This window comes from Taudactylus pleione, unplaced genomic scaffold (assembly GCF_031769625.1).
Source record: "Taudactylus pleione unplaced genomic scaffold, aTauple2 ptg000198l, whole genome shotgun sequence".
In the NCBI taxonomy this organism is placed as follows: domain Eukaryota; kingdom Metazoa; phylum Chordata; class Amphibia; order Anura; family Myobatrachidae; genus Taudactylus; species Taudactylus pleione.
Window position 1 is genome coordinate 12054930 of NW_028284600.1, and position 72089 is coordinate 12127018.

General features: G+C 47.7%; 1 protein-coding gene across 1 annotated transcript; it reads left to right on the plus strand.

Annotated features, from left to right (window-relative positions):
- The first annotated feature begins 9286 nt into the window (after positions 1 to 9286).
- On the plus strand, positions 9287 to 48382 carry M6PR (mannose-6-phosphate receptor, cation dependent). The gene is made up of 7 exons (XM_088476907.1): positions 9287 to 9791; positions 19321 to 19470; positions 20033 to 20205; positions 23984 to 24093; positions 24384 to 24514; positions 33695 to 33821; positions 47433 to 48382. Exons 2-7 carry the CDS (start codon positions 19322 to 19324, stop codon positions 47553 to 47555), a joined length of 813 nt encoding a protein of 270 aa, XP_088333033.1. The 5' UTR covers positions 9287 to 9791; position 19321; the 3' UTR covers positions 47556 to 48382.
- The last annotated feature ends 23707 nt before the right edge of the window (positions 48383 to 72089 follow it).

The window sequence follows — 72089 nt, forward strand, 5'->3', positions numbered from 1 at the left end:
TGATGCACGTGCGGCTACTGCGCACACAATTCACAAACACAGAAAATAATTTTTTTTTAGGTTTGGACTGGAGTGTACTTTCGGGGGTTACAGCACCCTTAACGGTCAAGCCAGCCGGCCCTTTACTTATGACACAGGCGCACGCTTGGCACTACTTTGTTGATGCACGTGCGGCTACTGCGCACACAATTCACAAACACAGAAAATAATTTTTTTTTTGGTTTGGACTGGAGTGTACTTTCGGGGGTTACAGCACCCTTAACGGTCAAGCCAGCCGGCCCTTTACTTATGACACAGGCGCACGCTTGGCACTACTTTGTTGATGCACGTGCGGCTACTGCGCACACAATTCACAAACACAGAAAATAATTTTTTTTTTGGTTTGGACTGGAGTGTACTTTCGGGGGTTACAGCACCCTTAACGGTCAAGCCAGCCGGCCCTTTACTTATGACACAGGCGCACGTTTGGCACTACTTTGTTGATGCACGTGCGGCTACTGCGCACACAATTCACAAACACAGAAAATAATTTTTTTTTTGGTTTGGACTGGAGTGTACTTTCGGGGGTTACAGCACCCTTAACGGTCAAGCCAGCCGGCCCTTTACTTATGACACAGGCGCACGTTTGGCACTACTTTGTTGATGCACGTGCGGCTACTGCGCACACAATTCACAAACACAGAAAATAATTTTTTTTTTGGTTTGGACTGGAGTGTACTTTCGGGGGTTACAGCACCCTTAACGGTCAAGCCAGCCGGCCCTTTACTTATGACACAGGCGCACGCTTGGCACTACTTTGTTGATGCACGTGCGGGTACTGCGCACACAATTCACAAACACAGAAAATAATTTTTTTTTTGGTTTGGACTGGAGTGTACTTTCGGGGGTTACAGCACCCTTAACGGTCAAGCCAGCCGGCCCTTTACTTATGACACAGGCGCACGCTTGGCACTACTTTGTTGATGCACGTGCGGCTACTGCGCACACAATTCACAAACACAGAAAATAATTTTTTTTTGGTTTGGACTGGAGTGTACTTTCGGGGGTTACAGCACCCTTTAACGGTCAAGCCAGCCGGCCCTTTACTTATGACACAGGCGCACGCTTGGCACTACTTTGTTGATGCACGTGCGGCTACTGCGCACACAATTCACAAACACAGAAAATATATTATTTTTTTAGCACTTGGGGGGAGCACCCCTGATGGACAGAGCACCCCCTGGACAACACTACAGCACCCCTTTAGGACTGGGACACTGCACAGGACTTTGGAGTGGACACAGCCCCTATGGAGAACTGACTGCACAACACAGTCCAGCCAGCCCCTATGGACTTTGAAGTAGTGGACACAGCCCCTATTAACAACAGCAGCACAGCACAACACAGCCAGCCCCTATGGACTTTGAAGTAGTGGACAACAGCAGCACTACACTACACTACACTACACAGCACTAACTCCCACCCTCCCTCTTCACTGTCCACAGCCGAGTGAGAAAATGGCGCCGACGCGGGTACCTTATATAGGATCCAAAACCCGCGAGACTCGGAAGGCGGGATGATGACGTTTTGCCTCGATGTCAGATCCGAGTCAGGCGGGAAAAGTCGAGCCTGACTCGGATCGGACTCGGATCGGGGGGGCTCGGGGGGGTTCGGATTTCAGAAATCCGAACCCGCTCACCCCTAATTTATATTGACAGCTTATGGGATATTTCATATTTTAGTTGGTGTTATTATTAGCATAGACACACACACAATTTCTCAGTTTCATTGAAACTGTATGGTTTAAACGTTCACATTAGCTTAACGAGACATAATTTTGCTGGGCTATAATGGCTTAGCAGAACACAATGTCTCCCCAGATATGAAAGACAACACAAGGACAGTAGGACAATCCACTGGAGGCTAACAAATGATGTCAAGTGCAGGACTAGCATCTAGCTTGCATTGTAGGAGCATTGGTATTTGTCAGCAGGTTCAGAGGTATGGAACTACACAAGGGCTGGTGAAAGCATGAATAAACATAAAGGCATGCCTAAAAGCAGCAAGTGTGACAGTGTCTGGGAAATTAATCCTATTAAAGTGTTATATTTTGTGCTATTTGTATGCTTTATCCACCCCAAAACATAAATATATAATTTTAGTACATTGACTGCTAAACTATAAAAAACATGTATACTCATCTCTCAAGCAAAGAAGGTACCAGGATCAAATTTGTTGGGGGCCACATAACACTTTTGTTGCTTGTGGGAGGTCATTCTTCTATATGGGGATTATGGAATGTTACTGTATTGTATTGTACTATTAATATTATATATTGAATTAATTTAGTAATAAATAAACTCATTAAAATTATGTGACTGTTAGTACTTCTGTGGATAATCCTCAGTTTTGTTATCGGGAGAAGACACGTCATCCCATGGCCTGGCAGCTAAATCACCATATTATTGGTAATGTAATCACCATATTTTTGGTAACAGTCACATAAGGTTGCTGCTTTGATCAGGAAGTAGATCTAAAGAAGAAGTGCCACCATTTATACGGCTGATCTCAGTCACCGATTACACAGGCTGCCACCATTTATATGGCTTATCTCAGTCACTGATTACACAGGCTGCCACCATTTATATGGCTGGTCTCAGTCACTGATTACACAGGCTGCCACCATTTATACGGCTCATCTCAGTCACTGATTACACAGGCTGCCGCCATTTATACAGCTGATCTCAGTTACTGATTACACAGGCTGCCACCATTTATACGGCTTATCTCAGTCACCGATTACACAGACTGCCACCATTTATACGGCTGATCTCAGTCACCGATTACACAGGCTGCCACCATTTATACGGCTGATCTCAGTCACCGATTACACAGGATGCCACCATTTATACGGCTGATCTCAGTCACCGATTACACAGGCTGCCGCCATTTATACGGCTGATCTCAGTCACCGATTACACAGCCTGCCACCATTTATATGGCTGGTCTCAGTCACTGATTACACAGGCTGCCACCATTTATATGGCTGGTCTCAGTCACTGATTACACAGGCTGCCACCATTTAAACAGCTGATCTCAGTCACCGATTACACAGGCTGCCGCTATTTATATGGCTGATCTCAGTCACTGATTACACAGGCTTCCACCATTTATACGGCTGATCTCAGTCACCGATTACACAGGCTGCCGCCATTTATACAGCTGATCTCAGTCACCGATTACACAGGCTGCCGCCATTTATACGGCTCATCTCAGTCACTGATTACACAGGCTGCCGCCATTTATACGGCTGATCTCAGTCACCGATTACACAGGCTGGCGCCATTTATACGGGAGATCTCAGTCACCGATTACACAGGCTGCCACCATTTATGTGGCTGATCACTGATCACACAGGCTGCCACCATTTATACGGCTCATCTCAGTCACCGATTACACAGGCTGCCACCATTTATACGGCTCATCTCAGTGACTGATTACACAGGCTGTCACCATTTATACGGGTGATCTCAGTCACTGATTACACAGGCTGCCACCATTTATACGGCTGATCTCAGTCACTGATTACACAGGCTGTCACCATTTATACGGCTGATCTCAGTCACTGATTACACAGGCTGCCGCCATTTATACGGATTACACAGGCTGCAATGAACCATGTGCTGGGTCATTTTTTAAATAATCCTGAACAAGACTGTTCGATATTATTCTCAATAACTTTCAATATATTTCTGTTGAATATATAGCATATAATTTTATCCCTACCGACATATTTCAATTTTTAAAAGATGCATATTCAATAATTCAGAAGTCAAAGTTGTTGCAACACCCCAATATCGGTAACGGGACATTATTATTTTAGTCCTCCTGTTCCAAATGCTCAGTAAAGGCTAAATTTCATAAATGTACTACTAGGCTAATCTTAATTTTGTTTTGAATGTACTTATTTATACTGTATCATACTTGCCCATGCTCTCGGAAGTTGCGGGAGTCTCCTGTTTTTTCAGGTAGTCGCCTTTGACTGTAGTTTGTGCATGTGCACTTGTGTCCGAAAGGAACAGTGAAAAGTCCGTGGAGACAGCTGAATTTCAGACCAGCTGTCCCTGCACCGAAGCATTGATGAATTGCTCCGGCGCTCGAGGTGAGATGAAATGTTAATTATCGGGGTCTGTTTGGACCCCGATAATTAACATAATGAATAGACCCTATAGTAACATATCTCATGTTTGGTGATTCCGTTACTAATTTTGAAAGTAGTCAGACTTATCAAGAATTCTTACAGAAGATAGCGCATGAGCTATATATGGAGTTTATTGTGAGCTGTTGGGCTATAATGATTTGATCACATGGGATGGGTACGAGATGCCGGTCCTCGGAATTCTGGCGGTCAGAATCCCGATGTCGGCATCCTGACAGGGTTAGAATACCAACACCTTTCGGTAAGTATGTGCAAGTATAAATACAGAGAACTCTAAACTAGATAACTTTCCCAGAGATACATAAGGATAGATGCAATAAGTACAGCATTCAGTGTCCTGATCACCTTCTGCTGTCAAGGGTCATCACTGAGCGGACCCCAGATGAGAGAGGGATCGAGGACAATGCAGATGGAAACAAAAGTAGATGGGAGGACACTGACCCGTGTTGGTGTTAGGCTGCCCTTGTTGCACACGCAGCGCAAGGACAGAATGCGCTGTCGGGAGAAGTCGCCGCTACCCAGTGAGCTAGAAATACCTGTGTCTGGGGGATTCAACCCATTCAGTCCGTAAGGCTGCCTCTGTAGCTCCCCGCTGTATCAAGGAGCCCTGTCACGTGGTCACGTCTGGAAAGACAACTTTGTCTAAATTAATACAGTTACCCTTCTTTTTTTCCATTTTTGAGTGCTTACAAATATTGTCGCCTATTTTTTTTATATAATTATCACATTTTTACATATTTAAGGGTAGACTTGCCATTTGGTTAGAAATACCTTAAGTCTATTATATATCCCTTTTTCTTATCAGTAATATATAACAATAAAGGTTACATTTTAATCTTAAGCTATCAATTCACCTATCATACTACACTTTATCTAATTTAACCAAGAGTGTCCCAGACAAAGGAATGTCTTTTTGGCTCTAGTTTAGAGTTCTTTGTATTTATAAGTATGTTGTATACTTTCCCCTGGGAGCACCACCAACATAATAAATTGTTTCAAATCATTGATTTATGATCATTACTGTTGGTATTTAATTATTCAACATTTTCCGGTGCGGGATCCATTCCCTGTATCTTGAAGTATGTGTAAGTATAAGTAAGTATACAAACTCCTGTGTGGAATTTGTATATTCTCCATGTGCTTGCGTGGGTTTCCTCCGGGTTCTCCGTTTTCCTCCCACACTCCAAATATATACTGGTAGGTTATTTGGCTCCCAACACAAAAAATTAACCCTAGTGTGTATGTGTGTGCACATGTGATAGGGAATATAGGGCCTGATTCAGAGCCAGACGCTCTGACCAGAGCGCTCGCTCTGAATCAGAGCCCTCCTACCTAACATTGGAGCGGCCTCTTGGACGCTCACATAGCTGTGGGTTACCACCCACAGCTTATGCGAGTGTCCATGATGATGGTCGCGACGGTCAAGACCATCTCGAACATCGGGCTTGCGACGAGATCCTGCGGTAGGGTCTCGCTGCCGCAAGCCCTGGAGTGATTTTGGCTCTATCAGAGCCAAAATCACTCCCACTGACATCACTAGTGATGTCAGTGGGGCCGGACCCAGACGGTAGGCGTTCCCATGGGAACGCCTCCGTCTGGCAGCCACGCCCCCGGCACGCCCACCAAAGGGGGCGTGCTGTCACTCACCATCGACAGCACGCCCCCTTTGGTGCGAGACCCCGAGCGACGGCTAAAAAAGCATTTTAGGGAGATTGTGAAAGCAACACCTATTGAGCGCGGCGGTAAAGTGGGCGTGTACTGCTATATCTGCGAGACGTGACATAAAACTGACTTACATTCAAATGTAAACGATACCCAAAGCAGTTAGTACGATCTACATGTAGATAAACACACACTGATACTTTTCAGGGGTTGCTCATGTATTGTGTTTTACAAGGGGTTCCATATAATTGCCAAGAGAAACTTTATATGAAAATGCATAGGTATCAGTGTGCTTTATAACCAATGCAGGGAAATGGCACTGATACAATTTTAATGTATATATCTCTACTTGCCGACCTTTTGGCTGCGGGGGCAGTATCGGGTTGGGGCGGGAAGGGCCCACCAGGGAATGCAGTGGTAGGGGCCCAAGCTTAGGAGGTGTGGCCAGCCACCAGAGGGCAGTGGCAAACGCAGGATTTTGAAAGGGGGGTTTCCAAACCGATCGAGAGATTATATATATATATTTTTATGGACAGTTCAGCATTGCACACACAATGACACAGACACACACACACTGCCAAAGACTACACACTGACACACACAAACTGACAAAGACTATACATCGCACACACACACTGACAAAGACTATACATCGCACACACACACACTGACAAAGACTACACATTGCACACACACTGACAAAGACTACACACTGACACACACACAACGCAACGCTCACCTAAAAAACACGAATGCAAACAGCAGCATTTAATAAATATTCCCCCCTCCCCCTGGCAAATACATGCAGCATTCGATCTGGCATCATTTCATAAATATTATCCCACCCACCCCCCAGCAAATACATGCAGCAGTTGATCTGGCATCATTTCGTAGTTATTATCTTTCCCCCTCCCCTGGCATATACATACAGCAGTCATTAGATCCTCTTCCTCCTCCCCCGTAGGCATGTACATGCAACAGACATAAGATCCTCTTCCTTCACTTCCCTCCCCGCCCCCCCTCCCCCGTGGGCATGTACATACAGCAGTCGTTCTAGCAAATATTATTCCCCCTACACCCCCACCTATGTCGTGTGGCTCCGGGACTCGCTGCACTGGCACTAGTTGATAGTGTCCCGGCAGCAGGCGCTCTTTCACATTGCCGGTCACAGTGCCCCTATAGTAACTGACTGAGAGGGGCTTGCGCACTGCAGTTCCCCCTACATCCAGCCCAGGTAGTGTCTCCTTACAATAAAAAAAAGTAATAAGTGTTCAGCTGCTCGCCAGGCCGTCGGCGATGGAGCAACGGGCAGGGGGGGTTTCCAGGTACTCGGAAACCCCCCCTGCGTGCGCGGGTGGAGGGGGTATGGCCAGCCACAACAGAGGGGCTTGGACCTCCATTAGAGAGCAAATGCAAAGAACAGGGCCCATTTAAAAAGAGGGGAAGGAGTGTGTCAGGGCCACCCTCTTAGATTGGCAGGAGGGCTAATCTTGGCGTGGTTTCCCTAGAAACAAACCAGGCACCCAAGTTCATCCATGATCCTGCTCCACCCCTCAGACAGTGGGGCCTACAGGGGATTTCCCCTGTACCCCTGTGGGCCAGTCCAACCCTGTGCGGCGGTGCGGGACTCGCAGAGGTGAGCAGGTCTGTTGCGGCAATCGGCGAGGTTCAGTGAAGGTGGGTGGGTCTGGGAGCATATCAATGCGATCACGTTACCATACCACCCCTTCAAACCAGGACACGCATGAATTACACAGGTTCTGTGGCTGATTAATCCACTACGTGGAGTGGTCGCATCAGATGTGACCACGCCAGACTGGGGCTTAACTGACATGGTCACATCTGATGCGACCAGTCAGAAATGCCCACTAGTTGTCTGCTGAAAGACAATATTTCAGCAACCAGCTATATCAGAGGGACCTGCTAGTACCCCTGCACCTGTGCTCCCCCTCCACGATGTCCTGATCACTGCTGGCCATAGCCATGAATGCAGAAGAAGCAGCAGCTGCGGCTCCGGGAAGTCGGCCAGCAGTGATTGGGCAACTGACTGCTATCCACTCCCAGCTTGGCTGAACGGCAGCTGCAGGTTCAATGGAAGCAGCAGCCGTGGCTACTGGTGGCTGCGGCTGCAGTGATGTCCGGCCAGTGGCACCCCCTCCCCCACACCCCCATCTCCTCCTTCTTCTGGCCCCATGTACCCGATCACTGCTGGCCACATATATACATACATTATATATACCTATATATATATTATGTGTGTATATATAATATATATAGTGAAACACACACACACATATATACACACACCTGCCCTTCGCTCTGTTTATCCCCAGCCAGTGATTTTTTTTTCAAAAACGTCCCCAAAATGGTCATCTTTTTATTAACACATTATGTAATTAATAGCTATTTAAACTTAATTTAACATTTTTGTAAAAAAAAATATATACATATTGAATCAGGTTTAAATAGCTCTTATTTACATAATTTGCTAATAAATAAAAAAATCGTCAATTTTGGGGACATTTTTTTAATAAAATATTAGCCAATTAAGTGATTAAAATCAGGTGAAATGCAGCAAGTCAGCCAGTCACAGAACCTGTGACATTCAAGTGTGTCCCGGTTTAAAGGGGTAGTAGAGTACAGAGCCCTCCATTTTTTATATAGGGACATAAGATAGTGCACCTTAAAGAGGAAGGGCCAGGGAACAGATAGGGGAGGCCAGGAGATGCTGGGAATAAAAGAAGAGGAAGCTACAAGTGAGAATGATAATAAACAGGAAAACTGACTGGCCCAAACAGCGCCCCTTGCCCTGAGGTGCCCTGTGCCATGGCGCTGGTCGCACCACCCTAGTTACGGCCCTGGTAGAGTAAGCCTATAATACAGTATTATTACATTTTATGATTATTATTTTTTTTCACTTTCAATAATGTCATCCTAAGACAGATGGTGATAATTGCTTCCAATATAAAGAATACGGAAAATAAAATCCTGTGTAGAAGGACAGCTGGGAGATATTGGGGAATTTCCTTGGACCTCATTCTAAAAAAGGTGGGCAATAAGCGGCTCACCAGCTGTTGTTGTTGAACTGTACGAATCCCAGCATGCCTAGCAACAGTTTTAGAACGGCTGGAAAGCAAACTGTGGCAGGGCATGCTGGGATTTGTAGTTCTACAACAGCTGGGCCCGCTTTTTGCCCACCCCTAATGGGGTAAGGTCTTCTAGAAACAACCTTCGTTCTAGAGACCTAACCGACTGTCCTTGGACAGTTCAGCAGGAAACGATGCAGCCGACGAAACTACAAATCCCGTCATGCCTTGCTGAGCTGGTGACGTCACCGCCGGAACCCCTGAGCTGCAGAGACCATGTGAGAGCATGTGACCACAGCCTTGTGACTCACAGCCATAGAGCGGAGGCGGGGTCCTTGCAGGTTGCTGGTTACTGGTATCTGTCACACACACACAGACCCCACTGCCCAATCCTGCTTCTACTTCCGCTTTGCTTCCGGCTTCCGGTCTTGCTGAGCAGCAGAACAGAAGGAGAAGTAAAAAGGAGGGGAGTGAATGAGGAGTCACATGATTAGCTGTAGGGATCTTTGATGGTAGGGAGCAGGGGTGCTTCTGGTCACCTGTCACAGCTCAGTCTCTTAGAGGGTCCTTGCAGTAGGTGGTGTGTGTGGTTACTGGTGACTTGAAGGGACAGCTACTGGCATGCTCAGTCTGTGATCTAGAGTATTACAGGTCAGGATATTACATGCCAGTGATTATTTAGGGTGGGGGGTGTCTTGTGCAGTGTGGGGTATGATGTGCTCCCTGGAGTGGATTTGAGTCACTTGAATTTGAAAAAAGAAAATATTTGCTGCTTAAGAAGTGCAGAAGGATTGTCCACTACAGAGAGCTACAGGATCCCATTGGAGAGAAGAGGACATATACAGGTAATATGTACACAGTTTATATAGTAGGATTAGGTAACGTGTAGCACTCTGGCTGCTGTTGAAAGACAAGTCCTTGACTGCCCTGCCAGTCTCTGCTGGGACTTATGGTTCCATAACAGCTGTAGGGCTGCAGGTTGCTAATCTCTGGTCTATTGTCACCTAAAGGGTAAACACAAAGACACACTCACGTAAAACATGGGCTAATGGCAGTGTATGAACTCCCTAGTAATTCAGTTATGTACTGAAGACCACATGTTTGCATGTGAGAACGTTGTTTCTACTTCAGGGTCCATAGGGTATCCACAGGATACCTTGGGGTATAGGTGTGACGTCAGTCGCAGGGCACCAAAGAGTTAAGCTTTCAGCCTCCCAGGATGCACTAGGTCCCCCTCCTATACCCCGCCCCCAGGCCAAGGCACCTCAGTTTAGTTTGGTGCCCGGCCGGAGTCGGGTGCACCTGTTGGAGTGGGGGCTAGAAGAGCCCCTGAAGCTTATTCTTCATGCAGCTGTGGCTGCACAACTGGATGAACAGCATGGACAGTCAGTCCTGACGTCCATGCTGTCTTCCCTACACCCCGCCGGTACCAGAACGCCGGTACTGATCCGGGGATGCTGGTGGGCGTCTGGGGTCACAGCTAGCGGTGACCCCAGATGCTCCGGACCATGGCCGGATTCAAGGGGGACAGAGGTAAGCAGCGGGGTCCCGCGGTGGGTCCCCGCTGATCACATGGTCCTAAGTCCCCAGGCAGGGGGCTCCCTGGGGACTGGCTGCAGCGTGGAGCCAGGCGACCAACCTGCGCTTCCACTACCCCCTGGGACAGCGGACCGCAGCAGAGCGGTAGCGCTGCGGCGTCCCAGGGGTTAAATGCATGCCAGGGGAGCGCGCCTTCCCTGTCTCACAGCCGGCGCCTCCCCCGCTGCACACAGCCCTCTCTGCACTGTGCTGACTGGTCCTGTGTCAGCGCTCCTCCCCCAGGCCAGCTTCTCTCTGCTCCTCGGCGGCCATCTTCTCTGCAACGCATGGTGAACGCTGCTGGAAGTCTGGAAGGAAGCATCGTGGTCTGGGTCCCCCCGCATACCTCTCCTCCGCTGTGGCTCAGGTCTGTGTATGCAGCGCTGTGTCCTACCAGGCCCTGTGTCTGTGTAGTTGAGTGATCAGCGCTGTTAGTGCAGGAATTGTTATTTCTCTGCATTGTATGTGACTGTGCTAGCGCTGCCTGTAACTATTCTTCACTAAACTGTCAGCTTTATTACTGTCCCTGTTCTTTCTGCTAAAGCCCTTGCGGTGCGGTGCTGCAGGGTGGTCTCTCGCCTATTTAATACTTAATTGGTGAGAGAGGTCACATACGTGGTGCCATCATGTCTGAAAGTGATTTTCCCCTCCGGCTACAGTGTACCACGTGCAAAGTACCGTTAGCGGAGGGGGAGGGTAGCGCGGAGGGCCTTTGCCGGCAGTGTTGTCCATGGCGCGGCCTATTACGGTTACAGCACCGGTACAGGAGCCGCCCTGGGCTTGTTTCGCTCAGGCGTTAACAGCTTTAGTGGGCCAGTTAGCTCCGCAGCCCGCGTTTACTCCGATGGGTTTGTCCCAGCAGTCTGTGGTGTCGTCACCCATGCAGGGGTTCCCACGACAATTGGTGGTACCCCACAGTCTCCCTATTTCCCCGCACCCGGGTTCTCAGGAGCCAGCGTGGGTTAACTCCCTGACGAGTTCTTTACAGCACTTGTCGGATGTATTGCAAGGGGAGTCTGTGATGCGGCCTCATAAAAGGCCGGTGGCGTCTCTGTCCGCTCCTTATGAGGATGACGAAGGGACGTCTGATGATGGGGAGATTCTGGATCCTTACGATCAGGAACCTTTCCATACTAAGGACGCTGATGCTAAGTCCAAAGTATATATTCCTGGACTTATTCGGGCGGTCCGCACAGCCTTGGTGATTGAGGACGAAGTTCCCCCAGCGGCTAAATCTAAGTATGCCTTTTTCAAAGATGTGAAGGGCGATGCCACAGTCTTTCCTCTTTCGGGTCAGTTGGTGGACCATTTAGAGGAGGCGTGGAAACAACCTGGCAAAAGATACCAGCCGCAGAGACGCCTGGCGGTGGCTTATCCGTTCGCGGATAATTATTTTGCTAAGTGTGAATCCCCTCCACAGGTGGATTCTCACGTGACCCGTCTTGTCCGTAGTGCCACATTGCCGATGCCATCCATGTCCTCCCTTAAGGATGCTACGGACTGCAAGGTAGAAATCTGCCTGAAGTCCGCTTATTCCCTTGCAGGGGGGGCAGCACGGCCGGCTATGGCCATTTGCTGGGTTGCCAGAGCGATGGAGCGCTGGGCGGATTCATTAGAGGCTTCTTTTGAATCCGACTGTCCGGCCGAACAAGCGGAGTTGATTGGCAATCTCCGTGATTCGGCCACCTACATCAACGAGGCGGCTCTAGACAGTAGTACTCTGGTGTCTAGAATTTCTTCAGCAGCGGTAGCTGCTCGTCGCACCTTGTGGCTGCGATCCTGGAAGGCGGACGCAGATCCAAGAAAGGTCTGGAAGCGTTGCCGTTTACCGGAGAAGTTCTCTTCGGTCCGGATCTGGATAAGATTGTGGCCACGCTGGCGGCAGCCAAATCTGCTTGTCTCCCGTCGGCCGCTGCTCCTTCTGGTTCTGGACCATCGTCCTTTCGGTCATCTAGGGCCCAGGGCAGGCCCAAACCACAGTCGTTTCCTCGACAGGCTGGCCCTAAGAAATCGGGCAAGTCCCGGAAACAGGCATGGAGTACCAGACGTCCGGCCCCCAAGCCAGATGACAAGCCTGCGGCCTGACGGTCCGGGTCTCCCCTTGGGGGATCCCAGGGTGGGAGGCCGCCTGCTGCAGTTCTCCCGGTGTTGGTCGTTCACTACGACAGACACTTGGGTTCTGGAGGTGGTCTCTCACGGGTACGCCCTCTCCTTCCGGCACAGACCCCCGGCTCGATTCTTCACCACGGGTCTACCATCAGACCGGAACAAGGCTACGGAGCTGCGGAAGGTATTGCACACTATGCTCCAGGCTGGAGTTATAGTGCCTGTTCCATTCTCCCAGAGGGGCCAGGGTTTCTATTCAAATCTATTTTTGGTACAGAAACCCAATGGGTCATATCGTCCGATTCTCAACCTCAAAGCACTCAACAAGTCTTTGCGGGTCCCGAAGTTTCGGATGGAGACCCTACGGTCCATCATTCTGGCGCTGGAACCTGGGGACTACATGGTGTCATTGGACATACAGGACGCTTACCTGCATGTCCCTATTCTTTTGCGCCATCAAGAGTTCTTTCGGTTTGCAACCGCAGCGACCATTTCCAGTTTCGGGCGTTACCTTTTGGCCTGGCGACAGCACCACGTGTTTCACCAAGGTGATGACGGTCATGGCGGCTTCTCTGCGGCTGCAAGGAGTCCGCATGTTGCCGTACTTGGACGACCTGTTATTGGTGACAGGATCTCCAGAGCTCCTGTTACACCACTTGGACCTGACCATTGCACTGCTGCAACGGCACGGCTGGCTAATCAACTGGCAGAAGTCCACTCTAATCCCGTCTCGGAGGATTCTGCATCTTGGAGCCTTATTGAACTCGGGACAGCAAAGGATCTTCGTGACGGAGGACAAGATCTCTGCTTTACAGTCAAGGGTGCGCAGTTGTCTGCACAGCCGCCGGGTGTCCTTACACTCGGCGATGAGGTTACTGGGCTCCATGGTGTCGGTGTTCGACATGGTGGAATACGCCCTGTTTCACTCCAGACCTCTGCAGCACCTGATCCTGTCCAAGTGGAACGGGCTGCCTCAGTCTCTGAAGTTCCAGACGATTGTGCTCACCCCGGAGGTTCGCCTGTCCCTTGCGTGGTGGTTAAAGACGACCCACCTCAACAAGGGACGTCCGTTCTGGGTTCCAAATTGGGTCCTGTTGACAACGGACGCCAGTCTTCGGGGCTGGGGAGCAGTTTCGGGTCCACACTTGTTCCAGGGCAGGTGGACGCCGACAGAAGCGGAGCTTCCAATAAATATCTTGGAACTCCGTGCGGTCTTCAATGCTCTCCTGCAGGCACAGCGGTTTCTCCAGGGTCACCCGGTGCAGGTCCAGTCGGACAATGCTACCACCGTGGCCTACATAAACAGGCAAGGAGGAACTCGCAGTCGGGAGGCTCTCGTAGAGGTCTCTCGGATCCTGGTTTGGGCGGAGCGCAATCTTCCGGCCATATCAGCGGTCTTCATCCCGGGAGTGCTAAATTGGCAGGCGGACTTTCTAAGTCGCCAGGACGTTCATCCAGGGGAATGGTCCCTGCACCCGGACGTTTTTCAACTACTGGTGGACAGGTGGGGTCTTCCAGAAATCGACCTCATGGCGTCCCGGCACAACAACAAGTTGCCGGTGTACGGGTCTCGCACAAGAGACGAAGGGGCGTCTCTGGTGGATGCTCTGTCCGTCCGGTGGACGTTCAGGTTCACATACCTGTTCCCTCCGGTCTCCCTTCTTCCACGGGTAGTCCGGAAATTCAAACAGGAAGGAGGGATGCTCCTGTTGATAGCTCCCGCGTGGCCCAGACGGCACTGGTTCTCAGACCTTCAGGGTCTGTCCGTGGACAGTCCTCTGCGGTTGCCGCTACGACCGGACATTCTGTCTCAGGGTCCTTGTCTTCACCCGGACCTGACTCGGCTGTCTTTGGCGGCGTGGCTATTGAGACGGCCATGCTGAGGTCCCGGGGGTTTTCCAGCTCTGTGGTGCGTACCATGTTACGAGCTCGGAAACCGTCTTCCGCGAGGATATACCATCGCGTGTGGCATATGTTCTTCCAGTGGTGTCGACCGAGAGGTTATGCACCGCGGGAGTTTCGTCTGTCTCGGATTCTCGCCTTCCTGCAAGCGGGACTAGATCATGGGCTTCGCCTTGTTTCTTTGAAGGTACAGGTTTCGGCCCTATCTGTCTGGTTTCACCGTAGGATTGCTACAATCCCGGATGTGCGCACCTTTATGCAAGGTGTTCTCCGTATTCAGCCGCCCTTTGTTCCACCTGTGGCGCCTTGGGATTTGGCTGTGGTCCTGAGGGCTCTCCAAGGACCGCCGTTTGAACCACTGGGCTCAGTGGATATTAAATGGCTAACAGCTAAGACTGTTTTCCTTCTGGCCGTTGCTTCAGCCAGACGTGTTTCTGAGTTAGGGGCTCTTTCTTGTAGACCCCCTTTCTTGGTTTTTCATGGGAACAGGGCAGTGCTCCGCACTCGGCCCAAGTTTCTTCCCAAAGTTGTTTACCAGTTTCATGTTAACGAGGAAATAGTTGTTCCGGCCTTTAACTCACCGGGTCTTTCCGTGGGTGAGGCCTCTTTGGATGTTGTGCGGGCCTTAAGGACTTATGTGGACCACACTTCTTTGTTTAGGAAGTCGGACGCTTTGTTGTCCTCTATGGCTTCTGTAAAAAGGGTTGGCCTGCTTCAAAGCAAACTTTGGCAGCCTGGATCCGTATGGCTATTTCTGAAGCTTATCTTCATGAAGGCCTACCGGTCCCTCCTTCTCTGAAGGCTCATTCCACTAGGTCTGTGGGTCCTTCGTGGGCAGCTTGACGTGGTGCCTCGGCAGTTCAGATCTGCAAGGCTGCTACGTGGTCTTCTGTCCATACCTTCGTGAGGTATTACAGGTTTGACACCTTCGCCTCTCAGGATGCTTCCTTCGGGCGGCGGATTCTCCTTTCTGCACAGGAGCGTCCCCACCCTTAAAGGATACTGCTTTGGGACATCCCCAAGGTATCCTGTGGATACCCTATGGACCCTGAAGTAGAAAATATGAGATATGGTAAGAACTTACCCTTGTTATCTCTATTTCTACGAAGTCCATAGGGTTCCACAGGACTCCCGCCCTGTCGCACCTGTGCTGCAGATGGGCTTTGCTCTGGTCACCGGTTTTCCGTCTCCCTCTGGTGAGAATGTGATTCTTGTATGTGTCCAGATCTTTGTTCTCTCTCTTCCTTCTCCTCCTCCGGCCTATGGCTTGGTAACTAACTGAGGTGCCTTGGCCTGGGGGCGGGGTATAGGAGGGGGACCTAGTGCATCCTGGGAGGCTGAAAGCTTAACTCTTTGGTGCCCTGCGACTGACGTCACACCTATACCCCAAGGTATCCTGTGGAACCCTATGGACTTCGTAGAAATAGAGATAACAAGGGTAAGTTCTTACCATATCTCATATTTTTTCAGCCCTCATGGGTAGAATTAGAAATGGCGGACCATAGCAGTAAGTGTTACTGGCGTCGGCTGAGCAAATAATGGCTGCTGCTGATTAAATGTTTCATAGACTGTTTTTTTTTCTTCAGCATTTCGAAATGTAACCCTTACAAAATGGTTTGTCAGTTCATTCCATTGCAGTGTTCTCCACAGAAAATGTTGCCGGACTGGTGGCATTCAGAAGTAGCCGGGTTGGAGCTCTGTAATCTGGAGTTACGGCAACAAGAACATTGTCGATAATGTTCTAGTCGGCACAACAATCCTGGCACCGTGATGTTGCCCCCTTTTGAAATGCCCCCTCCCTGAGTCCGAAGGTACTGTAAGTGCGGTATACAGCCACACTTACTCGTGGGTGCGAGATAATCGCACCTAATTGGATTAAGCCCAGTGCATGTCTGCCCTCTCTGCAATGTTCCTGCCACCCAAACCGTGCCGTGTCTTTTGAAAACGGGGGAGTGACCCTAATTAGGTATCACTGTTACTGCACCTATCACGGTAACAAGCGTGACTAATTTTTGCTGTCAGTCCCCTGTTATAAAGTTGGGAGCTATTGTTGCACCAAGAGAATCCACCTTCTGCTGCAGGGGGGGGAACTGTAATAAGCATTAGCTGATTTAGAGTTTTCAGGGGAGCATGGCCTGAGATACCGCTACAGTTCTGTGTAAAAATCGAGCTGGCGGTTCAAAATGGGCTACTTGACTGCAAATCATGCTCCATGGCATACGTTATACTGCAAGATCAGCCTCAATATTTACCTACTGTACCTAACGACACAGTTATGTTCCGTAGGAGACAAAGAGCCCATATAATATAACCGATAAATCCTGCAACTAATTGAAAACTCTATTCTCTTCTTGTCTTTTATTTCGCTAAGTGTTTTTTTTTTTTTCTTTGCGTTTACATGCATGTCATCATTGGTTAATAAAAGGCAACTCTTTGGCCCGGGAGTCATTTCGCGGTAGCCCTCATGGTTCTGATACCAATTCTCCTGCAGTAACGTGGTCCGTTCAGTAGCAAAGTGATTGGCTGTTAATGCCCTCAACACTTTCTATCACGGCGGACAGCTGAACGGGAATGAACCTGATGCTTGGACTTTGTGTGTATACATTGATGCTCTGATTTTAAAATACAGGAGATGAATGCAGTTACTGCTGTTTTTGCAAATGTAATAAACTTTCCAAATATTATTTTCATGCAAGTTACATGAAATCTGAGCCGGCATTTGTGTGCTTAAATGTGGCTAGTGAATGCATTGCCAGTCAAGGAAATGACGGCTGCTGTTTTTTTTTTTTGTCATTTGTGTCATGTGCAACTTCATAAGCCATTCGCACACGTTTCTATGGCGCCTTCATGCAGGTGAGATGTTTGCTAAGTAGGCTTCTGCCCCTTTTATTGCATGAAGCAACGGCCATAATCCACACTCAAGTCACCATATCTTACATGTAACAGTAGATGGCACAAATGTTATCTGAACCTGCAGTCTGGATACAAAAACAAATGGTTCAGTTTATAGTAAATAAGAATTAAACCTTTTAAAAATAACATTTTTTTTTCTTTTTACTAAGATGGGCGTTTCCTGGGCCTGTTTCCTCACTTTCCTCATGCTCTAGTTGCAAAGTATGATCCCCATACATACTTTGGTTCCATTGTGCTATTAGGAAATAAGTAGTTCCTCTATACAGGCTCCCTGCCATTCTTATGTGCAGAAGAAAGAATCCACTTCAGGCATGATGAGTGTTTGCCCTTGTATCAGCCTCTTGCCAATTTCCCTGTGCCTTAGGCATCTGCAGTGCATGTTCCCTTGTTTCTAATCTGGTTACAGCAATATAAAGTAAGCAGTTTTAGGGGTATACTGGTGCTGCAGTGCTTCTACACATTTAGCATTTAAGTGTAGCTAAATGCTGAAAATGAAAACTCTTGTTTTAAGGGGCATATTCAATTAGCCGCGAAAAGTCTCGTCCTTTTCGCCTGACAGACTTTCCGCCTATATCGCGTGTTTTTGGAGAAAACACTTTTCCGTGCGCGCGGCCGCTTTTCGCCCTATTCAATTCCAAAGGACGTGAAAACGCGTGCTGGCGAACCTCAAACAGGCAAAGTGCTGTCAGATTTGTGGAAATCAGCCGACACCCCCCAAAAGATGCTCTGACATTGGGGATCACTATAGATACCCCCCGAATAGCCCTGCTGAAGGTATTTGGGGTGCTTAAATGCTCTCAATAGCTGCTAATTAGGGTCTTTGCACAAGTGGTGAAGAATAGCATTTAGCAGTTTTTGTGGAAAAAATAACTAGTCCCTGTAAATTTGGGGTACATGAAAATGGGTGCAAGCATGGTTAAAAATCGCTAAAGTGAGGTTTTTAAAAAAAAAAAAAAAAAAAAACACACCTTCAACAATCACCTGCAATAAAAAAAAACACCTGGGACATACTTGGGGTCTATTTCGCTAGTTTTTAAGTTTGTCCCCCAACTTTGGACTTTTTTGCCACCAAAGCAAAAGTACTTTTTTGGGGTGATCTAAAGTCTTTTTTAAACTTTTTTTGACGCAGTTTACCTTTTTGGGGTGGCTGTCCCAAGGCTGCAGGGGTGTTCCCCCAACTTTGCACCCAAATCCCCCATTCTGCACTTTTTTCCGCCTGCATTCAGAGGCAAATCTTTTCCGCTGGTTACGAGGCAGAGACTTTTTGCACTGGCGAAAAGTCTTTGGAATTGAATACGGGGATAAGTTCTTGCCTGGCGAAATGACGTCACCGGCGAAAACTTATCACGGCTAATTGAATACGGCCCTATATCTATGTATGTACACTAATGGTGAATTCCCAGTATTCTTGTAATAACCTTCCTCCGACCTCTCTGCTCCATGCAATGATCCTTCTTCCTTCAGGCTCACTCTGATAAATAAAAAAAATAACAGCGGGGCGTTTTGGCACATAGAGTGGCATTTGTTATATGGCAGGGGTATTCAACATGTGGCCCGCATGCCCTGCCTCAATTTTGCTATGCAGGCATGCTAAACTGTAGCAAGGCAGGGCATGCTGGGATGTATAGTTCTACAACAACTTGAGTGTCTTATGTTTAATACCACTGTTATATTGTATAGAGAGGTTACACTTCCTTGTATTTCTCACACACACACACACACACACACACACACACACACACACACACACACACACACACACACACACTCTCCCCGAGTCATTTGCCTGGTTGCACTTGTGACCTCTGTGACCCCCTTTTGTGCACCACAGAATTCTCTTGCTTGTTCCCATACTCAGTATTTATTCTTTTACAGGATGTATGCACAATTGTGGTGCGCCTGCCTAGCTGTTCTCTCGGCCACGACCACTGCTCAGTTTGTCGATGATTGCATCCTTTCGGTAGGTGACAAATCTAAAACGGAACGTGATATCCTCCAGAAGCTGGCTCCATTGAAGCACAAGAGGTAACCATGCGCTGCCATGAGCATTCGGGTCACAGATGCATTTACAGACGAATGGTGATAAATTGATGCAACACATGTGTGAGGTGCGCAGAAAGTTATGAGTTAGAGTATTGAATGTGTAAACTGAGAGGAAGTAAAAAAAAAAAAAAAAAACACTTATAATGAGGTAGCTCCCAAGTCAGAAAAGATCTCCACACATTAGAGAAATAATCTATTTCTTTACCGATAAAATAGTGACGTGCAAATTATTATTTAATAACAAGATAAGTAACTTTTAAATATGTATCTGATGCTACCGGCATGCTGACTACTGCATACATTATATTTCCCTGATGAAGCACGTCACGCTATTAATAATTAATATAACACACTATACTGTCTCTGTGAAAGATAAATAAATGTGTTTGAGGGACAGTAAGCTATTTTGACATTGATAAATCCAAGCAGTGTTAATTGACCGAGCTATTGATTGATGTGAATAAGACGTGGGTGTGGAAATGACTGGGGTGTATGTATGTTGATAGCAATGCAGGATCATCTAATGCACTTTTTTTAACTTCAGGTTTGAGACCACTGTTCAGCTAGAGACAGAATCCTACACGTATACGTTTGAAGTGTGTGGACGGGTTGATAATAGCAGCAAAAGCTCCAATGAAGGGCTAGTGCAGACCAAAGTCGGCACCACAGAGACCACTGTGATTGGCCGCATCAATGACACCCACATCATCAACGGATGTAAGACTATGTCTCTCTGGGTCTAATTAATGTGTAAAGCTTTACTGTACGGTAGTGAAATGCAGCAATACGACTGGACGTTCCGGTCTTGCTGTAAACTGACTTAAACCATATTGTTTTTATTTATAAAGAATAATGTAATTCTAATAATAATAATATTTATAAATGATATATTTCCCTTTTTAAGAGGATGTTCATTGTATGTGCCCTTATGTAGCAGCATTTAGTTACTGGCAGATTGAGAATCAACCCTACCCCTAAAGCCCGCTGCCTAGGTGGCGTCCCTGAATCTGAGCTCCTCTTTGTCCCCCGCATTTAGTCTGACTCCAGATCCTGTTACAAACATCTAAAATACATATCCAGAATATGACCATCTCTTAAGCTGCGTACACACGTTCATTTTCAGCCCCAAAGCGATGAACGATAACGACCAATGCGCACTCCCTTTTGTAGTTGGTAGTTATTGTTCATCGCCCGAACTTCCCGTCCAACCTGACGATATTGTCAGGTTGAACATGTTCGGGGATGAGGGAGGGTGGCCGGCACTGAACTAAATCGTTCTTGATTTCGTTCAGTGTTTCTGCTAACGACACACAGCACACCCCTGCCGGGGACACATGGGACAATTTCGTTCATGGGGCGAATCGTCCCGTGTGCATGCACCTTTACACAAGACACTGCAAAAACTCTAATCCATGCACTGATTATTGCAGTAAAGGTGGGTACACACTGGAAAGATATATCTGCAGATCGAGTGCACTGAATGACCATAATCTGTCTCTTTTGCTGCTGGCCGGGGGGCGTGGCTGCCCCCCTCCCCGCTTCCTCTGCTCTATGTCGGTAGACCGCCCATACACACTGGCTGATGGACAGATATATCTATCTATAGATTGTAAGCTTGCGAGCAGGGCCTTCCTACCTATATATCTGTCTGTTATTACCCAGTTTTGTTCTATTAATGCTTACAGTTGTAAAGCGCAACGGAATATGCTGCGCTATATAAAAAACTGTTAATAAATAAATCTATCGGCTGTGCAGCAGAGCTGGCGCGATATGTCAGTTAACGACGTCATTCACAGACATATCGCTGGTGCACACTGGCCAACGGGCACCAGATATATTGGCCGATCAATTGATCGGACAATATATCTGCCAGTGTGTAACCAGCATACTGGTCTTCCCCAAAACAGACTCTTTCCACTACAATCCATTTTGAATGTAGCTGCGAGGATGATCTTCCTCGGTAAAGGTTCATGGTCTGCTGCTCCGCTCCGTCAGTCCCTCCATTGATTAATGTATTCTACCAAATTCAATATAAAATACTTCTACTTAAACAGAAGGCTATTAACCCAACTATATAGAGAGAACTTGGGGAAATCCACAGCGGATAAACAATTTATCAGTTTATATTGTATATAACCAACTTTGGATAATAATATTAGGGAAATGACTCTCTTCATATAATAATAGTTGGTGGTGCTCCCCAGGAGTAATATATCATATGTTTACATGAACTAGAACTACCTTGTATAGCAAGATAGTAAAGAAGACTCCTTTTTTGTGAGCACTCATCTATATATGATCCTATGATTATCACAATTGTTATATGCAACATAATGAAGATCTAAGTATCCAATTATCACGGAGCTTCTCATTACTATATTTTGATCTTGTTCCACGTAGCACGCTTCTGCAGCTTCGAATGATTTCAAGTAAGAACAAATATCTAAAATTTGCAACGATTTTTCTCCTAAACAGAATTATATTGGGAGAAATTTTATTTTATATTCTTTCTTACAACTATTTTTGTTCTATTTTATTTGATTTTTGGAGACCTGCATGGGGCACCTGTAGTGTTATGGTGCGTAAACACGGTACTATAAAAATGCACAAGAACGATATCGTTCATATCATTATCGTTCAGATCGTTCGTCCCCTGAAACGACCAGCAATCTGTCGGCACGTATGGACGATAACCTGGTCGATATCGACCAGGTAACAATGGGACCTGCGATCGTTGACCATTACCCAGCATGCTAGTGTTTGAGTCTTGTGCATAATGGGTCTGTCTTGCTTTAAAGTGTAGAGAATAATAAAAGTTATGTTTCAAACTTATTGCATATTTGTATACACTAAAGAGTGCCCCCCCCCCCCCAAAAGGGAGTCTTCTTTACTATCTTGCCATACAAGATGGTTATAGTTCATGCAAACATATTACCCAAACTACACCAACCTACATCACTTAGGAGGGGCCTTTATGGAGGCATTACATGGGCCACCTCTCCTCTTAATCCACCCCTGGTACTGATGTGTCGTCATGCACTGTTGCTGCAGTGGCGCCAAGCGACCCGTATCGGCTGTTTGGTGCTTGCGCCGAGCTTCTTTTTCACGTCTCTTTCACCCCAAAATCTGTTTTGTTGCAATCTGATGCGACAAACCGCTTCAAGAGACCGCATTGGTTAATGTGATGTGCGTCTGAGCCCTGAATCGGTATACGAGGTGCTATGATGACGCAGCTTTTTTCCACGCCAAGTTCTGTTCTTCGTATACAGACTCTGTCGCACACAGATATACAACATACTGAAAGGATACTGCCTATATTCTGCAAACAGTGGAGATGTTGCCAAACTCATGCTTTAGTGCCCATGCCCATAATCTAAGTCAGGCAAGCTGAAATTGTATATGCTTTTACATTGTATATTCTTACAAATGTAATATATGTTACATCTTTACCATGGTCCATTGAGATTGCTGTGACATGTATGTACTAAGAATCACTGGGGCACGTCAAGCCTTTCTGATGCCACGGGTTACTTGTGAAGCTATAGAATGTTAATGGTTCAGCCCACAAAGTGGCCTTAGCAGGTGAAAAAATAATAATTAACAATACAATGGCGCTGCACCTCAAAGCCGCAAAGCTTGCAACAGAGTTACCAACTCCAAACAATGTATACAAAAAACAACAACCTCACTTGCGCTTATGAGTTGTTCCTTCAGTAGTTCATGTCACATGTGTCCAAAATGTTCCAATGTAGGTAATCCACATTGTACTTTTGTACTTTTCATGTACTGTAGATTACCTGGGATGCAGTCAGGAAGCTGACGGTCGAAATGCCGACCACCGGCTTCCCAACTGCCAAATCCCGGCAGGGTACTAATGACAGGTGGCAAAATCCCGACGCCTGTAGTTAGACCTACGCCGAGAGCCCGACGCCTGGCATACCGAACGAAGGTAAGCTGGGCGCGGACAGCCACAGGGGGGAGAGGGTTAGGTTTCAGGGCTCCCGGAGGGACTTAGGGTTAAGCACCCCCCCGGGAGGGTTAGGCTAGGGAAAGGGGGTGTTAGGGTTAGGCACCCCACCCGGGAGACTTGGGTGTAGGTTGCGGGGACGGGGGGTTAGGTTTAGGCACTTAGCAGGGGGTTAGGGTTAGGCACTGGGGGAAAGGTAAGGTTTAGGCACCACTAAGGGATGGTTGGGGGGAGGTAGGGTTAGCCTTAGTTACATAAATCCACTGTCAGGATCTTCACCCCCTACCGGGCTTCCAGCATTGGCATTTGAACCATGCGGCCGACGGTCATACATACTGATTCAGATTACCTACATTGGAACATTCTGGACACGTGACATGAACTACGGAACAACTCATAAGCGCAAGTGAGGTGGTTGTTTTTTTGTATACATGGCCTTAGAAGCTGACTGCTACAGTTAAGATTGGAATAAAGTACCCAGGAACAGATGCTATTTTAATATTTACATTATTTGTTTTTGTTCCACAGCGGATTGGATTTTGCTTTCCTACAAATCCGGGGATAGATATGACACTCATTGCGGTAAAGAACCAAGGAAAGCTATGATCATGATATCCTGTAACAAAGACACGCTGGCGGTATGGTCTTAGGTGACATCGGAGGGTTGAGGGTTAGCATTGATTGAGTGGCAATTTTAGTATTACTAATGGGTGTAAATAACCGTGAGGTCCCCTTTGCTGAACTATTTTAAAAAAAAAATTTCTTAAATGTGGCTTGTATGTCTATTTTGATTTTTGTAATAGCAAATGTATGTGTGTGGGTGTGTATACATAAAATCTATATATTTATATTTTCTATTCTATATATTATATATCTCACTAATGGGGATCCATATTTGAGCATATTTCTTTTCTTTCTTCTGTGGCAGGATGGCTTCATGATGGTTAACGAGGAGAGACAAAAGTTAACAGAATGTTTCTACCTCTTTGAGATGGACAGCAGTGTTGCCTGCCCTGCGGTGGAATATCATCTCAGCGTGGGCTCCATCCTACTCATTGTGTGAGTTTATATGAGAGGGTCATTGCAGAAATAAAATCTGTCTATCACAAACTTAGATTCTCAGTGGATCAGGAGTTTTAGGGAACCGCAAACCTATTGCTTATAAGGGATTGGGCTGGCATTACACCTGCACTATGGCTTCTCATTCCAAATACTGAGTTGCTGGTTTCTTCAATAAGAAAATTAGCAAGAAAACACAATTGGAAGATGGATAGATACATGGATATCTAAATACTGTAGATAGATACTATAGATAGATGGATACTGTAGGTAGATACTATAGATAAATACTATAAATAGATGCTGTAAATATATAGATAGGTAGATACTGTGGGTGGATAGATACTGTAGATGGATACTGTAGGTAAATACTATAGATAATGTAGATAGATGGATACTTTTTATTATCATTGCAAAAAAAACACAACAAAATTACAATCCAGATCATCCGCATATAGTTACAAATAACCATTTCTGATTAAAACTGGATAACCGATAGGAAAAAGCTTTTCTTAAATCGAAATGTTCTAGCTTTATTACACCTTGAGCGTAGTTTTTATGGAAGTATGGAAAATATGCAATGGTTAGGACTCCCTTGTACAATGCTATTTCCCTTACGGCAGTTTTCAATAAATAACAAGAGATATGGTAAGAACTTACCTTTGTTATCTCTGTTTCTACGAAGTCCATAGGGTCCACAGGGTTGACCTTGGGGGTATAGCTGGATCCACGGGCACCACGCAGTTAAAGCTTTTCTGCTCCCAGGATGCACTTGGGTCCGTCCTCCTCTATACCCCGCCCCCGAGCCACAGCACCTCAGTTGGTAAGCAGCCCAGGCCGGAGGAGGAGACTAAACAGAGATAAGTAAGACTGGAACACACAAGAAAACCATACACACAGAAATGGGAGACGGAAAACCGGTGACCAGTCACACAGCCCATATGAAGCCAGGTGCGTCAGGTCGGGCGCCCTGTGGACCCTATGGACTTCGTAGAAACAGAGATAACAAAGCTAAGTTCTTACCATATCTCTTGTTTTCTACTTCAGGGTCCATAGGGGGTCCACAGGGTTGACCTTGGGGATGTCCCAAAGCAGTTCAATTAAGGGCGGGGACGCTCCTGTGCTGGAAGGAGTACCCGGCGCCCGAAGGATGCATCCTGAGAGGCGAAGGTGTCAAACGCATAGAACCTCAAAAACGTCTGAATTGAAGACCAAGTGGCCGCCTTACACAGCTGAACAGCAGAGAAGCGCCACGTCTAGCAGCCCAAGAGGGACCCACAGAACGAGTGGAATGAGCCTTAACAGAGGCTGGCACAGGTAAACCCTCCTGTGCATAAGCCTCACAAATAACGGAACAAAGCCAACGGGCTAACATTTGTTTGTTGGCAGGCCAACCCCTCCTGGGAAAACCAAAGAGGACAAACAAAGAATCAGACTTCCTAACCGAAGCAGTCTGGTCCACATAGATTCTAAGCACCCGGACTACATCTAAGGAAGCCTCACCAGCTGAAAGATCAGGTGACTGAAAAGCTGGTACAACCAGTTCCTGATTAATGTGGAACTTTGAGACCACTTTAGGCAAAAACTCAGGACGAGTGCGGAGTACCGCTCTGTCCTGGTGAAAAATCAGAAAAGGAGGGCGACAGGAAAGCGCCCCCAATTCTGACACCCTCCTGGCAGAAGCAATCGCCAGGAGAAAAACTGTCTTAGACGTCAGCCACTTGAGTTCCACTGACTCAAGAGGCTCAAAAGGAGGACCCTGCAGGACCCGTAGCACCACCGCCAAGTCCCAAGGAGCTACAGGAGGCACAAAGGGAGGCTGGATCCTGAGAACATCCGGCAGTGTAGCAATCCATCGTTGAAACCACACTGACAAAGCAGACACATGAACCTTCAGAGAGACAAGGCGTAAGCCGAGGTCCAAACCTGATTGAAGAAATTCCAAGATCCTAGAAACTCTGAACACCTGAGGATCATAGTTTCTGGACTCACACCACTGAAAGTAAGTGTGCCACACCCTGTGGTAAATCCGTGCGGAAGCAGGCTTGCGCGCCCTGAGCATGGTACCAATAACCGAACTGGAGAAACCCCGAGACCTCAAGACGGCTGTCTCAAGTGCCACGCCGTTAAAGACAGCCGACCCAGATCCGGGTAAAGGCAGGGCCCTTGAGACAACAGGTCCCGACGCTGAGGAAGAAGGTACGGAGCGTCGATGGAGAGGCTCTTCAGATCGGAGTACCAAGGACATCTGTGCCACGCCGGAGCCACCAGCATGAGCGTGCCGTCGTCCTGCTTGAATTTCCGCAGAACCCGAGGAAGTAGGGATATCCTAGGAAACAGATACGCCAGGTGAAACGTCCATTTCACCGACAGCGCGTCCACCAGACATGCGCCTGCGTCTCTTGTCCTTGACCCGTAAACGGGCAACTTGTGATTGTGACGGGAGGCCATCAAGTCCAGCTCTGGCAGCCCCCATCTGTCCACGAGTAGCTGAAACACCTCTGGGTGAAGCGACCATTCCCCGGGATGCACGTCGTGACGGCTGAGGAAGTCCGCCTCCCAATTGAGGACTCCTGGGATGAAGACTGCCGAGATCGCTGGAATGTGGCACTCCGCCCAAGCAAGGATGCGATACACCTCCGACATTGCTGCCCGACTGCAAGTTCCTCCTTGGTGGTTGATATATGCCACCGTGGTGGCATTGTCTGACTGCACCTGAACCGCCCTTCCATGAAGAGCGGGGCCGGACGACTGCAGGGCCCTGTATACTGCCTGCAGTTCCAGGATGTTGATGGGGAGAAGTGCTTCTTCCGCAGACCAACGACCCTGAAGCGACAATGAGCCGGTCACTGTCCCCCAACCCCGGAGACTGGCATACGTCGTGAGCAGGACCCAGTCCGGTATCCAAAAGGGGCGCCCCTCGACCAGATGAACTGTCTGAAGCCACCAAGCCAAAGACTGCCGAACCTCCGGGGACAACACCAGCATCTGAGAGCGGATCCGGTGAGGTAACCCGTTCCATTCCGATAGAATCAGCCCCTGCAGGGGCCGGGAATGGAACTGGGCAAATTCCACCATGTCGAAAGGCGACACCATGGACCCCAGAACTCTCAAAGCCAAATGAACCAACAGGCGGCAACTGCTCAGACAACCGTGTATCCGCAGCTGTAGGGAGGAGACCTTCTCCGGAGTCAGGAAGATCCTTTGCTGACGAGAATCCAGCAGGGCTCCCAAATGAACAATCCGTTGTGATGGAATCAGGGAGGCCTTTCTCCAATTTATCAACCACCCGTGCGCTTGCAGGCAGGCGATCGTCAAGTGGAGATGTTGAAGCAGTACCTCCGGGGAGCTCGCCAGCAACAGGAGGTCGTCCAGATACGGCAGCAGCCGTGTTCCGAAGATGTGCGGCCATGACTGCCATAATCTTTGTGAACACCCTCGGTGCCGTGGAGAGGCCAAAGGGTAGCGCCCGGAACTGATAATGATGTTGAAGGATAGCGAACCTCAGATACCGCTGGTGCGAATGTGCTATCGGAACATGGAGGTAGGCGTCCTGGATATCCAGGGACACCATGTAATCCCCCGGTTCCATCGCCAGAATGATGGAACGTAACGTTTCCATCCTGAACTTGGGAACTCTGAGAAATTTGTTCAGAGACTTCAAATTGAGGATAGGGCGATGAGAACCATTGGGTTTCTGCACCAGAAGAAGAATAGCACCCCGTACCTCGTTGTGATTGAGGAACGGGAACAATGACCCCTGCTTTCAGCAAGGATTCTATAGCTTCCTGAATCTGGAAAGTCTTGGTCTTGTCCTGAGAAGGACTCGTGCAGAAAAACTGGTGGGGCGGTCTGTGCTGAAAAGACAGGGCGTACCCCTGGGAGACTACTTCTCGAACCCAGGCATCCGTGGTGGTATTGTGCCAGCACTGGGAAAATTTAAGAAGTCGGCCTCCCACTCTGGGGTCCCCCAGAGGGAGGCCCGTCCCATCAGGCAGAAGGTTTATCTTCCTGCTTGGAAGAAGGATGCCTGGCACTCCAAGCCTGCTTCTTGGGCTTAGAAGCGGCCTTGGTCGCCGACTGCCTTGGGAAGGACTGACCTTTGGCCTTGCCCTGAACCCAGAAAGGACCGAAAGGCAGAGCTCCGTACCTTGGTAGGTGCAGAAGCCGAAGGGAGGAAGGCTGATTTAGACTTAGCCAGAGTATCCACTATTTTGTCCAAGTCTGGACCAAAAAGCAACTCTCCATTAAAAGGTAAGGCCTCCAGGCCCTTTTTGGAGTTTGCGTTAGCTCTCCAAGACCGCAGCCACAAGGACCGATGTGCCGACACCCTAGAGGTCAGCAGGCTTGCATCCAACGAGGCTTCCCCAATGTAGGAAGCCGCATCCCTCATTTGACCTATCAACGCTCTCTGGATCTCCGGAGCATCATCCGGAAAGGTATCCTCCAAAGCATTGGCCCAGCTCTCGATGGCCTTAGCCACCCAAGAGATGGCCATGGACGGACGGGCCACAGCCCCAGAGAGAGAGTAGGTAGACTTTAAACAAGTCTCCACTTTCCTGTCCGTGGGATCCTTCAGGGAGGAGATAGACTGTAAAGGCAACGTAGCGCTTTTAATTAAGCGGGTGACGTGGGAATCCACCGCAGGCGGAGTTTCCCATTTCCTGCAATGAGCCTCAGGAAAAGGATAGTTGGAAGCCAACCGTTTCTGCGGTTGGAATCTCTTGCTGGGCAACTGCCAGGCCCCGCCATATGATCCGTCAACTGGTCGGACAGGGGAAAAACAGTCGAAGCTACCTTGGCCTTTTTAAAATTAGGGCACTTCGACCTAGGAGCCGGCACATCCTCTATATGAAGGATGGCCTGCAGCGCCCTAACCAATGCCGGCACATTAATGGAGGACTTAGCCTCCACCTCCTGGGCCCCGGCATCCGAGTCAGAGTCCTCATGGATTTCTCCGTCATCCGAAGACACGTCCGTGTCTGTGAACTGCGCCGCCAGTTAAGCCGGAACAGGTCGCTTGGACGCCTTTGGGGGCAAATCACTGTGCAACAGTGACTGAAAAGCCGATGACGAGGCCGCCAGGCTCTGAACCGAGCTGGAGAGGACATCCACCCAGGGAGGGGGTACCGTCTGAGGATACCCCTGAAAGGGTACCATTGACTGCTGCGTCACCGTGGGAGACTGCACATATACAGGCAATCCTGCATAAGGACCCACAGTCTGAGACACGGGAGGAGACTGCACCAGATGCGTAACCCCCGGGGAACAGGGGATAGTAGGCTGGGGCAACGCCCTAGAAGGGACAGCAGTCGGGACCGCAAGCCGGTCCGCGATTGGTGCCAGCACTTGTGTAAACATCGCCCAAGGAGGATCCTGCGCCACCGGGGGTTTAGAGGGACCAGGTACCAGCTGGCACCGCCCGCACAGACCGTCCTGAGACATTTCCACCCCATCAACCCCTGCCGAACAGCGTCGGCAGGAAAACAACACAGGAGCCACGGAGCGCTCATTCTCCTCATCAGACATGACACACAAACTTTTGCAATAAAAGAGTATCACCGAAACGAGGAAAGGCGTATAACACCTGCGCACTCCCAAGTATGTAACACAAACAGCCCACAATATGGTACTGTGTAGCACACCACTGTATGTGACGGACCTCACAAATACGTAGATCTATATAAGTGAGGTACACAGAAAGAACCCCCCTCCCCCACGCACCTGCGGGCCTTACGAGAAGGAAAGGGATAGGTATAAGCTGACAGTAAGGAGAAATAAGCACAGACAGCAGCACTTACAAAAGTCACATACCATGCAGGAAGTAATACTCACTGCACCTTCAGCTACAATCGACCTCCCAGATTCAGTGGCTGGGAGGGCTATAGCGCTGCGAACACTTTCCTTTTCAGGGGAGAGGTACACAGGGGGACCAGTACACTGGATACCGCCTGGGAGCTCTGCGTTGCTGCCCTGAGAAGATGGCCGCCGGAGAGCTCTGAGGAGGAGTGGCCGAGAGAGAGAACGGCCCAGCGACGCCAGCACGCATGAGAGAAGGCGCGCTGGGCTGAGGGGAGGAGCCGCTAAACCAGGAAAGGCTGCCTCCCCTGGCTAGTTAACCCCCAGGGATGCCGGTTCCCTTCCGGTCCTTACACCCTGGTGGTCCAGCGGTCACGCGGGGCATTCCTGATGCAGGGGGAGCCCGCCGCCGCTACTAGCGCCGTCTGTCTCTCCCCAGAGACCGGCGGCTGAAGACTGCCTTTGCTTCCCCCGCGCGCAGCGCGAAGCGCTGCAAGCGGCTTACCTGGCCCCGTGTGTCCTCAGCAGTTTGTGGGAGGTCCCGGAGCCACGCTAGTACTGACTCCGGGGTTCCGCTGCAATCCCCAGATCAGTACTGGCGTCGCAGCGCCAGCGGGGCTTTTGGAGCGGCACCGTAGACGTCCAGATGGACAGTCTGATGCTGCCGCTCTGAAGATAGTAAAAAAATAAATAAACAAAATCTTCTTTGAAAAAATAAAAAAATAAAACTTAGGGGCTCATGCAGCCCCACTGCGCCAGGGTGACCCGACTCCGGTCGGGCACCATCTAAAACTGAGGTGCTGTGGCTCGGGGGCAGGGTATAGAGGAGGACGGATCCAAGTGCATCCTGGGAGCAGAAAAGCTTTAACTGCGTGGTGCCCGTGGATCCAGATCCAGCTATACCGCAAGGTCAACCCTGTGGACCCTGAAGTAGAAATATCTTTAATGGCAAATCACAGCCAATAATACCCACAGATGTACGTACAACTCACTCTAAGAACTTACGATCACCCTTAGTGCTATTGCCGTAACAAACTGTAATGCACTACGTCAATATGCCTTCAGCAATACAGCGATAAAACCTAACCAAATTTACCGTAGTTAAATTTGCAGCGCGCAGTTTCCTTAGACCAAATTGGCTCTGTCGAGCCTTCTTCACCATAGATATAATATTAGAGGTCCACATCAGATCTTCTGAAATAACAGTACCTAATAGTTTAAAGTCTTTAACTCTCTCTACCACCAAGTTATCAATAGTTAGGGGTAGCAACTCCGTCCTGCTCCACCGTCTAAAATCAAAGCTCCTTAGAACATTGAGAGATTTTTATTCTGGCTTCTGCTGGTAAGCTTTGATGCGTTCTAGGAGCATATAATTCCTACAGTAGATGATTGGCATCATGCCTCTATACAGACCTTGGAACTAATGCAGAGTTGGGCAAGAATCGGTCATATTTGCCCCTATTTGCAGAGTTGTAGGCATCCTATGATTTGCCTGTCACTTATGTGTATGCTTGGTTTCCTTATAGCAAAGGTTCCCAAACTCAGCCATTACAGTCCAGGTTTTAAGGATATCCGAGCTTGATCTCAGATGGTTGAATCAAATTGACTGTGGTGCACGTCACCTGTGTTCAAGAATGGATATCCAGAAACCCTGTACTGTAATGGCAGGGATTGGGAACCTCTGACTTATAGTCAAACAGGTGTATTTGTGCTTACAACCAACTCTGCACAACCCACTATTCTGCCCATACACCCTCTGTGAACTTTGCCTACATGAGAACACTCAGTTAGAGCCCAGTCACCCCTGAAATACATTACGACTCTGTATTGCCTGCAGTTGTATGTACTTCATTCTGGAGAATGCGCAGTTCACAGACACATTCAACCCTAGGCACAGTTATATCCTCCATAATCTGTTTTTTTTACCACTTTTGGCGATGAATGAGAAGAGTTAAGTGGAAGAGGGCAGATAGAAGCAGTCCCCTGATTTAGTACCATATAACGCCGCCTACTGGCATTGTGTTAAATGCCACAGGTGTGACTTGTGTGCACTTGGCTTCCATCTGGTCAAGATAGGTGACTGAAAGACCACACGCTAGAAAAGCAGCGTGCATTCAATGCGTTCTCCATGTTACAGTATTTCTTAACGTACTATCCTGCTAAGTGCTTAGTATATTTTCAGCTTTTATAGTACTATTTTGGGGGAAATGTATCAAACCTTGGAGAGAAAGTGGAGAGAGAAAAAGTACCAACTAATTAGTGTCTAACTGTCACAGACTGAAAAATGAGTTAGGAGCTGATTGGTTGGTACTTTATCTCTCTCCAAAGTTTGATACATCTGCCCTATGTGCACAACTTAGTTATCCATTTTTTTGTATGCATGGTTGTGTTACACATGCAGTCAAGATTAAATTACTGTTCAGATGTACTCTTCTTCACTTTTGGCTTGTCTGACTTCTATCTGCGTTTCTCACCGAGGAGGAGATTTATCAAACCTTCTAGCGCTGGACATACACTGTCAGACCACAGACCTTTTATCTGACCAGCTGAAACCCATCAGATATAGTGACCGTACACTGTGAGATATGTGCGTGTATGGCCACGAAATCGGCGTTCCTTCACTGGCCGAGGAACCCTTTCCCCATTCCTCCGCCGTGAAGGAGCCGGGGAAATGCCGAGTAGTCCGCCGCAGAAGCGCATACACTGCCAGGTGCGGCCGTCTAATTATTGGATCAGTCGGGCATTTTGGAATAATTTTCATGCCCACTGATCGGTTGCAGCCATTCACTAAGTCATTATCAGTCCGACCCGTTACTTATTGCATTATGTAGAGGGCAAGTGTTGGTGTTGCTGAAAGCAACTCATCAGATTGTAGATATCACTATAGAGAATGATCTAGATCAGGGGTTCTCAAACACGCTCATCAGGACCCCAAACAGTTCACGTTTTCCAGGTCACCTAGCAGGGCACAGGTGTATTTTTCAACTGTCACATATTAACTATACACAGATGACCTGGATAACATGAACTATTTGGGACCTAAATTGAGAACCACTGTAGTAGAAGCTGACAGGTTGCTATTGGCATCACCTCTACTTGTTCTCTTAGGAAGGTTTGATAAATTTAGCCCTAAAAATCTGCGTATTTACTAAAATTTATGTATGAATGTGTAAAATCCACTTCTACCCCTTCAATTCTAAGTATAATGGGACTTGTTCTAAGCACTCTGCAGGGGTTCATATAGGGGGGTAGGGAGAAATCTTTCCTAAAAGTCCCCCCTTAATAATTTAATGTCCTGGGGAGGAGGCAGGGCTTGACGACCTCATCACGTCTAGTGTTACTAAACCAGACTGTAATTCATGTATTGTTTCTCGCCTTCAGGTTTGCCGTGCTGGTTGCGTTGTATATTATCTGCGGATTCCTGTATATGCGCTTTGTGGTGGGAGCCAAAGGTATGGAGCAGTTCCCAAATTACACCTTCTGGCAAGAGTTTGGCAACCTTGTAGCGGTTAGTATTCTAATTTGAAACTATCTTGAACTCTGTAAGAGATCATTTATAATGTGCACCACCGGTGTGCCTCGATGATTCATGCGGTGCACTTCAAGGTGAAGCACTCTTTCCTGCCCTCAGGAGCATTCTCTGCAAAGTAAATGTGAACCTCGATGTGCGGAGAGGTGCAACATCTCCAGAGGTGCACTGTGCAATAATGTAACTTCTCACCAAAGTCTACACCACTACCACCCCTTTCAACTAAATAAACTTTTTCTGCTAAAATACTTCTTGCTTTAGCCACCTATATGGCTTCTATTATTCATGAGTGCGGGAACACAAGCACTGTCTTTATTAGAGGAAGTTTTCATTTATGCTCTGCAAATCGAGGCACACCAGTGTTCCTACTTTCTGCTACCGCCCGCCTCCTCCCCTCTGCATGCGCAAACTGCTGCTCCTCCATAAACTTGCCCACCCGGCTTTGCAAATCTGTGTGTCCCACTGAAACCTGGCCACGCAACTTGTCCTGCTGTTTTGTCTTTAAAAATGTGCCTGTAAGCTCTGACGCATGAGACACTTTGTGTCTACTAATTCAAAGAATAGTTGTGTTAAGCTCATTATATGTTATGTCGTGTTCATTCTTGCACCCAGCACCTGTCACAACCTCTGCAGTTCCTCTTTACTGCCTGGGGTGTCGCTCTGGTGCTTCTAGCACACTCTGGTCTGTATCTCAGCAGTGTTGCATCAGTTGAGTGTGCTAGAAGCACCAGAGCAGTGTGTGACACCCCAGGCCAGGAGAGAGCAATGTATTTAAGTTTTATTAATATCTGTAGTCTCTTTTTCTACTGCAGGGTCCAAAGGGCTCCACAGGAGACCTTGGGGTATAGGCGATGATGTCAGTCTCTGGCACCTCAACAGTTAAACTTGTGCTCCCAGGATGCACCGGACCCCTCTCCTATACCCCATCCCCAAGCCAAGGCACCTCATTTTCGTAGATGCTCGGCATGGAGTCTGGTCACTTCAAGAGGGGCTGCGTTGACAGCCCCAGAAAACTCTTAAAAACTACTAGAGTGGTCAGCAGGGGCAGTCCAGCGGATGCCCGTGCTGCCACTCCGACACCCCGCCAGCGCTGAGACGCTGGCATGGTGCCAGGGATTGCGGCGGGTGTCTGGGGGGTTTTGGCTAACTAAAACCTCGAGACGCCCAGGACTGTGGCCGGACTTCACGGGGGACGTTAAGGTAAGCAGCGGGCGCCTGCTGACGTCACAGTCCTGTAGGCTTCCCAGGTGGGGGTCCTGTGGAAGCGGCTGCGCGTCTTAACAGGCATTGCGCCTGCTCTGACACTATACCATCAGGGATAGCAGGCCACAGCGTGCGGACGTTGTCGGAATCCCGGGGGTTAATAGCATGCCAGGGGAGCGGGTCTTCCCTGTACTGCACAGCCGGCCCCTCCCCAGCTGCACTGTGCGCCTTTCCACTGCGGTCTGGCGGTTGCAGGCAGCTCTCCTCCCTCAGACACGCCCCCTATGAGTCCGGCGTCCATTTTATATGTGCTGAAACGCTGGTCTCACCGGGAGTTGCAGTGCCTGGACCCCCCTACATACCTCTCCTCTCAGCAGGTCAGTGTATGTAGCACTATTTCTCCTTCATCCACTAGGGGACACTGGAGTTCAAGACAGTGGGGTATAGACGGTGGTAGAGCAGAGCCTGGCACTTCAAATAATTTAAAAGTGTGACTGGCTCCTCCCCCTCTATGCCCCATCAGCCCCAGTTTTTAGAATGTGCCCGAGAGAGCCGGTAGCACATCAGGCTGTCTCCAGCCTTTTTCATATTTTTTATTTAAACAACATTGAGGACAGGCAGACTGCTTGCTGTGACAGTCTGCCTGCTACGGGGGAGCCGCCGGGAGGGCACCACACGGCTACTGCAGCCTGTGTCCGGTGACCCTGAGGAGCGGGCACCAGCAGATGGAGTCATCGGACCCGCCACTGCTGACACCGGCATGTGTCCGGGTTCCTCGCCGCCCCCTCAGCCCAGCATCCCGGCCGCAACAGCCCGTAAGTATATCCCACCACTCCTGACTAGCTGGAGTGGTGGGCGAAAATGCTGGGCTCAGGACAGCGCGCGTTGCGCGGCTGTTACACAGCCTCCTTCCCCCTGCCAGTAAACAGGCAGTGTCGGAGCTGCTGATGAGACCCGCTGCTGCACTCGGCAGTCAGCGTCCGGGTCTCTGGCTTAGCCTAGCCACTGTTCCCCCTCTCCTATGTAAATGAGGGGATGGATAAAGCAAGAGACCCCTCTACGTTGGTGACAGCGCGGTGCTACCCGCAGCTGTCATTGAAGACGCCTGCTCCTCACTCCTATATGCAGGGAGGGAGACTGCTGCGTCCCACAGCTACATAACGGAAGTCTGCATCCCCGCTATTATAGCCCTGCATAACGGGGCTGGGGCGGGGCTTAAGGAGCCGCTCAACGCGGCTCTAAGTTGCCGCGCTGGTGCTTGTATGAAAGCACCGGCGCTGGCTTATGCTCATTAGCCGCTGTAGAGCGTGGTACAGCGCTCTTAGCGGTTGGTTGCTGTGCCGGTGCTTATTTGAAGAAGCACCGACGCTGGCTCTCACAGCGCTATGCCTGCCTAGAAGAGAGGCTGGAAGATAACATAGCGCTAGTAGTGCAGAGTCCCCGTTAGCGAGACGGGGTTGATTTACCGCCATTAATGTGGCGTTGGGGGCGGGGCTTAGCGGCGACCCGGCCAAGGCCAAAACGCTGGGCTCAAGGACAGCGCGTGCCGCGCTGCGGTTAGAAAGAGAAATGAGCACAGCTGTGCCTTTGTACGGGATCCCCCCTCATGTAGTCTGCACTGCAGCAGCATCCCTGAGGTTAGTAAGCGGCTCACTGTAATAATGCCGCTTCCCTGTACAACGCTCTGGAACATCCTGCCTGAGCAATGCCAGCAGTCAGTTCCAACACAGGTGGGCAAGCGCTGACCCCCTCCCCCCCCCCCCTTGCTCAGGAGAGAGGCTGGAAGACAGGACCCGCCATAGCTGAAATCGGCAGAGTCCGGGTCTCCTGCCCCTTCCCCAGCATGGCTGTTAGTAGGGAAGCCTCTGTGGCTTAGTGGGTTAAAAGCTAATCTCCCTACTGGTTATGATGGTGGAGCCCCTGGTTCTAATTCCCATCTAGATCTCTATTCCTGACAGCGGTGAGGTCTCCGTTGCACTGCGCACCCTCCCGCCCTGTATGCTGCGTTCTCTTGCAGGGAGGTGCGGGCGCTGTTGCAGTGCTTGTACAGGGAGGAGGCTTTCTGGTGGCGCGCACTCCACGCGCTACAGACCTGGGCCCTCCATTTCAGTATTCGGGCTAGGCATAATGCAGCACTGCCTTAGCGATTAGCAGCTCTCATCTATTAACAGGAGGAGACACTGCGTTACGCAGCTCCTGGCTGTGCTGAGCAACTTTACATGCCCGCTCCTCCAAATGATGATTAAGCCCCCCTCGCTTGTGTAGGAGCCATGATCACTCCTCCCGTGTTATCGGCACCGGCTGGACCTTCAACTACTCCGCTTTTATGCGGTTCTACTGCGGGGGCAAGTAGCGCTGTATTGACTGGAGTATATCAGTGGCTCACACAGCGTGGTAATTCAGGAATGCATACAGTCCAGCGACTACAACAGCGCCCCTGCTTCCCTATTATGGGCAGCAGTATCTACCTGCACACAAGCAGTATAGCTCAGTGCACTACCTGCAGCAGGGAGTGCTTTAGCACTGGTCTCCTACGAGACCCCTCCCTTTTTGGGAGTGCTTCAGTAAATAATAGGGAATGTCCGTCACTGTATGACAGGAGTATTCCCAGCTAAATACGCTGTGCTGACGGGACACGGTCCCGCCATTTTGCCAGACAGTGTAGTGGTTAGCGTTGCTGCCTCGCAGCAGTGAGGTTGTGGGTTCTCTTCCCACCGTGGTCCTAGCTGTGTGGAGTTTGCAAGCAACGGGTGTTACCCCCTGTCATGGCTTCCCCTTGGTTCTATAACAAAGGGCACTTGGCTTAACCTAATTAAAGATATATAGTATGTATAGTACTTGTACTAGTCATTGTTCTGGTTGCTGGGGCCAAAACTTATGGTTATAGCTTACCCGTAACCAGGGTTAGCACATTATTGCGTCCCATCCCCAGGCTTATGCCTCATAACCCTGAACACCCTCTATCTCGTCTGATTTTGGAAGCTAAGCAGGGTCAGGCCTGGTTAGTACTTCGATGGGAGACCACCTGGGAATACCAGGTGCTGTAGGCTTATATAGGTGCCAGCACATATACTACATTATAGGCTGGTTTTAAAACCTTCCAGTTCTGTATAGTGCTAGCTACTGTGCATAGCTAGTTGTTAGCAGAATGGGAACTAGCCTAAACCCCTGTTTGCACTATAACACCGCTTTATGCGGTTCTGAGAGGGGCCAGTTACTCAGCCTGTGCACATTCCCGGCTAGAGGCGCTGGGCTGACGGGACACAGTGCCGTCATTGCAGCGCAGGGTATTACCCACTGTCAGGCTTCCCCTTGGCTTTATAACAAAGGGTGCCTAGCTTAATCTAATGGCCTGATATCATAGCCTGTGAAGGTTACTCCATGGTGTACTAGCTACTCTGCCTAAACTGAGATCGTCTTTTTGATTCCCTCTTCGAAAAACGGGTTAGTCTGGAGCTAAAATAGCTCACCTGAAGCACGCACGCTCATAATATATAAGGCGAGTACACCAGTAACAGAAGTCCCAGGAACGACACCAGTCTGGGACAGCACGCTGCTAACACATCTTGCCTCTACGCGCCATAACAGAATGACGGCCACATGAGCAGCCTCCCGGCGTGGAGGTAAGCCACGGTATATATATATATGTGTGTGTGTGTGTGTGTGTGTGTGTATACATATATATATATACACACACACACACACATATATATATATATTAGTATATGTTGTTTTTTATACCAGCCCTGCTTTAGAATATATACATGCTGGAGTGAATTTGTCCTTCCATGGCGCTAATTATGCTCAGGTTCTATTTTAAATATTATCGTCGCCTACTAAACTTGTATGTAGGTACACGTATGCATATGTGGATATCGCGTCTTATCCTTACCATAACATACTAGCATAATTAAAGATGCTACGATTGGAGGCTGGGACGCTCCTGATGCGGTAGTTGGTACAATGACTCCGCTTTACACTATCTCTCCCTAGAAATTGGTGTGTGTGTGTGTGTGTGTGTGTGTGTGTGTGTGTGTATGAATATATAATGTTTATACTTCCACATTCATTAGGTTTACCTATTATTCCACGGATGCGTAGCCGTCTGGGTTTGCCATAAGCTGTAGGCTATATCCATTCCTATTATATGGTGGTTCTATAAACTAGAGTCATGTTCTGCAGCTTACATAATGATAGTCACAATTCCCTGGGCATTGCTTCTAGTATGGTCCCTATACATGTCCTGGGGCGTGCTCCATTCGGGGGATCTATTCTCATTACAACTACAGTGGTGCACTTGTATTAATATTTCCGAACAGGTACCCTTCTCAGTATCTATTCCGATACTCCATATTTTTGTCGCATATCTCAATAAAATGAGTCTCAAAAGGGCCTTTAGGTACAATTCATACCATGAGGCCTTGGGCCGCCCACAGAACAGGCTCAATTTAGAGTCCTGTTATACGACCACCTTGTCTCCACTAACATTTTATTAGTTTCCACAGTAATTTCTACTGCACTTCTCCAGACTAAGGTCCGTGCTGTGGAGCATTGGTCTTAGCCCACTGAAACTACTCTTTATACCTAACATGGCGGGTTGCTGTGTGATAAAAGGTCAGTGACATTCTACATAGCGTCCAGAGTGCTTCTGGTCGCTCACAGGTAAGAGCTTACCTCACTAATGCCTAGGAAGATGCTCCTATTTCATGCAACCTGACATACATAACGTTAATCTCCCTTACGGAGCCTAGCGGCTGTCCTAGCAGCCCTCTGCTCTTTTAATCAGTTGGCTCTACACTTTAGAGTTTCCCTGGTGTGTGGGTGCATAGTTTGTACATTGAGATTAGCGACACTATTCTACTAGAATCTGTTGGGGTTATGGACCAAAGCGCATCTCTGGGCTAGGGCACATCTTTACATAAGTGTGACAGTCACTATGTTCCACGCAGGGGGCCTGGTTGGGTTTTCCTGTTCAGTATCTGTTGATATTTTATCACACTAATAGGTACCTGACGGGTACTTGCATGGTTGTCCTGCTGCCCTGGCCTTGCTGTGTGGGATGTTTCCCTATATTGGTAGCTCTCCCTGGGTGGGGTTACATTCGTGCTCCTTTACTGCTAAGTTCCTGGTTGTTTTCACACTGTTCGGGCCGGCAGTTGGTACTGACTACGCACTTCCATCAGGTTGGAAGTTGTCTTTTTATCCCTGTTTTGAACTCCAGTGTCCCCTAGTGGATGAAGGAGAAAACAGGATTTTGGTACTTACCGATAAATCCCTTTCTCCGATTCCACAGGGGACACTGTACACCCGCCCAGCGCTGCGTACCTGACGTTTTGTTGGGTTCATTCTATGGTTGTGTGACTGCATGGTTCCCTGTTATGGGTTCCACTGTTCTCATTCAGTCGGTCTTGTTCCGTTCTGTGGTCTTCTCCTTCTCCTCGTTTTCTTTTCTCTTGTCCTCCGTCTCCTCTCGGGCTCAGTTCTTAAACTGGGGCTGATGGGGCATAGAGGGGGAGGAGCCAGTCACACTTTTAAATTATTTGAAGTGCCAGGCTCTGCTCTACCACCGTCTATACCCCACTGTCTTGAACTCCAGTGTCCCCTGTGGAATCGGAGAAAGGGATTTATCGGTAAGTACCAAAATCCTGTTTTCTACTAGACACAAGGTCTAGCTAGTTGTTGATAGCACAGTATAGTGCAGGTTTTCCTGGCATTGTATGTGTCTGTGCTAGTGCTGTCTGCTTGTATTTCTCTGTCAGCCATTTTATCTATCCCTGTACTTTCTCTTTCACTAGCCCTTGCGGTGACAGTGCTGCTCAGGGGTTAATTTGCTTCACAGTTCAAATGATTATTGTACTGAGGAGTTTGACACATACATTTATAATGTCTGGCAGTGAGTCTGGTCAGGCTGATATCCCCCTCACACAGTCCTGCAACAGATGTTTGGCTGGAATAAGAGAGGGAGAGATTATTGTCGGAGGATTGTGTACCCTGTGTACCAGGAATGCAGGATTACCTGCTGGGCCCAGCTCTTCTCAAAAGCCTCCATGGGCTTGCTTTGCACAAGCACTAAACACCCTGATGGGTCGGCTTGCTGCACCACCAGTGACCCCACCATTGGGGTACACTCCGCAGCTTGCTATGCCATCTGCGTCACAGGGGACCTCCAGACAGTTGGCTTTGGCTCATAGTATGCCTTTACAACCTACTCCCTACCAAACACAGTCAGAACCTGTGTGGGTGAACACACTCTCCAATACGGTGCAAAACCTGACGGAGGTGTTACAGGGGGAGCCTTTCCAACGTTCTGTTCGGAAAGAGATACAGGGGGTCATTCAGACCTGGTCGTGAGAGCTCGCAACCGGGTCGATGTTCCCCCACTGGGCATACGCACGTCGGAGCCGGCTCCGATGTGCGCGAGACCTGGCTAGCGACGGGCGCTCCGTCGCTTGGGGTCTCGCACCAAAGGGGGCGAGCTGTCGATGTTGAGTGACAGCTCGCCCCGTTTGGGAGGCGGGCAGGGGGTGTGGCCGGCCAAATGGAGACATTCCCGAAGGAACGCTTGCCTTTTGGGGGCGGCCCCACTGACATCAGCAGTGATGTCAGTGGGGAGCTTCCTGCTCAATCAGAGCAGGAAGCTCCCTGGGGCTTGCGAGCGCCGAGACCCAACCTTAGGGTCTCGTCGCAAGCCCCAATGGTCGCGATGGTCTTCACCATCGCGACCGTCACCCTGGTCGGTCGCTAGAGCTGTGGGTGATAACCCACAGCTTAGCAATTGACCAAGAGGTGGCACTACAAGATGCAAGAGGCCGCCCTCATGCAGAGCGACCGCTTACATCTAACGACCGCCTCTGAATGAGGTCCACTGTCTTCCCAGTCTACGTACTATCAGGATGATGTGTCAACTGATGGGGAAATACAGGACTTATCTGAATCTGAGCTACCTCTAAAAGAGGCGGAGCTCAAGTCCAAAATATATGTGCACGGCCTCATCCGTGCGGTCCATGTGGCCATGGATATTGGGGATGAGGATACCCCAGCAGCCAAATCCAAACATGCTTACTTTAAAGAAGTTAAAAGTTTAGCGACAGCTTTTCCGCTGTCTGATCAGCTGGTTGAACACTTGGAAGAAGCATGGAAAACTCCAAGCAGGAGATTTCAGCCACAGAAGAGGTTGGAGACCACTTATCCGTTCGAGTAGAAGTATTTCTCTAAATGGGAAACTCCTCAGGTGGATTCTCATATTACGCGCCTTGTCAAAAGTGCGACACTCCCTATGCCATCCATGTCATCATTAAAGGATGTCATGGACAGGAAGGTGGAAATATGCTTAAAGGTCATTTATTCCCTTTCAGGGGAGTGGCTAGGCCAGCTATGGCTATATGCTGGGTGGCCAGGGCAATGGAGCTTTGGGCTAATGCCCTGGAGGCGTCCTTGCCTGTAGAAGCTATCAGTGAACAAGTGGAACTGGTAGGTTTCCTCAGAGATTCAGCCACATATGTGAATGAGGCTACTCTGAATGTTAGTATGCTAACATCCCTTATTTCATCGGCTGCAGTTTCGGCTAGACACTCTCTGGTTGCGATCTTGGAGGGCGGATGCTGAGTTCACGAAAGGGTTAGAAGGTTTACCCTTCAATGGCCAGGTACTTTTTGGTCCAGATTTGGACAAAATTGTGGACACTTTGGCGGCTGCCAAGTCTGGCTCCATTACCCTCGAGTTCTGGAACTGTCATTACGGTCCTTCCGCCCTCAGAGAAAGGCCAAGGCTCAGTCCTTTCCCAGACCATTTGGAACTAAGAAAGTCACAAAGCCCAAAAAGCAGGCCTGGAGTGCTAGGCGTCCAGCTGCCAAGCCCGAGGCTAAACCTTCAGCCTGACGGTACGGGCCTCTCCTTGGGGGACCCCAAGGTGGGAGGCCGACTTCTTCAGTTCGCCCAGTGTTGGTGTCATACCACAACAGACACTTGGGTAATAGAAGTGGTCTCTCAAGGGTACACCCTTTCGTTCCAAAACAGACCTCCACATCAATTCTGCCTTACGGGACAACAAATGGATCAGGAAAAGGCATTGGTACTGCAGAGAGTGGTTCGACTGTGGCTGCAGGGGATCCGTCTATTACCCTACCTGGACGACTTGGTATTGCTGGTCAGGTCTCCAGAATTGCTTCTTCAGCATCTGCAACTGACATTGACAGTGCTACAAAACCACGGTTGGTTGATCAACTAGGAGAAGTCCTCACTGACGCCCTCACAGAGGATGCTACATCTCTGGGCTTTGTTGGATTCTCAACAACAGAGGATTTTCTTAACCAGGAACAAGATAACCACGCTGCAGTAGCGGGTTCGCAGCTGCCTGCGCAGTCACCGCGTGTCGATCCACTCGGCAATGTAGTTGCTGGGCTCCATGGTGTCCACCTTCGACATGGTGGAGCATGGCCAATTTCATTCCAAGCCTCTACAGACACTGATCCTGTCCAGATGGGATGGATCTCCATGCCGGATAAGACCGCAGACGTTGGTACTGTCTCCGGAGGTACGTCTGTCTCTGACTTGGTGACTTCATACAAGTAACCTTGCCAAGGGCCGCCCCTTTTGGATTCCAGAGCGGGTCCTCCTGACGACTGACGCCTGTCCCCGGGGCTGGGGTGCAGTTACAGGTCCACACTTCTTCCAAGGAAGGTGGACAATGGAGGAGTCCGTGCTGCCAATAAATATATTGGAACTAAGGGCTGTTCTAAGGGCTCTTCAACAAGCAAGGCTCATACTTCACGGAAAACCCGTGTAAGTCTAGTCAGACAACGCCACCACAGTGGCCTACATGAACCGCCAAGGAGGCACTCAAGTCAGGCAGCACTAGTGTAAGTGTCCCGCATCCTGACTTGGGCGGAGGTGAATCTCCCAGCCATATCAGCGGTGTTTATTCCGGGAGTCCTAAACTGGGAAGCGGACTTCCTAAGTCGTCACGACGTACACCCAGGGGAATGGTCACTTCATCAGGAAGTATTTCAACTTCTGGTAAACAAGTGGGGCTTTCCCGAAATAGATCTGATGGCATCTCGGCACAACCACAAGCTGCCATGGTACGGATCCAGGACAAGAGACGTGGAAGCACTGCTGGTGGACGCCTTGTCGGTCAAATGGACCTTCCGGTTTGTCTACCTGTTCCCTCCATTCTCCCTTCTACCTCGGGTAATCCGAAAGTTGAAACAGGAAGGAGATATGCTACTGCTGGTAGCTCCAGCATGGCCCAGACGTCACTGGTATGCAGATCTTCAGAGTCTGTCAATAGACACTCCAATGCTGTTGCCGCAGCGTCCGGACCTATTATCGCAAGGTCCTTGCCTCTACCCGGACCTAAGTCATTTGTCTTTGACGGCGTGGCTCTTGAAACTGCCCTCTTGAGTTCCAGGGGTTTCTCTAGCTCGGTGGTCCACACCATGCTCAGAGCTCGCAAGCCTGCTTCTGCGAGAATTTATCACAGAGTGTGGCACACTTTCTTTGAATGTTGTCGCCCCAGAGGTTATAATCCTCAGACATTTAGATTATCCAGGATTTTAGCATTTCTACAGGCGTGCTTAGATCACGGTCTTCGCCTTGCTTCTCTGAAGGTGCAGGTTTCTGCCCTGTCACTTCTGTTTCACTGTAGGATTGCTACCCTTCCGGATGTACATACCTTTATGCAAGGGGTGCTTCGCATCCAACCTCCTTTTATCCCACCGGTGGCTCAGTGGGATCTGTCTGTGGTACTTAGGGCTCTACAAGGACCGCCATTTGAACCACTGGGCTCAGTGGATTTAAAATGGCATACTATTAAAGCTGTATTTCTTCTGGCCATTGCTTCGGCCAGAAGGGTATCAGATTTGGGGGCTCTTTCTTGTCGTCCTCCCTTTCTGATTTTTCATAAGACAGTGCGGTTCTTCGTACTCGCACTGGTTTCCTGCCTAAGGTTTTATCCAGCTTCCACATTTAATGAGGAAATTTTAGTACCAGCCTTTAACTCCCCAGACCTCTCAGCTGGTAAGGCCTCCTTGGATGTGGCACGGGCTCTAAAGACCTATGTGGACCATACCAACTCATTTCGGAAGTCAGACTTGTTGTTTGTCCTTTTTGGTTTCCGAAAGAAAGGATGGCCTGCTACTAAGCAGACGTTGGCAGGCTGGATTCGCCTGGCAATATCAGAGGCTTACATTCATGAGGGCCTTCCTGTTCCGTCCTCTGTCAAAGCTCACTCTACTCGGTCTGTGGGTCCCTCGTGGGCAGCTCGTCGTGGTACCTCAGCTGTTCAGCTGTGTAAGGCAGCCACTTGGTCTACTGTCCATACATTCCTAAGGTATTATGCATTCGATACCTTTGCCTCTCAGGATGCCTCCTTCGGGCGGCGGATTCTCCTCTCTGCACAGGAGCGTTTCCACCCTTAAGGAGACTGCTTTGGGACATCCCCAAGGTCTCCTGTGGAGCCCTATGGACCCTGCAGTAGAAAATAAGAGATATGGTAAGACCTTACCTTTTGTTATCTCTATTTTTACGAAGTCCATAGGGATCCACAGGACTCCCACCCTGTCGCACCTGTGCTGCAGTTGGGCTGTGTTCTGGTCACCGATTTCCGTCTCCTTCTGTATGTGAGAGTGTGATACTTGTGTGTTCCAGAAATTCTTCCTTCTCTCTTCTCCTCCTCCGGCCATTGGCTTGTTACGAAACTGAGGTGCCTTGGCTTGGGGGCGGGGTATAGGAGAGGGGCCCGGTGCATCCTGGGAGCACAAGTTTATTGAGGTGCCCGAGACTGACGTCATCGCCTATGCCCCAAGGTCTCCTGTGGATCCCTATGGACTTTGTAGAAATAGAGATAACAAAGGTAAGGTCTTAGCATATCTCTTATTTTTGTTGTTGTTGATGCATTTAATTAGCCTTCCTTCTGCAGGACTAATGACCTTCTGTTGCTGTGATGCTTGCTTAACCATTGAAAAACACATTCACTTTGCTTGTAGTGAAATAGGTAGACTGAGGATGATGAGTTATACTGTAAAAAAAACCTCAATCAAATGCAGGCAAGCTTCACATCCTATAATCTAATGCTGGGTACACTGATGGATATATCACCTGTTCCATTGAATGGGCGATATATCTATAGTGCATCGTCAGGTGTGATCAGCGGATATGTCTGTGAACGACTTCGTTCACAGACATATCCGATCTGCTGTCGGCACAGTAGATGGCCGATATATCTGAAAGATATACATCGGTCATCTGCTGGTGTGTACGGGCGAGCCATTGATCACCCGTACACATGCTGCAGGGACCCGGCGGTGATTGACAGCTCAACTGGGCGGCGTTTTAAATGCCTGCCCATTTGAGCTGTCAAGCCCGGCACATTGGGCAGACGATTGGCAAATGTGTCCGGCTAACCCGTCGACCTAGTGTGTATCCAGCTTTGATCAAGGGTACTTGACCCCAAAATTTAGATGGTTGCCATGCTACACTCTTCGTTTTTTTTTTTTTTTTTTTTTTTTTTTTTTTTAAAAACACATAATATTTACTAGAGATGTTTAAATTGAAGTAACATATTTTTGATATTTGGCTTATAATGAGATCATATTTTTTTTTTAAATTCTAATCCGTGATCGGCTGCAGCCTAGAGCGCCAGGACTGGTGGAGGGGGGGGGGAGGAAGGAGGTGGGGACTTGAGGTGGCAGCAAAGGGAATAAAATGAGGAGCAAATTATTCCATGCTGGCGGTGGCCACGGAGATTAATTGCAATAGTGTGTGTGTTTGTGTAGAGGGGGAGTTGCAATAAGTGAATTAGCCTAGGGCTTCTGGAACATTTAACCAGGCCTTGTTTATTATATCGTTTCACTTACATAATTACAGTGTACAGTTAGCATAATTATGTAGGGAAGGCAGAAGGAGATGATACTGCTCGCTGAAGCCTACAATCTATAGGGGATATGGGTGGACACTTTATTTAGGGAGAATTAGGAGGAGGAGAGATGGGCCAGAATGAAGACAATGAGTTTTGAAAGCTGGATGAGGATCTACCAGCATGGGGGGACATTCCAAGGGTAGGAGCAGGAGTAGGTGGCACTGCTGTGTTTAGCAGGGCGAAGAGTGATTATGTGAGGAGATGTGGGGTAGATAGGGGTGTGATGGAGAGCTTTGTATGGGAGGCTGTAGTCGACTTTTGGGCATTTTGAAAAATTGAACATCATTGGATAATCTCTTTAATATGGTTGATTTTTACAGAAAATTAGAACCCTTCACTTGTACATATATGGTGGAGTTTCAAGCATGCAGTTGGGATTGCGCAATGTTCTAGGACAGGATTGCATCCATGAGCTGACCTTACTGTCTGGGTGGAAATTTGATTGAGCTCTTTAATGCATTCACTTTTAGGACGGATGTGATTTTGTTTGCCGATCTCAACCTCGATCTTCAGAGACTGCGTACCGAGGAGTAGGAGATGATCAACTTGGCGAGGAGCCGGAAGAAAGAGACGACCACCTTCTACCTATGTGATTGTGGGTCACCTATGACCTCTCTATGAAACATAGCAATTGGAAGAAGCACATACCTTCCATCACTTTCTTCCCTGCTGCTTTAGAACCTCTATTCTTTCCTAATGCTTCTCCGCTGCAGTATGGGATCAAAGTCGTCATCCCCCACCTCCTCCTTCCTTCCTCCCTCCCTTGTGGAGTTATTGCTGGCACAAGTGTAATTCTGCACTGGGTAGGCTCCTGCTACGTGATGTATGTGAGAGGATAGCCAATATCGTACTTTCTCATGGTAGTAAGAAGCAAAGCCAGATGTCTCCTGTTGTAGTAGCACTGCAAAGCCACAGGCCTGAAGACCAAAACACAAACTCAGGACACGTCCAGAAACTGATAGAAAAGAGGCAGAAGTCTACAGAGAGACTTTGGTATTACTGGATACATCGGCAAACGTAGGCGAGAAAAAAAAAAAAGTCCTTTTATCTGATGGATTTAATAGCAGATTAAATTACTTTTTAGATATGAAAAATAAGATTTGGTATACTTTTTGTTTATATGGTCAGTTGTATAACTTCACCAAATTTGGGGACACAATGTCTGTAACTCACTTTTTACACAATGGAAAAAAACACACAAAAAAAAACTTGCAAACAAGCAGAAAATGCAGTAGACCTCGTGGGTTTGTGTGGTTCACACTTAGTGCAGCCTCAGAATCACCATTACACCTCCTTGCTTTGCCTCTTGTCTAATACCTTTTTTTTTTCTTTTTTTTTTTTCGGGCATCTACCTTACTATGGGTGTTTATATCTTGTGTGACTTATTGGTGAGTTTCTGGGATTTGTTTTTGTTTTTTTATAAAATAAATAAAGTAAAAAAAAAAAAACGATGGGTGAGTCTGTAATTTGTCACTGGGTATAAATACAATGTATATTTAAAATGATTGAGGTGGGTATAAGTGGGCGCTTGTTTTTCACACCGTGTCTGGTACTTTCAAGGTATAATCATTGCGCCGTGACTAGTTGTTAAATTACACATCATTGATATCTACAGTATAGCAAACTTGATTGTTAGCACACACTGACCAATTCCTGAACTCGACAAAGCACAAACGCAACAAACAGCTGTTTATCTGTCTGTGGGCGCTGACAATTGTGCTTGCTATAGAGATTAATGAATTCTAATTACCAACTGTTAAGTTGCAGTAGCTGCAACTTATACGGCGTGTAGTACAGGCATAGCATGAGCTCCCATTTGTATCCAGTCTTTCATTTAAGGCTTCTCCACTTCTAAGTATAGTATTTAACCTCCCTAACCCCAGACTATTGCATTGATCTGCTTCAAACAGAATTATAAATGAACCTGTAGTCTTATACCGCCCCCTACTGCTGGAGCCAGGCATGACAGCTAGCATAAAGAGACGTGTTTTGTTTTTAGCCACAATGACCGTTACAAGAGAAACTAGGCAATGACTGCAAACGGCGAGTAAGCAACATATATTTGATATTCGCATACCCAACATGGGCCTGATTCAGGTGTCTATGGACACAGCGGTGAGGTGTAAATTTTCTAATGCTGCAGGAGGCGGCTAAGGGATATGGACGCCTCTTGTCAGCAGCTGTGATCCGGTCACAATGGTTGTAGCTTCAGGCTATCCGAGAAAGCCAAAGGCTGTCTTACCTGCGTTGCCAAGGCCCAGAAATCGGTGTCTTCCAACGCAGAGCCTGGGCCTATATGGCGCCACAAGTGTTCCGCAGCGCCTTACAAAGTACATGAACAAATAAGTAACCAGTGACTTACAATACAAAGCAAGACATGGACATGTATAATAAACATAACTATATTAGCGACCTTTACGCCCACATAAGCAGCCGATTGTTGGTTGCCCTAGTGGGGAGTAAGAGAGAAATTAAATTACAGTAGGGAGAAGCACAAGAGGGTAGAAGGCCCTGCTCGAAAGAGCTTACGTTCTTTAAGGAAGGGGCAGACGAACAGGAGTGACACAGATGGGGTAGGCGGGGAGGTGCACTGATGCACTGTAACATTAAAAAACAATGTAACCACAGTGAAATTGGGTTCATACAAAGCCCTATCTAGCCAAAGATTAATAGGGAAACCCTGCCATAAAAATAATAATCTGATGTGAATGTAATAGTTGTAAATTAGGAGTGACCTCACATAATTTCCCTTAGGTCAGTCATACAAAAGACACCAGGGGCCTCATACCAGAAGACGCCAGTCTTGGCCTGCCTGTTGGTGTGTGTGAGGTCATGCTGTGATGTCATAATGGTAACTGCCTGTATCAGAGCTTTGCTGTTGCTGCCTCTCATACACTAACTGTTCACTGACACTGCACCACACACCAGCAGAAGGAGATACTCCATAAGGTTAGTGACTGGACAGAGATAAGGGCAGCTTAGTTCCATGCGTCGGTAGACAGCGTGACTACTGTAATATGACTTATGACCTTGGGGACAGGGCAGTGTTGGATATAAACAGAATCTCACACCTAGTGGGACAGTGTCATTACAGCCCAAAGCGACTGCATCTGGGACATCTCTTATAGGTGTTAGGTGGCACTGTCTGGATGGGGCTATACTGTTCCTACTTAATTCTTTTACACAGTGCTCCAGCTGGGAGGTGGGTGTTGGATGGGACTATACTGTTAAATTAATTAAAAATTAAAAGTATAAATTCTTTATGCTCTGCCTCCTAAGTCTGGTATGCCAAGCGGCCTGTTCCATTGTTGTTTATGTGCAGAGGTGTGAGAGAATTACAGCATACCGTGCTTTAGTCATTTTGTTTTTATCCAATACTGTCATTACTAAATGTTACATCTAGGTCATAGTTTGGGATCCATGTAAGAGTGCCGGTGGCATATTTTGTTTTGTGTCACTGTGATGCATGCGAATATGCCTCTGTTATCTACCATCACTTACCTGTCCAGCAAGGTCCAGCGGTGTCCTCCTCCTCCGCTGCATCCTCTGCTGTGTTGCTGGCAGCCTAATGCTGCCAGTGATGGGTCACTGACTAATGCACATATGTGACGACCGTATGCGCATAGAGCTCACACCCTGTGGGGACTGCAGACAGCGTTAGAGCGGTTTGCTGAATATAGCATTGCAGTCATCACCCCTTTTAGCACCAGAAATGAGTACTAAAGGGGTCATGACTCTTTCTTACATGGAGCTCTAAATACTAAGGGGGTGCTAGGGTTTTTTCTTCCCCTCTCCGTCTTGTGTCTCCCCTCCCATGCCCCCTGTCTGTCACTCTCTCTTTTCTCTCACCGTGGACATGCGCTCGCCATCGACGTGCAGATGCGTTTATCACTAGATGGGTAATAGGTCAAAATAGCAGATTGGGGTGACAGAATGGATGAGGGGTTATGCACGGTTAGTGGTGGGTGGGAGATTTGGGTAAACTGCATGGCCTCTTAATGCCTAGAGGGACAGGCAGTCCTTCAGCCATGGGTCCCCAGAGGTTTCCTCCACAGGGGGTTTTTCCTCTCCTGAGTGCTGAAGGATGATTCTTTGTGAGTCATGAGGTTTCCGCCATCTTGTTCCTCTTATAGGACAAGAGTGTAAAGGGGCATATCCACTACACGATAAAATTGAACGATTACAATATCGTTATTGTTCAATCGTTCATTAATCGTGCAGTGAATATGCCGGCGACGACCAGCGATGCGCGATCCTGTTGGTGGTTGCTGGCATCTGTCATCGCCTGAACATGCAGGCCAACCTGCCGATATCGACAGGTTGTGTATGTTCGGGGATGAGGGAGGGTGCCTGCACGGAACGATATATCGTTCAGTGTGGGCACATTATCCACTGCACAGGATGATGACCGATTACAATGTTGTATTCGCACAGTTCTTCTACACTCGTGTAGATATGCACCTTAAGAATTCTGGATCAATATTGGTCCAGAATTCTCTAATTTATAATGCAGAATACTGTAAATAAAAAAAAGGTTTTACATCTTACTTGAAATAAAAGCTTAACTTATTTTTCTAAATATATTTTGCTTGAAGTTGTCTTTATTTTTATTAATAAATGCTCTCACAAGGTGAAGAGGCTGAGGTGAGGCCTGGCGAGGTAAATGAGAGCAGAGTTGGTAATGGAAGTAATATGGGGGTGGGGAGGCTGAGAGGATGAAGGCACAGCTTAGATAAAGTACAGGTAAAGGTGTGAGATCTGCAGGCTTAGAGCCTAAACACTGAGGTGACAATGCAAATGAGAGGGCTTTATGGAGAAATTATGAGAATGGATCGATGCGTCTGAGTAATATGTGATCAAGAATTGGTAGGGAAACATATTTGTATGTGAGAGATCAATGCAAGTCAAAAATACCTTATATGGGTGATAAACCTGATAAGTACAGCAGTAACAATAATAACTAAAATACATAATATTACATTTATATAGCACTTTTCTCCAATAGAACTCAAGGTGATTTACAGATATTATGAACATAATAGAGGTTTAGATTTTCATAAAATACAGTAACCATGAATAAAATACAAATAGCAGCCATTTTGGGTCATCATTTCCAAAGATTATACATCCTACCCACAAAGTATCCAGATAAGGCAGTCATTTTATGCACACTATAGATAAAAATATTGAGAGATCCTTGCTAAATCATGCAAGTATGCATTGTTTATTCTACACAAGAGTGTACCAGGTGAGGCAGCCATCTTGGGTGCACTTCGTAGGTTACAATGTGCGATTAGCACTACATGAAAATATAAACATACAGTGGTAAAATGAAAAGCGACTAACAGGTTACCCACTAGATAAATAGTTCTGCAGCTTACAGAATGAGGAATATGGTCTTACTCTGTAATTGCTTTTCTACTTCAGGGTCCATAGGGGGTCTACAGGGTTGACCTTGGGGTATAGCTTGGATCTGGATCAACAGGCACCATACAGTTAAAGCCTTAGCTCCCAGGATGCACTTTGGTCCTCCTCTACGGTTGCACTGTGCAGTGGGGCTGCAGGAGCAGCCCCATAGCTTTATTTTTACAGAAGAAAAGTTTTTTATTTTTTTCTCTTGTTTTACACTTAATGCGGCAGCATAGGACTGTCCTTCTGGACGTGCACGCTGCCGCTGCGACGCCAGTACTGATCTGGCGATCGCAGCGGGACCCCGGAGTTAGTCCTAGCATGGCTCCGGGACCTCCCTCTGACTGCTGCCGGACTCTACGGGGAACAGGTAAGCGCCGCTCGCGGGGATAAACGCAGTCAGTTGCTGCCGGTCTCTGGGGACAGACCGGCGGCGCTAGTAGCGGCGGCGGGCTCCCCCTCATGCAGGCATACCCCGCGCTCCGCTGGACCACCAGGGTATAAGTTCCGGAGGGGAACCGGCATCCCTGGGGTTAAATACTAGCCAGGGGAGGCAGCCTTCCCTGGTTTAGCGGCTCCTCCCCTCAGCTCAGCGCGCCTTGTCTCATGTGTACTGGCGTCGCTGAGCTGCTCCTCTGCTGGCCACTCCTCAGAGCTCTCCGACTATAACGCAGGCTCCCAGGCAGGTGCATGGTCAGGTCCCCCTGTGTACCTCTCCCCTACCTAAAGGACAGTGTACACAGCGCTATAACTCCCCCCAGACACTGAATCTGGTGGTTGAGGGTAGCGATTGGTGCATTAAGTACAATCTTCCTGCATTGTATGTGACTTTGCTAGTGCTGCTGTCTGTACTTATTCTCTAATTGCTGTCAGCTTATATCTATCCCTTTGCTTCTCCTACAGCCCGAAGGTGTGTGGGGGAGGGGCGTTTTTCTATTAACCTCACTTTTATAAATCATGTATTTGTGAGGTCAGTCACATACTGTTGTGTGCTACACCGTACCATATTTTTGGGCCTGTTTGTGTTGCATGCTGGGGAGTACGGGGGTGTTAACACCGTATGTCCTCTGCTGATAAGTATTTATTGCATAATTACTGTATCATGTCTGATGAGGTGACTGAGCACTCCGGGGCTCCTGTGTTGCTTTCCTGCAGACGCTGTTCTGCTGGTGTTAATGGGGGGGATTTATCTCAGGAATGGGGGGGATTTATCTCAGGATGGTCTTTGCGGGCAGTGCCAGCTGGCACCAGGCCCCTCTATACCCCCTATGCAGCAGGACACCCCTTGGGCGATGTTTTCACTAGTGCTGACATCTATTGCAGATGTCGATCCCTACAGTGACTCCTTCAGTCGGCTCCTCCGCCTTGGGTGGATGTTCTCTCCAACTCGGTACAGAGTTTGGCGGCCTCATTCTCGGCTTTTCAGTCATTTTTGCAGGGTGATGTGCCACAGAAGGCGACCTAGCGGCCTGTTGTGAGTTTACTCACTGCGCAGGTATCAGAATCGGATCCCTCTTCAGATGATGGAGAGGTCCATGAGGATTCTGATTTGGGTGCTGTGGGACAGGAGGTTGAGCCTAGGTCCTCCATTAATGTTCCAGCATTAGTTAGGGCGGTGCGGGCTATTCTCAATATAGAAGAGGAGACACCGGTCCCTAAGTCGAAGTTTCCTGACTTCAAGAAAGCAAAGGTTACTTCTAATGTGTTCCCTCTGTCCGATCAGTTGGCGGATCATATGGCGGCGGCCTGGCAATTACCCAGCAAGAGATTCCAACTGCAGAAAAGGTTGGCTTCTCATTATCCCTTTCCTGAGGATCATTGCAGGAAATGGGCGACTCCACCGGCGGTGGATTCACATGTCACTCGCTTGGTTAAAACCGCTACGCTACCATTGCCGTCTATTTCCTCTTTAAAGGATCCAACGGACAGGAAAGTGGAGATTTACTCGCTCTCCGGAGCGGTGGCGCACCCGTTCATGGCCATTTCCTGGGTGGCTAAAGCCATTGAGAACTGGGCCAATGCCTTGGAGGATTCTCTTACGGATGATGTTCCGGATGTTCAGAGACCATTAGTGGCACGCAAACATGTTAACCTCTAGAGTTTCGGCTGCGGCTGTGTCTGCTCGGAGATCCTTGTGGCTGCGGTCCTGGAGGGCTGATGCGGGCTCTAAAAAGGGTCTGGAGGCTCTCCCCTTTAATGGAGATTTGCTATTTGGTCCAGATTTGGACAAAATAGTGGATACCTTTGGCTAAGTCCAAGTCGGCTTTCCTCCCTTCGGCTTCTGCGCCGGCTAGGGTGAGGAGCACTGCCGTTCGGTCCTTTCGGGTTCAGGGTAAGGCCAAGGGCCAGTCCTTCCCGAGACATTCAGCGACCAAAGCCTCATCCAAACCCAAGAAGCATATGGAATGCTTGGCGCCCCTCTTCCAAACAGGAGGATAAACCTGCTGCCTGACGGGACGGGCCTCTCCCTGGGGGACCCCAGAGTGGGAGGCCGACTTCTCAGATTCGCCCAGTGTTGGTTCAGTACCACCATGGATGCTTGGGTTCGAGAAGTAGTCTCTCAGGGGTACGCCCTGTCGTTTCGGTGCAGGCCACCCCACCAATTTTTTTGCACGAGTCCTTCGCTGGACGAGTCCAAAGTTTCGCATCTCTGGTGCAGAGACCCAATGGGTCTCATCGCCCTATTCTGAATTTAAGGTCTCTGAGCAAGTACCTCAGAGTTCCCAGGTTCAGGATGGAAACATTGCGGTCCATCATCCTGGCGATGGAACCAGGGGACTTCATGGTCTCCCTCGATATCCAGGACGCCTATCTCCATGTGCCCGTGGCACCGGCACATCAGCGGTACCTGAGGTTTGCTATCCTAAACCATCACTACCAATTTCGGGCGTTGCCTTTCGGTCTTTCCACGGCTCCGAGGGTTTTCACCAAGGTGATGGCAGTCATGGCTGCCCACCTTCGGGGTCAGGGTATACGGCTGCTGCCGTACCTGGACGATCTGCTGCTGCTGGCGAGTTCCCCGGAGGTGCTGCTTCATCATCTACACCTGACAATTGCTTGTCTTCAAGCACATGGGTGGTTAATAAATTGGAAGAAGTCGTCTCTGATCCCATCTCAACGGATGGTCCATCTGGGAGCACTTCTGGACTCCAGTCAACAAAGGATTTTCTTGACTCTGGAAAAGGTATCCTTCCTACAACTGAGGATACTCTGTTGCCTAAGCAGTGGCAGGGTGTCAATACATTCGGCAATGAGTCCTGGGGTCCATGGTGTCGGCATTCGACATGGTGGAGTTCGCCCAGTTCCATTCCAGACCCCTGCAGGGGCAGATTCTTGTGGAATGGAACGGGTTGTCCCGCCAGATCCGATCCCAGATGCTGGTATTGTCCCCGGAAGTGCGCCGGTCCTTGGCGTGGTGGCTGCAGTCAGCTCATCTCAGCCAGGGTCGCCCCTTTTGGATTCCGGACTGGGTTCTGCTCACGACAGATGCCAGTCTCCGGGGTTGAGGGGCAGTGACCGGCTCGTTGTCTCTTCAGGGCCGTTGGTCGGCGGAGGAGGCCATCCTTCCCATAAACATTCTAGAGCTACGGGCAGTGTACCGTGCTCTTCTGGCGTCAGGCACCGTTCTCGGAAGAGCAGTTCAGGTGCGATCAGAAAACGCCACCATGGTGGCATACATAAATCACCAGGGAGGAACTCGCTGTTGAGCTGCGATGTCGGAAGTGTCCCAAATCCTGACTTGGGCGGAGTGCCACCTTCCAGCAATATCGGCAGTCTTCATCCCAGGAGTCCTCAATTGGGAGGCAGACTTCCTCAGCCGTCACGACGTGCATCCCGGGGAATGGTTGCTTCAACCAGAGGTGTTTCAACTTCTCGTGGACAAGTGGGGACTGCCGGAATTGGACGTGATGGCCTCTCGGCACAATTACAAGTTGCCCATATACGGCTCAAGGACAAGGGACGTGGGCGCAAGCCTAGTGGATGCGTTGTCAGTGAAATGGTCGTTTCACCTAGCGTATCTGTTTCCTCCAATCTCCCTGCTCTCTTGGGTACTCAGAAAGATCAAACGGGATGGGGGCACGTTTCTGCTGGTGGCTCCAGCGTGGCCCAGACGTCCTTGGTACTCCGATCTCAGGGGCCTGTCTGTAGACGCTCCGTACCTTCTGCTTCAACGTCGGGATCTGCTGTCTCAGGGTCCCTGCCTTTACCCGGATCTGGGTCGACTGTCTTTGACGGCGTGGCTCTTGAGACAGCCGTCTTAAGGTCCCGGGGCTTTTCAAGCTCTGTCAACAGTACCCTGCTTAGGGCATGTAAACCTGCCTCTGCACGGATTTACCACAGAGTGTGGCACACTTACTTTCAATGGTGCGAGTCTGGAAGCTATGACCCTCAGGTGTTCAGAGTTTCTAGGATCTTGGCATTTTCTGCAGTCTTGACCTGGGCTTACGGCTTGCTTCCCTAAAAGTTCAGGTATCGGCCCTGTCAGTGTGGTTCCAACGAAGGATTGCCTCACTGCCTGACGTTCACACCTTGTTCCAAGGTGTGCTGAGGATCCAGCCTCCCTTTGTGCCTCCAGGGGCTCCGTGGGACTTGGCGGTGGTTCTTCGGGTCCTGCAGGGACCTCCTTTTGAGCCTCTTGAGTCGGTTGACCTCAAGTGGTTAACACTTAAGACTGTGTTTCTCCTGGCTCTTGCTTCGGCCAGGAGGGTATCTGAGTTGGGGGCACTTTCCTGTAGCCCCCCCTTCCTGATTTTTCATCAGGACAGGGCTGTGCTTCGCACCCGTCCTGAGTTTTTGCCTAAAGTGTTTCACATAACTCAGGAACTTGTGGTACCAGCTTTTCAGGCTCTGGGTCTTACGGCTGGCGAGGCTTCGCCGGACGTGGTCCAGGCTCTCAGAATTTATGTTGAACAGACCTCTGTTAGGAAGTCCGATTCGTTGTTCATCCTCTTTGGTTTCCGTAAGAGGGGTTGGCCTGCCAACAAACAAACTTTAGCCCGTTGGCTTTGTTCTGTTATTGGGGAGGCTTATATACAGGAACCTTTGCCTGTTTCAGCCTCGGTTACAGCTCATTCCACTCGGTCTGTAGGCCCTTCTTGGGCTGCTAGACGTGGTGCCTCCGCTGTTCAGCTGTGTAAGGCGGCCACTTGGTCTTCAATTCAGACATTTTTGAGGTTTTATGCGTTTGACACCTTTTCCTCTCAGGATGCATCCCTCGGGCGCAGGATTCTCCTTTCTGCTCAGGAGCGTCCCCGCCCTTAGTTGAACTGCTTTGGGACATCCCCAAGGTCAACCCTGTGGACCCCCTATGGACCCTGAAGTAGAAAACAAGAGATATGGTAACAACTTACCTTTGTTATCTCTGTTTCTACGAAGTCCATAGGGTCCACAGGGCGCCCGCCCTGACGCACCTGGCTTCAAATGGGCTGTGGTACTGGTCACCGGTGTTTCCGTCTCCCATTTCTGTGAGTATGGTTTCTTGTGTGTTCCAGTCTTCCTTCTCTCTGTTTAGTCTCCTCCTTCGGCCTAGACTACTTACCAACTGAGGTGCCTGTGGCTCGGGGGCGGGGTATAGAGGAGGACCCAAGTGCATCCTGGGAGCTAAAGCTTTAACTGTATGGTGCCCGTGGATCCAGATCCAAGCTATACCCCAAGGTCAACCCTGTGGACCCTATGGACTTCGTAGAAACAGAGATAACAAAGGTAAGTTCTTACCATATCTCTTGTTTTATTCACTTTTCTCCTTTACAATTTTAATGTGAACTAAGGGGAAAATGTCAAAAGATGGTCCAGTCACATTAATAATTTACAAAACAGTATCTGACTGACAGGAAAAAAAACATAAATAAAAAACTATATTAAACCTGGCCATCCACTATACAATTTTCTGTCCAATTTGGGTGGTTGGAATGAAAACCTGGTAATGTATGGGAGCAAATGACAATCTTCCATTTTCTCACAAACACTGGAAAATAGCTAAAAATTATTGTTCAGACAAATTGGTTAAAACACACAAATTTAACCAATTTGAACAATTTTTTTTGTCCTTTTTTCAGTGTTTAAAACCATATGATTGCCTGTCAATTGCTCCCATACATTACCAGGTTTTCATTCCAACTAGCCAGATTGGACAGATATCTGACAGAAAATTGAATAGTGGATGCACAGCTTAATTCTTCAAAAGAGTGTCTGAATTGCACAAAATCTTTGTATGAAGCCCACATGGATTACGGACACCTCAGGAGTGACTTGATAACTTTGGGCTGTGGTAAGGGTTCCAATGATACAGACTATGTTTAGGCGCAATATAGACAAATACAAGTGCCTAGAGACCACCTAAACATATATCATTACATTTCTATACAGCAAGAGTGGCGTTAATATAATACAGGTTAAGGGGGGTATCCAATTAGCCATGGTAAATTAATCTTATGATTATATAAGAACCAATATCAATAAAGAGGAATAAAAATGGTATATTAGCATAAGCACTGTAGCTCCAATGTATATAAGGGACACTTTGAACAAAAATCAAATAACAGTGAGCCTGTCATCAAATAAATGCTGCAGGGTGCTTGGATAAATGGCAGGTCAGGGTGGGCCGTAGGTCTACTAGCAGCCTGTGAGAGAAATTTTGGATACCTTACATTACATGTAAAGAGCAACCTGTCTTGCAGTAATGTAAAACTTCAAACTATATTAGAAGATTATCTGTCCAACCAGCCAACTAGTTGATTGGTTGGAATGAAAATCTGGTAAGGAATACAATCAGCAATTTGCTCCCAAACGCTGGAAAATGGACCAAAACTGTTGTTTGAACAAATAGTTTAGATCAAACATTTAACAAACTTGTCTGAACGACCATTTTCATCTGTTTTCTGGCATTTAGGAGAAAATTGCTGATAATCATTTACTCCCATACGTTACCAGATTTTCATTCCAACCAATCAACAAGTTGGCTGGTTGGATGTAAGTTGGTCTAGTGTGTGGCCAGCTTAAGTCTATTAAGAACTACATATCCCATGATTCCTCAATCATCTCCATGTGATCCAATCTGATCATGTGGTCGGAGACTGCTTTATGCATCCATATGGTTGTCACATGATCATTTTGGTTTCTATTGGGTAACACCGGTTCTTCTAAGTTTTAGTTACGTCCCTGGTCCAGGGCATAATACAGATGTCACCGCAGCACAGTCAAAAGTTTCCCAAGCTCTCCATGCGCAACATAAGGTCTTAGCACCTAAAGGGAACGAGTTGCTGAGCAGCCTAAAGTCTGTGAAGTCAGCCCGGGCCTCCTTATGACCTTGTCCACTAGTGTGTCTATACGCACACTAGAACAGAGACCCGGGTCACCTCAGTCTGCCTCCTGAACTGCGCCATTCGAGTTAAGTGCTACCCAAACACCGCAGTACAGGCCACACCCCACAGCACTGGTCATGCCTACCACATCACTAGTCGCACCCCTGTGGCGCTGGTCACACCCCCTGCTGCGGCACACAATAGGCCCTTCATAAGTTTCAGATCCAGGCCCATGTGCACCTTAATCTGGTACTGGCTGGGTCAAGTTGCAGGGTAACAGGGTTAATGCAGGTACACAAGTATGCATATGTAATAGATGCAGACAGGCAGGGTATGGTAACAATGGGCCTGATTCTGATTTGGGAATAAAGGACCTCATTCAGAGCCGGACGCTATTTGCGGTCGTTCGTTCAGAAAAAAGGGGTGGCTATTCAAATGAACCATTCGCTCTTTGCGGTCTGTTCAAGCCTCTATGTCTGAACGAGCGAACAAAACTTGCGGTCGTTTTTTGGATAACTACGCCTCCTGGCCGCTCGCATCCTACGTCATGTCCGCTATTTATTAGATTAATCGAGTACATCGACCAGCGTATGAACTGCTCGCTATTCTTGTGGTTGGTTTTTCCTACCACAATCTTGCGAGCAGTTCTGACTATAAAATAACCCAGTGACGTGGTCAATGACGCTGCTGTATTAATTATGCACACCCATAAAACGCCCGTTTTGACCTTTAAGCACGCCTGCGTTCGGATCTCCACTCCCCATTTTCAAGCACCTTCCCCTGTTACCACCCACATACGCCTCCTCCTGTCACTCAAAATAGCAGGCATTCGCTATTTAGTGAACAAACGATTTTCAGCCGCAATGACTGGTTCGCGCATGCGTATTACGATCCGTACGCATGCGCAGTTGGGCAAACATCGCTCGGAACGAACGAGCGGCCGCTTACGAGCGGCTCTGAATCAGGCCCAAAGTAAGAAAGAGCAAGTAACTGTGTACCTGGACAAACCATGTTGCAATGCAACGACTGCAAATACATATATTATTTTTGCATGCTGGGTAAATCCTGGATGCTTTCGCATGTAGCCCACAAATGCTAAACAGCTTTAGTTTTACACTGCAATTTAGATATCTGGCTCTCATTCAGAGCCGGACGCTATTTGTGCTCGTTCGTTCAGAAATAGGGGCTGGCTATTTAAATTAAGCGCTCGCTCTTTGCGGTCTGTTGACGCCTCTATGTCTGAGCGAGCGTCCGAAACATGCGCTCGCTATTTTGTAAAGACGCCCCTTGGCCGCTCGCATCATACGTCATCTCCGCTATTTATTTGATTAATCGAGTACATCGAAAGGCGTATGAACTGCTCGCTATTCTTGTGGTAGCATTTTCCTACCACAATCATGCGAGCAGTTCAGGCTAAAAGACAACCAAGTGACGTGGTCGATGACGCTGCTTTGTTAATTATGCGCACCCTTAAAACGCCAGTTTTGACCGTTTGGCATGCCTGCGTTCGGATCTCCACTCCCCGTTTTCAAGCACCTTCCCCTGTTACCACCCACAAACGCCTCATCCTGTCACTCAAATTACAAGCCCCTCGCTATTTTGCGAGCACACGATTTCCGACCGCACTGACTGGTTGGTGCATGCGCATTACGACCCATACGCATGCGCAGATGTCGAGCGAATGGCCGCTTACGAGTGGCTCTGAATCAGGCCCTCAGTTTGGACAAGTCCCTCCCAAAGTGCTCAGTTACTTGCTCTTTATTCCCAAATAGGGATGGACATCGGTGTGGTTACCATTGATGGTGATTTAGCAAGTGGCCATCGATGGTAACCAACTATGCAATGGATGGCCATCTATGTTTTCACCAACTGATGGTCATCCCTGTTCTTTGACTGACTGGCCTGTGAGCCAATCAGAACCTGGGGGCGGGGCATGAGGGGTGTCGGGGACAGAGCTATGCTCCATGTCCCGGTACCTTGCCTTGTGGTGGGACATACACTTATATAAGCTTAGTGGTGGAGATGTGCGGTTCAGTTTTACCCAGATATGTTCGGATCTCAAAAACTGCATCATATTGGCTATCCAGCTATCACGTGTTTTGGATAGCCAATAAGAGAAATCCAAACTAATCCGAACTTGCGATAAGAACCGAAGAAAACCGAACCCACACATCTCTAGTTAGTGGTGCGAGTGGCTTATACAATACCAGCAGTGGTTATATAGTGCATTGGCAGTCTTATATGCTAGGCTGGCAGAAGAAAGCCACACATGCGCCGTAGCGTGCTTGGTTCAGGTCGGAGGTCGCATCACTGATGCGACTCCAGCATTACCTGGAAAGTGAACAGAGAAGACAGCAGGCAGAGAGCTCTCATCTCAACATCAACCAGCACGGAATCGTTATGAATCACCGCCGGACCTAAGCCCAGCGGATGAAATACTGACACCGGAAGGCCGGCAGCTGAAGATTCCGACTAAGGTAAGTAACTGATGTTTGATGCAGAACACTGTTAAGGCTCTATTTTTGTCCAGGGGCAAATGCAGGATCCCTAGAGGCAGAGGAATTCTGCATTTTGCCCTTACTGTGAAATGACTGTAAATCTGCACAACACATGAAGTGTCCATGTTAATTCCGAAAAAAAAAATGAAAACATGAAAATCTCCACTAGCTTTTCCTTCACATGCCCCCCACCCACCAGTTTTTTCTCTCACATACACCCTGGGTTTCCCTTACTTGACTAGCTGCCCAGAAAAGTTTTACTCACACGACCCCTGTCCACCAGTTTTTTCTCACATACTTCTACCCACAAGCTTTTTCTTCATACATCCCCCTGGTCACCAGCTTTTCTCTCACATGCCAATCTCCACACCAGTTTTTTTTCACGTCACCTCAACCCACCAGCTTTTCCACACATGCCCCTTTGCCCACCAGCTTATCTCTCACTTACCCACTTACCCCTCTTCCTACAAGCTCTAATTTATCTGCAAATCTGTTAGCCCCATGTTACACACCATTTTTCTCAGAGGAGCCTCTGTGCACCTTTTTTCTTTTTTTTACCTTCCACTCTGCCATCCAGCTTTTTTCTCATGTGCTCACTAGCATTGTTCTCACATTCTCCACTTTCCTCACTATCTTTTCCCTAATATACCATTTTTCCTGCCAGTTTTACTTTTACAAACCTCTCTGCCAAACAGATTTTCCCTTATTCCACACAATCAGTTATTTGTCCCCTGCACACCAGCTTTTCCTTTACATGCCCCTCTGCCCACCAGACTTTCTACGACATGCCACTAGATTTTTCTCTAATGAGTTCCCATGCTCTGCAGCTTTTCACTTACATGCCACCCCTGCACACCAGTGTGCTGCACCTGAATACCTGCCAATTCTTCTTTTAACCACTTGCACTGTTTATTGTTGAAGCTGCAATCACATGATGTTAAGACTGGGAGCCTCTTTTAGAGATTTACGCAATGCTGATATTTACGCAGATCGAGCGAATGAAAGCCACACTGCAAATGCGCAGTAATGGCATTGCAATCACTCTTGCCCAGAGAATCACTCACAAGTTGAGTGACAGTTAGTCAGCATTTAAACAAACAGTGAGTGTAATTCATATAGGTGCTCCTTATGATGTAGTTACTATACGTTCATTTGATGTGCAATTTCTCACGTGTGCTTCTTAGTATTGTTCTTTCTTTACGGCACCATATATTGGGTCCCTCTTTATACAGTTCCTGTGGTTTTTAGTGTTAAAACAATCCGTTCAAAATTTCTTCTCTTTAGCGAGTACTCCTCCCAACATGCAAATAAATGGAGAAGGAATAGTATAGTGTAAAACCTTTTATTAAGAGTAATTCTAAGGGGGTTTACCCCATAAAACATAAATATAAAGTTCATGGATAAATATATAGATTGGACTCCTACCATATGGAGCTGAGACATATGCCTCAATAACAGCAATGTTTAAAGGTGATATTAGCCCAGGCAATGCACCGTCTGCAATTGTGGCACCTGTCCTGGTCCTTGGTAGGGTATGCGTCTCACCACTTCTCTGCCAACATGTTTGGACCACTTTGTGGTCTTTGTCAAGGTAACGAGTAGGGATGAGCGGGTTTGGTTCCCTGAGAACCGAACCCACCCAAACTTAAGGGATCCGAGTCAGATCCGAGTCGACTCGGGTCTGAAAGCGAGGCAAAACGTCATCATCCCGCTGTCGGATTCTCATGGATTTTGGATTCTATAAAGGGACCGTGATTGCCGCCATTTTTCATTCCGGCTGTGCAGAGTGAAGAGGGAGGGAGCTGTGACCTGTGCTGTTGTCCTGTCCATAAGGGCTGGCTGTTGTCTATAGAGGGGCTGGCTGTTGTCCTGTCCATAGGGGCTGGCTGGCTGTAGTACTGTGTTGTCCAGGGAGTCCTCTGTCCTTCAGGGGTGCTCTTCACCCATCCCCAGTGTGAAAAAAATGCAAAAAAAATTTGTGTGTTAGTGTTAGCCACACTTGTCATCAGCGCAGGGGTGCTGCACCCGTGTTAAAAAGACCAAAAAAAATAAAAACATTTTTGTGTGTGTGCGTGTTAGCCACACCTGTCATCCGAGTAGGTGCGCAGGGGTGCTGCGCTGCTGTCTGTCAAGGAGCTATTGCCTCTTTCAGGGGTTCAGCCCCAGTGTTAAAAAAAATGAACATTTTTTTTATTGTGTTAGCCACACCTGTCTTCGGCGTAGATGCGCAGGGGTGCTGTGCTCCTGTCTATCAAAGGGCTGCTGCCCAAAAAATAAATAAACAATATTTTTTGTGTGCGTGTTAGCCACACCACCAGTGAAAAAGTAAGAAAAAATTTTGTGTGTGTGCGTTAGCCACATTTATCAGCAACGTAGGTGCGCAAGTGGTGCTGTGCTGCCTGTGTCGTTTATCAGGCTGCTGCCTCTTTTGGGTGCTCTCCCGCCCAAGTGCCCCCTAAAATAATTAATTAATCAATGTTTTTTTTTTTTTTTCTGTGTGTGTGTGCGTTAGCCATGGCATCACAAACGCCTCTGCTGAGATTTGCATAAACATTTTCAAAGGTGAAAATAGAGGATATGGTTTAAAAAATGGAATAAAGCAGCTAAAACTGCGTTCTCTGATTATAGTGTCCCTACTTCCTACCCATGGCCTCTCTACCTGAATTTCAGTTAGTCAGAGGGGCAACTCCATGCAACCATATTCCAGCTGCTGGTGTGGTGATGATATGGTCTAAAATGCAGCTCACATCCACTAAAGTGGACAATGAATGTCCAATCTAACTGGGAGCGCAGCTGTAATTTATACACAACACAGGATGGGATGACGATATAGGCTTGGGTGATGGTATAATCTAGGGTGATGTATACATCATCTTCTTCACACAATTTTAAATTGTCTGCGCTGGAATCCACCATTACAGGGGCCTCTGTAATTTTTGCACATAATTGACGGCAAAGGTCTTTCTCGTAGAATTTGTAGTTAATTTTAATGGACATCATCTTTTCCACATTTTGGGGAAGTAGTTTCAGGCCGATCACTGACAAGGTTCCCGACTGTGCTGAAAACTCTTTCTGAGCGAGTACACACTGCAAGAGTGGGCAGCTCAGATAAAGCAGAGACAGTTAATGTTCTTCATGTTGCCCATAGCAAGTGGCAACATGAACACTTTTAATTTTTAGTTAGAAAGTTAAATATATCCCCAAATTGCCTTTTTTTCCTACCAGTAGTTATTTACATCTCTCTCTTTCTCTTCACATCTGTGTCCGTTGGGATGAAAATCTACTCCCAGCAAGCAGGCATGGCGCTCAAGAAAGACACAACGTAAGACTTAAACTTTACATCTGAAATGTTGCCTTTAATGATCTGTTCCACTTGTTCACAGATCTGATCTGGTTAAGTGGACAGTGGGAACAACGGCAGTTTGAAGCCCACTAACTAAAGGTGCATACACACGGTACGATCTGTACCACCAACGACTTGAAAGATATCGTTCAGTGAGTCATCCTGCCACATCTCTGAACAGGGAAAATTGACGATATCGTCCAAGTTGGCCTGCATGCATGGACGATGAAAGACATCTTTATCGTCCATGCCGGAACGTGCATCGTTGGTCATTGGTCGATCGTTCACTGCCTAAAAATGAACGATATGAATGATATATCATTCAACGATATCATTATTGTTCATATCATTCAGGAAAATCGTCCCGTGTGTATGCAGCATTACTGAGTTTTTTTTTTAAAAGTCCCTGTACAGGTTGGGAAATGCCTTTACAGAAGGTTTGCAAAGGATTATTTAAGTAAATTGTTTATTTGTATTTGGAAAGCACTCTTCCTGCTCCCCTTCTGGGATGAAAATCCACTCCTAGACGCAGAATCAGGCACAGGATTCTTAAAAAAGACACAACATAAGGCCTTAAATCAGGGGTAGCCAACCTCGGTTCTCGAGAGCTCACGTTTTCCAGACGACCTAGCTGGTGCACAGTTGTATTCATTACTCACCAACACAATTAGAAAGATCCACAGGTGGAGTTAATTATTACACTTGTGATTCTGTGAGACCTGGAAAACATGCACTGTTTGTAGCTCTCAAGGACCAGGGCCTCATCTTACACTTGAGGCCACTAACTAACTCTGTTTTTTTAATGTCTCTGTACAGGTTGGGAAATGCTTTTTCATGTGGAAAGCACTACTAGAAGTCTTCCTGGTCCCCTTCTGGGATGAGAAAATCAACTCCCAGCAGCAGCAGCCATGCTCAAGGATTCTTCTATGGCAAGGTCTGATGTGATGTATCACATTTTTTTAGTAAATGCCTCCTCCCCTCCCCTTCTCCCTCATAAATTTTCTTCAGAATTAAAAAATGAAATTAAATTTACTACCAACCTTTCCTGTCCCTGCCCTGCCTTCAACTACATACATACTCCAACTCCCTCAGGCTTCTCTTGAATAATAAGTGTTTCCTGATGTGCCATGTTTGAAGTTGAATTGCCATGTGTTTGTGCTGCCCACTGCTGCCGCTTAGCTTAGTCAGCCAGCTAGGTTGGTGCAAATTTTGGGCCTAAACTGGATGAAAACAATATAGTGAGCTGTGAGGTGGGCAAAAGTGACTGGAAACAAGTGAAAATAAATGTTATTGAGGTTATAATGTAGGAACAAAAAAAAGGCCCATTTTATGTGATTTTAGCTGTTTTTATGATTTTTTTTAAGAAAAAATCCAGATCCAAAACCAAAACACGTAGGTGAGGTTTTGGCATAACCAATCCAGACCCCAAACCAAAACACAGGGGTCAGTGCACATCTCTAGTAACGAGTGTGCACAGCTTCCTAGTATTTAAACCAGATCTGAATTTCAGTGAGTCAGAGGGGCAACACCATGCAGCCGTATTCCAGAGTGCACATTTGTGGGAGGTAACGGGGGGTGGTTACAAAAAAGCAGGCGTGTCTGACCATTTACATGCAAATTTCATGGGCATGCATAAATTAGCCACTGCGATCTCCTTTGCAGCCTGAGAGCTCTCTGCGTGTCAGGAGAGCTGCAATGTTTGAGGCAGGTCAGACTTGACTTACAAGCTGCATGGCTGCCCGATCTGTGTCAATATTACTGATGTTTACGCTGTCGAACGTGGTCGGATGGATATGAGAAGGCAGCTGTGGGCATCCCTATGCTCGGCTAAGCTTTAGAAGGTATTACCATATATTAGCAACTGCGATCCCACCTTGCATAATGTAGAGCGGTGTAATATGGGGGAAAATTTTCCGGAAGTCCAAAACTGCCATTCCTAGCCACAATTTTTTAAATGATAAAATCTGTCAAAAGTATGCATCAAAGACCACATGGTTTTCTGACATTAGCTGCTCAGCTAAAGCACCACCCTGTACTGACCATGAGGTTCACCTTGATCTGGTAGAAAAGTCTTCACATTCTAAAGAAATGTATTTTCTTATTGCAATTTATCCATCTAGCAACTGCTCATTTAGATGCAGGCTAAGCCCTTTTGTAGGCATCATAGAGGACACAAGATCATAGTGGTTTATGTAATAGGTTGTAAAGTACAGCCGCTGCGGGAACGCCTGCGAGTCTTCCTGTTTTTTTTTTTAAAGCAGCAATTATTTTGAAGGCAAAACCAGCTTGGCTTTGCTTTTAAAACGATTGCCGCTTTAAAATTATGGGAAGACTCGCAGGAGCCCCTGTATAATTTTGTGATATTGAGCATGCTTTCAGTATAGAGCTTCAAGCCGTAATTACATCCATCTGCTTGGTAAACTGATTCTCAACTAGTACTGGTATTTGTAGGTTAAACATCCTAACTGAAAGGTAATAATCTTTTTCCTCTCACACCAACTGATATGTCTTTCAGACCACATCTGTACTCACCTGAGTGCTAGCACAAGCAATTGCAGAGCTTTCTAAACAGCTTGGGGCCAATGGGTCACCCGCATCCGCTCCTGGGTCAGATCCCCAGGGCTCTTTCAAATTTCGAAGGCCTGGGTTCACAGATTTTACCCTCTCCTATAGTTGTCAAGCCTTCAGGTTCTACCGTCTCCTAGAGTTGATAAGCGTTTAAGTTCTACCTTCTCCTAAAGTTGACAGGCCTTCAGGTTCCATACACTTCTGGAGTTGACAAGCGTTCAAGTTCTACCCTCTCCTAGAGTTGACAAGCGTTCAAGTTCTACCACCTCCTAGAGTTGACAAGCGTTCAAGTTCTACCACCTCCTAGAGTTGACAAGAGTTCAGGTCCTACCCTCTCCTAGAGTTGACAAGCGTTCAGGTTTCATCCTTCTCGTAGAATATCTATTTCCAAGTCTTAGAAATGCCTGTTTCCATGGATTCTTCACTATTGGAAGGTTTCATCTAAGATCTCTTAACCCAAATGGAATCATCCTCACTGGCATGTTCAAGGAGTTGAAGCTTTGATTTGTGCAGTAGAATAGATATTGCACATCCAGGCTTCTTAGGAACCAGAAACTCCAGATGCCTCACTTTTTAACCACTTGCCTGTTTTGTTACACGATGCATGACCCATCCTGATGAAAAAGTCTAAGGACTTTGAAACATCAAGTATATGGATGTCACTGTAATGACCTAAATACATGTTTTTGTACTATAATCACTGAGAGTGCCACCTTGTTCTTTAAAAGGGACTTTTGGAGACTATATACATTATATATATATATATATATATATATATATATATAGTCAAAAATGCGCTTATCTTGTGCCAAGATGATGCAGCACCTCAAGTAGATCCCCTGCTAGTGGGAACAGTAAATAACAAATATAACAAAAAACACTCAGAGGACGCACTAAGCACGTAGAGTCTTTAACTGAAATCAAAAGCTTGAACTCTATACTGTGGAAATAGGGGAAAAGTCCAATCGGAAATGTCAATGCTGGACACTGATGAAAAATGTTCCTTTCTTTGAAAAGTCTTCTGCGGATTTTTCAGGCAGCTTCTCAACAAAGGTTTCTAAAAAAAACAAGCCTCTCAACCAAAGAAGGCTACTATCATCCTGCTTCCAGGATAATTCTAGTCTTTGCATAGGTAATTAAGGTAGTTGAGAGATGGGCAGATCAGTTGAAAAAGAGACTTTGGTCTGGGAAACCTCAAGTCTCACTCGGTTAGCTTTGTTGACCATATCTGAGAGAGTGCATCCTTTCTGGGAGAGGGGATCATAGATGGGGGTTTAGTTAAAGCTCATAAATCTGCTGTTAGTAGTTCCCTTTGGTTGTGATCCTGGTGTGTGGAATCTCAGTCCAAGCAGGCTTTGCTCTGTGGGTGTGACATTCTTATCAGACCAGAACTGGATAAGATCATAGTCCTATCCATTAGAGCAGTGATTCCCAACCTCGATCCTCAAGGCACACTAATAGTCCTGGTTTTAGTGATATCAATGATTGTGCACAGATGGTTAAATCAAAATAACTGACATACTGATTAAGTCACTTGTGCTTAAGTATGGCTATCCCTAAAACCTGGATTGTTAGTGTAACTTGAGGACCGTGGTTGTGAACCCCTGCATTAGAGGTAAAATTTAAATGTCTTCCATCTTCTGCCCTGAAGTTTCAAGATACTTTTCACTCACCAAGCAAGTTTAGAGGTCCAACTATGTCACTTGGTCAGATAGCCACTCCCCTAGTAGGTCAATCAAAAAGCAGGCTTTCACCTAGTCTCCAAACAAGCCTACATCATAATCTCTACTCCCACCCAAAGGAATACCTGGTGAGAGCCCATATGCTTCTGGAGGGACAAGTGGCTAGAGACAACTTCTGGTATCTGGGTGAAAACGGTTGTCTCAAGAAGATGATAGATCTTGTGGGTTCTTCTTAACACTGTATCTTCAACATAGGTCCCCCCTCAGATTGTGTAGAGCAACATGCTCTAAAGCAGAGGTTCTCAAACTCGGTCCTCAAGACCTCACACAGGTCACGTTTTCCAGGTCTCCTAGCAGGTGCACAGGTGTATTCATTACTGACACATTTTAAAAGATCCACAGGTGGATATAATTATTTTACTTGTGATTCTGTGAGACCTGGAAAATATGAACTGTTTGGGGTCCTGAGGACAGAGTTTGAGAACCTGTGCTCTAAAGGGAGTTCATTAGGCCCTACTAGCTTCAAGTGTGATCATTTCTGTTCCTCCCGACCAGGGAGGTGTAGGTTTCTATGCCATCCTTTTCCTGGTACAAAATTATGATGGGTCCTATTAATCCATTCTCAACCTAAAATCTTTAAACGATCATCTATATGTGGAGAAGGTCAAGATGGAGTCACTAAGGCCAGTAGTTGTCAGCATGGAAGAGAATACATGGAGCATCAGCACTTCCAGTTTCAGGCTCTACCAAAGTAGTGCATGAGTCCCATAAGCAGGGATGGTCGGCTTCAAAAGACTATTGCTGGTTGGATCACTGCCGTGATCTGTCAGGCATATAGGAGATCAGAGCTCCCCGTTCCAGTTTGTGTAACCTCTCACTCTACTGCACAGGTTCTCAAACTCGGTCCTCAGGACCCCAATCAATCAATGCATGTTTTCCAGGCCTCACAGAATCACAAGTGAAATAATTAGCTCCACCTGTTTTCTAAAAGCAAAAAATGTGTCAGTGAGTAATTAATACAAATCTGCACCTGCTAGGTAACCTGGAAAACATGACCTGTGTGGGGTCCTGAGAACCACTGAACTACTAGATTAGTTAGGGCTTCATGGGCAGCAAAACATGGTGCCTTCAATTAGCAGCTGTGGAGAGCTGCATATTGGTCATCTGTGCACACATTTGCAAAGTTTTATAGGTTGGACAGCCTTGCGTCCAGGGATACTAGCTTTTGGTGCAAAGTGTTACGCATGGCTACAGAGCACTCCCTTTACCTTGAGGACAGCTTGGGGTCATTTCCAGTTTCCCCTATTGGATGAAGGATTTTTGTACTTATGGTAAAACCTTTTCTGGGATTACATTGGCTGCTTTCTCTCAGCACTCTTTTTTGGTGTTGTCTGGTTTTTCCTGTCTCGTTCTGTTGGGACAGAGTTACGTTGTCTCTATCCTTTTTTAGAAAATAACTGATGGATAGACATATCCAGGGTACAGAGGGGAAGGAGCCTATCTTCAAAACCATTCAGTTCTTAAATTGCCAGGTTCCTCACACCACTACCTGTAGCCAAGTGTTTCTTTGTCTTCCATGTATTCAGAGAAGAGAATCTAATGTAATTACAAAAATATGCCTCTATAAGACAATATTGGTTGGCCTTACCATAAAAAAAATGTGCAGCTTTAAAACTGTTGTCTACATTGGCGAAGTCTCACCGCTACCTGCAACTCGCAGGCTATTACATTTGGGCCTTTTGCAGTATCCCCTGCTAATCCAAAGAAATCTATTCACCAAGAATGCAATTGATGACTTTTCTGTATTGACTTTCCAACCATGTTTATATTGTGAGTTTATGACTTGGACTCCTCTGTTTCTAGCAATGTGGTCTGACTTCAGGAAGGTCTTCTAGAGAACACCAAACCATGATTCCCTGTTTCCTGAGAAATCATGAGCATTACAAAACTTTAGTGAAGGTTCTTTTAGATGTGGACAGTCCAACTATGGCAGACATGTGAACTGGTGATAGTGCCCTAACAAACAAAAATCTACAGTTGTGTTCACATACATCTTACGTCCTTGCGCTTAACACCCTTGTAGTCGAGCCAGGCAGTGGCGTGACTCAGTAGCAACGAGCGTCTTCTTGTGCAACTTTTTACCTTCAAATGTGTCTCATGATATGCGGCATGCCTATATTCTGTGCTCAACTCTGGGTGCATCTGCATGTGAAATGCTACGTTAGTGTCACAGCCGCCGACACTGTAGCGTAGCAATTCACAGATGCAGTTGCACACAGAATATTAGGATTTTGGTACTTACCGATAAATCCCGTTCTCCGATTCC

What these genes read in the sequence shown, in the direction of transcription:
- M6PR (XM_088476907.1), top strand. Translation starts at nt 19,322, where the DNA reads ATGTATGCACAATTGTGGTGCGCCTGCCTAGCTGTTCTCTCGGCCACG. An exon ending in GCTCCATTGAAGCACAAGAG is followed by an intron (nt 19,471 to 20,032) that starts GTAACCATGCGC and finishes TTTTAACTTCAG; the next exon opens with GTTTGAGACCACTGTTCAGC. An exon ending in CACCCACATCATCAACGGAT is followed by an intron (nt 20,206 to 23,983) that starts GTAAGACTATGT and finishes TTTGTTCCACAG; the next exon opens with CGGATTGGATTTTGCTTTCC.